The following is a 72,089-nucleotide window of genomic DNA, read 5'->3' as shown; positions in this document are numbered from 1 at the left end:
TGTGCGTGGTCCAGGGGGTCTGTAGATGAGGGTGTCTCTGAGGGTGGTCTTGGGGTCGGTGTGGATCTGGAAGTGCAGGTGTTCCGCGGCTGTGAGGGTGTCGTCGGTGTTGGTCGTGACGCGGATGGTGTTCTTGTGGACGATGGCGATGCCTCCTCCAGTCTGGTTGACGCGATCCCTCCGGGTGATCTTGTATCCGTCTGGGATGGCGATGTCGGGCGCTGAGGAGGCGTTCATCCAGGTTTCTGTGAGGAAGGCGACGTCTGGGCATGTCGTGTCGATCAGGTTCCAGAGTTGGACGGCGTGTCTGTGGACGGAGCGGGCTAACCGAGCTAACTATAACTCGTGCCCCCACACAATGCACTGCTCACTGCTTATGACCTCACATATTACATCACTCATGACAAGGCCAGTGACATCACTGCTGATACCTCTGATGGCATTTCAAATTGCATCACTAATGACATCATCCAGTGAATGTGAGTGTTAAAAAACAATTCACGAATGTTAAATATATATATATATATATATATATATCGCAGCTCCATTCCTCACGTAAATTCCATAAGCATAAAGAAAAGCACTCTCAGGGGCGAGTCCAATACTTTATTAAAGACTCACGGTGACCAGACGCGTTTCGGCAGTCACCTTTCTCGATGGTGATGCGGCGTGCATGAAACGGCCCTCTTTTATGTCTATTACTTTAATTAACATGGAGATAGACATTTACAACCAAACAATGGCAGACATGTTGGAATGTGCAAATTGATAGTTATAATACATTTAACTTTACATGAGCATGTATTTTATGACAACAAATGTAATTGCCGAACCATATGATTTATAAAGGTTCAATTTCAGACTGTTTGATAGTCATTACCGAAACGGCGGTCGTGTCGATGTAAAGGGACTACAATTCCCAGAACACCAGTGCGCCACCGAGCAGGAAAATTATTATACTCCCACATCTAGCCCTCTGATGGGCCAATCGGCATGTCGCTTATCGTGCCCTATATGGGCCTATTCCTCCAACAATGACATAGTGCACATATCCACATTAGATTCTCCCCCACATTCAACACCTAAGTCAATTTTTAATCGATATCAGATTAAGATTGAATATTCCATTAATATACAGACAAAATCCATACTGAATATGGACAAAAATATATAGGACAAAAATTAGGCAATAGAAAATAGACCGTAGACAATATCGAACGACTAATGTTATCTTAAACCTTGCAGTCATTTCATCAGTTTCAAATATATCTGTACACACAGTATACTTTTTAATTTCCACCTTCAGCAAAGAATTATGTACCAAACTGTAGTTCAATCACCCAAATGTACTGCTAATTCCTCATGGGAATTCAGACCCCCCGGGTTTTTTGTCTGTAGGTCGATGATGTACCTCGACTCTAGTCTCCTCAGACTGATCAATCTATCTCCACCTCGTGGATTCAATGGTACATGGTCTAAAATGAAGTACCTCAGTTGCGTTCTGTTCCCTTTGTGTTCAGTTTTAAAATGGCGGACAACCGGGTACGTCATATCGCCATTCATGATTGCCCTTGAGTGTTCCAATACCCGTACCTTGGCCTGGTGAATAGTACTCCCAATGTATTTAAGCCCGCATGGGCAAACGAGACAATAAACTGCAAATGGGGTGCTACAAGTAAAGAATTTGGTGATGCTTTTCTGCTTTTTTACCGCTGGTACTTGGTATGCTAGGACCTTTTTACGCCCCATACAGGCCCTTCATTTCCCACAGGGGTAGAATCCCTTCAAATCCCTGTTCAATGCTTTAGGAGTTTCTTTCCTGTGAAAACTGCTGGTAAGCGAATCTCTAAAAGACCTCGCCTTTCAAAAAGTCAGCAGTGGTCGATTGGGAATATCTGTCCCAATCACTGGATCCATTTTCAGAAAGTTCCAGTGCCTTCTAAAAATGATCCTCAATTTGTCAGAGTCCCGTGAGAAAGTCGTGATCATTCTAAAACCAATGTTCTTATCGACTTTCTTCACCTTATCCTCCAAGAGATCCCTCCTGGCTGTAAGGTTCACTCTCTTCAACGCTCCCTCCAACACCTGTACACCATAATTCTCACTTCTAAGTCTAGGAAATTCACCATTACATCGCTAATTTCAGCAAAAAATTCCAGGTTACAGCTGTTTTTATTAAGAGCCTGTATGTACTCTCTAGCTGTTTCCGAGGTTCCCCTCCACACTAGAAAGAGATCATCTATGTATCTGTACCAAGCCACGACCTTATTGGTCCACAAACCGTTGTCCCCCGACCAGGCCACCTGCTTCTCCCACCAGCCCACGAACAGGTTCGCGTAGCTGGGGGCGAAGCAGGTGCCCATGGCCGTCCCGGACGTCTGTCTGTAATATTAGTCCTGGTTCAGAAAGATGTTGTTATGGAAACAGAACTCTAAAATTTCCTAGACTTAGAAGTGAGAATTGTGGGCAACGAGATTTGTACTATGCTGTACAGGAAACCCACTGCGGGCAATTCGATCTTGCATGCCCGCAGTGTACATCCTCCTAAATTAATCAATAGCATTCCTTATGGGGAGGTTTTAAGAATTCGGAGGAACAATAGTCGTGAGGAGGATTTTCAGAAATTTGCAGGAGAATGCATATAGAGGTTTAAATTCAGAGGTTATGGTGTACAGGTGTTGGAGGGAGCATTGAAGAGAGTGAACCTTACAGCCAGGAGGGATCTCTTGGAGGATAAGGTGAAGAAAGTCGATAAGAATATTGGTTTTAGAATGATCACGACTTTCTCATGGGACTCTGACAAATTGAGGAGCATTTTTAGAAGGCATTGGAACCTTCTGAAAATGGATCCAGTGATTGGGACAGATATTCCCAATCGACCACTGCTGACTTTTCGAAAGGCGAGGTCTTTTAGAGATTCGCTTACTAGCAGTTTTCACAGGAAAGAAACTCCTAAAGCATTGAACAGGGATTTGAAGGGATTCTACCCCTGTGGGAAATGCAAGGCCTGCATGGGGAGTAAAAAGGTCCTAGCATACCAAGTACCAGGGGTAAAAAAGCAGAAAAGCATCACCAAATTCTTGACTTGTAGTACCCCATTTGCAGTTTATTGTCTCTTTTGCCCATGCAGGCTTAAATACATTGGGAGTACGATTCACCAGGCCAAGGTACGGGTATTGGAACACTCAAGGGCAATCATGAATGGCGATATGACGTACCCGGTTGCCCGCCATTTTAAAACTGAACACAAAGGGGACAGAACGCAACTGAGGTTCTTCATTTTAGACCATGTACCGTTGAATCCACGAGGTGGAGATAGATTGATCAGTCTGAGGAGACTAGAGTCGAGGTACATCATCGACCTACAGACAAAAAACCCGGGGGGTCTGAATTCCCATGAGGAATTAGCAGTACATTTGGGTGATTGAACTACAGTTTGGTACATAATTCTTTGCTGAAGGTGGAAATTAAAAAGTATACTGTGTGTACAGATACATTTGAAACTGATGAAATGACTGCAAGGTTTAAGATAACATTAGCCATTCAAAATTGTCTACGGTCTATTTTCTATTGCCTAATTTTTATCCTATATATTTTTGTCCATATTCAGTATGGATTTCGTCTGTATATTAATGGAATATTTAATCTTAATCTGATATCGGTTAAAAATTGACTTAGGTGTTGAATGTGGGGGAGAATCTAATGTGGATATGTGCACTATGTCATTGTTGGAGGAATAGGCCCATACAGGGCACGATAAGCGACATGCCGATTGGCCCATCAGAGGGCTAGATATGGGAGTATAATAATTTTCCTTCTCGGTGGCGCGCTGGTGTTCTGGGAATTGTAGTCCCTTTACATCGACACGACCGCCGTTTCGGTAATGACTATCAAACAGTCTGAAATTGAACCTGTATAAATCATATGGTTCGGCAATTACATTTCTTGTCATACAATGCATGCTCATGTAAGGTTAAATGTATTATAACTATCAATTTGCACATTCCAACATGGCTGCCATTTTTTGGTTGTAAATGTCTATCTCCATGTTGATTAAAGTAATAGACATAAAAGAGGGCCGTTTCGTGCACGCCGCATCACCAGCGAGAAAGGCGACTTCCGAAACGCGTCTGGTCACCGTGAGTCTTTAATAAAGTATTGGACTCGCCCCTGAGAGTGCTTTTATTTATGCTTATGGAATTTGCGTGAGGAATGGAGCTGCAATAGATGCGGGCGCACCACCCGCGGAAAGCACCCACACGCGAGTTTGCGGACAAGGTGAAACTTGTAGCAGTAAAAAATAATATATATATATATTTATTTTTTTACAGGGCATTATAAGTGGTGGAGAAGGGAATTAAGATTCTTTTAGATACCGTTAGGTGTGGCAGCAAAAAGATACTCACATTTCTCCCACGTCTAACATTATGTGGAAGATGCTATAAAGTACTGCATCCGGGACCTAGGTGGTGCGACGGCGGTGACGAGTGTGGTGCAGGAAGCAAATTTGGCCGCTCGCCACGCGGCATGCTGATGATTTATCGGAGGACTAATCTAGTGTAACCGAAGAGGGAATTGATTGAAGAGTGCAAACCGCGCCGCTACCGGACAGAGAGGAACCGCGTTGTGCCGTTCTCGGAGAACCGGAGAGATTCCAGTCTCGGTGAGTGCTGCACGTGCAAACTCCCTTTTTAATAAACTTTTGACAGCTGAGCCTCAGTCTCGAAGTGTGGTCCTGGCCATGCTGACCCCCGTAAGTTCCCCCAAGTAAAGTGTGTGGCGAGAATAGGTACAACAGTTAGAATGTCCAGCATCGATGAAAGAGAGAGAGATGCGGCGGACATATTTAAAAGCATTTCAGAAGCCCTGGCAAGAACAGAAGGAGCTGGATTGACAACTGCCAATACCAGCAATCTGCAAATCTTATTCCAGCAATTAGAAAAAGCCCAGGAAAGAGAGATCCGGAAGTAGTGGGAAGCGACCTCTCTCCAACGTTATGTGGAGTGTAATAGAATTCCCAGGAGGCTCTGCATATTCACAGTACCATCTTACGAAAATCCGGATCCACAATTGTTGAAAGACTGGGCAGCTTACACAGCAGATTTGGCTAGAGGGATGGTACTTATGCTCATAAAATACGCTTGGAGCGACAGAGACAAAGCCCTGGATACAATTAGCAAAGACAAAGATACTAAATCGAGCGAAGATCTGCGCAAGACCATGATGAAACGACTCAAGGAATATGAGTCTGGAAGCAAAAAAAGAAAGCAAACCAAGTTTCAACGAGACAGACAAGATTATTTAACAGGTCGAATACAAACATTCGCACGAAAATTTGACGCCACAAGAAAAAGGATGGCGCAAGGTACCCAGAACACTGCCAACAGAGACACATCGGAATCAGAGGCAGAAGCCTCAGATGGGGCAAAAACAAGCGGCAGAGTACTGAGGGGAGCAGATAAAACATCTTCTGCTCTTTTTTTACAAGAGTACCAGGCAATGAAGGTGACACGACAACAGCCATTACAGAAGCCACATCTACCCTGAAAACCGGAATAAAACAAAAAAAGAAACATAACATGAGGTGAGGAAAAAGAGGGAAACGCAATGGCAGCTACCCCAATTGTTACTCGCAGCAGAGGCAGTAGGGGACGATGGTAGTAAATGACAACACAATTATCAACCTTTCTGAGAGAAAACTTACATCGCATGAAGAACGGTTACTCAGGAAAGGTCTGACTTTTTGCCCCACAGCCAAGTTCGATCCAGTCCAAACACGCATAGACTTATTTAAATATGTTCGGAAGTTGAAACTTCAAAAAATATTTGCTTTGAATCCCGAAAATACAGTAACAATGAACCAAGAGACGAATAATCAAAATGACCAATCGGGATTAAGAGACAATGATCTTGATACGCTCATGACAGCACAGATATTGGCTGGTATGGAGGACATTCCAAATTCAATTGAAGCAATAAGAGCTGAGGGAATTAGACAAGAAAGGGATCCGAGTAATCTGAAGAACTGAACAAAGGTCCTACCACAAACCCCTCATGATGCAGTAGATGTCTTCTATGATGCAGTCCTATTAGACCTACAGAAATTGGCGACAAAAACAACTGAAATGGACATGAAGAACTCTAACATCACCAGGAAGGAATGGGAAGCCATAAAGTCCTTGAGGTCCGATCCAAATATCAAAATAAAACCTTCGGACGAAGGTGGAAATATACTTGTTTTTAATAAAGAAAAGTACAAACAAGAAGCGATGAAACAACTAATGAACAAGGACTGCTATGAAATATTTTCAAGAACAGACTATGCAAAATGTACCTTAAAATACCAGGGTCTGTTGGAAGGTTGGAGGGATGAAGGGATGCTAAACAAAAACGAATTTGACTATTTGAGTTGTGAGAGTCCAGTGATCCCTACCTTTTATCACCTTCCAAAGGTGCACAAAGATGCAAAGAACCCCCCAGGAAGGCCGATAGTCTCCTCAATAGGCAGCCTCCTGGAAAATACACCTAGGTTCATAGACACCTATCTCGCACCATTTGTAAAAGATCTATCCTCATATGTGAGGGACACCCAGGACTTCCTCAGATTAATTGACAACATCACATGGGAATCAGATATCCTCCTGATAACCCTGGATGTTGCCAATTAATAGACGTGTATAGGCCATGAGGACGGCATCACAGCTGTGAGTTGGTTTTGGGGCACTAAACTACTCAAATACCACCAACATAACCGTATGCTTCTGACAATGACAGAATTCTGTCTTGAGAATAACATCTTCCTATTTGCAGGGATCTTGTACAGGCAGACACGTGGGACGGCCATGGGCACGTGCTTCGCCCCCAGCTATGCAAACTTATTCATTGGCTGGTGGGAGAAGCATGTGGTCTGGGGCGGGGCCAATGAAAGATGGCTGGACAAAATTATGATCTGGGCCAGGTACATCGACGATCTCTTTGTTGTTTGGCGGGGCGACAGGGACTCGGCTGAGGATTATGTTGCCACGCTAAACAACAATGAGCTCAATTTAAAATCCACCAGTACTATAAGCAACACTTCAGTGAATTATCTGGACCTAGAGGTCTATGTGGTAGGAAACACACTGCAAACAAAAATCTACAGGAAGCCCACTGCAGGCAATGCTGTACTACAGTTAATCAACAAGAGAGAAAGGGTCAGAAAATCACTCTCATACCCCTTAAATCAACTTTAGCAAACAACAGAAGAGTGACAAAGACAAAAAACAAATACAATATCCTTCAAGGGCACAAATTGTGAGCCTTGAAACAACCATCAGGAAGTGATGGGTGAATGAACTGCAGTTCGAAAAAGAACCCTCATGCACCAAACAAATTGGTGACTGGCTTCATCATTGGGTTCACTTTCGAGGGCTTGTAAATTCGTGCCCAAGTGTGTGTTAGTGAAAATTAAAAGAAGACATAGCTATACCCTATACACATGTTAATAGAGGGCTAGCCTGTCCCCACTAAAAACAAAGTGCAAGTGGACAACTAATGGTTGTGCAAATTTGAACCAGTGTGTCCTAAAAGGTCAATATGGTCGACATGTTTCTGCTATAAAGAGCCACTTAAGCTCAGCATTCATCAGGACCAAAAATCCATACCCTAGGAAGACACGTACACTAAGGCATGACCATTCGATAGGGCTATGTACTGTTTCTAACAAGTCACGGAATTCCCGTGTGGACTCTCCTTGTGTTGCCAAGGGTCTGCAATCTGCAAAAGAGAGGTCAATACTTTTTGTTGCAAGTACAACTTCGCCATAGATACATCCCTGTGGAAGCATGCAAATGCAGAGTGTGAATATTAGTTGTGTATCGTTAGAGCACCATCTCAATCTGAACCTAGTTCTAAAACACCCAATTTGTTAGAGACAGTATTAATCTCACAGTTACTGAGCCTCTGAGGTCTCCTGAGGGGAGCATTTATTAACACATTCTAGTGGAGACTCTTTTAGATCGATCTCACGCAATCGATCAATTTATTTCTGATCACATGGTGCCATGAAGGCACCCACTGGTAAGCTGTGTCAGGTTCATAGTACTCAACCAGTGTACTGGGGATGCTCAGACGTGAGTCCCAGGCACTCCACACCACTGGAGTCAAGCTAGCCGGGCTGATGAGAGGTGTTACCTCGAAACCGGGCCGGTCCTCGGATGCTTGATTCCGTTCTGGGAAGGACATGGCTTTTGTAGTTCGGACTGGACTGTTCCCATGGGGCACAGGGTCAGCGCTGATTTGCATATCGCCATTGTCTAACCCAGGGTGGTGTGGAGTGGAAAAACGATGGATTTGGGCCCAGATCTTTGGACTGGGGTGAATGTGTGACATTGATCCACATTCTGTCCATCATTGTTGTGTTTGCAATTACCGCTCTAAGTGTACTGGGGATGCTCAGACGTGAGTCCCAGGCACTCCACACCACTGGAGTCAAGCTAGCCGGGCTGATGAGAGGTGTTACCTCGAAACCGGGGCGGTCCTCGGATGCTTGATTCCGTTCTGGGAAGGACATGGCTTTTGTAGTTCGCACTGGACTGTTCCCATGGGGCACAGGGTCAGCGCTGATTTGCATATCGCCATTGTCTAACCCAGGGTGGTGTGGAGTGGAAAAACGATGGATTTGGGCCCAGATCTTTGGACTGGGGTGAATGTGTGACATTGATCCACATTCTGTCCATCATTGTTGTGTTTGCAATTACCGCTCTAAGTGTACTGGGGATGCTCAGACGTGAGTCCCATGCACTCCACACCACTGGAGTCAAGCTAGCCGGGCTGATGAGAAGTGTTACCTCGAAACCGGGCCGGTCCTCGGATGCTTGATTCCGTTCTGGGAAGGACATGGCTTTTGTAGTTCGGACTGGACTGTTCCCATGGGGCACAGGGTCAGCGCTGATTTGCATATCGCCATTGTCTAACCCAGGGTGGTGTGGAGTGGAAAAACGATGGATTTGGGCCCAGATCTTTGGACTGGGGTGAATGTGTGACATTGATCCACATTCTGTCCATCATTGTTGTGTTTGCAATTACCGCTCTAAGTGTACTGGAGATGCTCAGACGTGAGTCCCAGGCACTCCACACCACTGGAGTCAAGCTAGCCGGGCTGATGAGAGGTGTTACCTCGAAACCGGGCCGGTCCTCGGATGCTTGATTCCGTTCTGGGAAGGACATGGCTTTTGTAGTTCGGACTGGACTGTTCCCATGGGGCACAGGGTCAGCGCTGATTTGCATATCGCCATTGTCTAACCCAGGGTGGTGTGGAGTGGAAAAACGATGGATTTGGGCCCAGATCTTTGGACTGGGGTGAATGTGTGACATTGATCCACATTCTGTCCATCATTGTTGTGTTTGCAATTACCGCTCTAAGTGTACTGGGGATGCTCAGACGTGAGTCCCAGGCACTCCACACCACTGGAGTCAAGCTAGCCGGGCTGATGAGAGGTGTTACCTCGAAACCGGGCCGGTCCTCGGATGCTTGATTCCGTTCTGGGAAGGACATGGCTTTTGTAGTTCGGACTGGACTGTTCCCATGGGGCACAGGGTCAGCGCTGATTTGCATATCGCCATTGTCTAACCCAGGGTGGTGTGGAGTGGAAAAACGATGGATTTGGGCCCAGATCTTTGGACTGGGGTGAATGTGTGACATTGATCCACATTCTGTCCATCATTGTTGTGTTTGCAATTACCGCTCTAAGTGTACTGGGGATGCTCAGACGTGAGTCCCAGGCACTCCACACCACTGGAGTCAAGCTAGCCGGGCTGATGAGAGGTGTTACCTCGAAACCGGGCCGGTCCTCGGATGCTTGATTCCGTTCTGGGAAGGACATGGCTTTTGTAGTTCGGACTGGACTGTTCCCATGGGGCACAGGGTCAGCGCTGATTTGCATATCGCCATTGTCTAACCCAGGGTGGTGTGGAGTGGAAAAACGATGGATTTGGGCCCAGATCTTTGGACTGGGGTGAATGTGTGACATTGATCCACATTCTGTCCATCAATGTTGTGTTTGCAATTACCGCTCTAAGTGTACTGGGGATGCTCAGACGTGAGTCCCAGGCACTCCACACCACTGGAGTCAAGCTAGCCGGGCTGATGAGAGGTGTTACCTCGAAACCGGGCCGGTCCTCGGATGCTTGATTTTGTTCTGGGAAGGACATGGCTTTTGTAGTTCGGACTGGACTGTTCCCATGGGGCACAGGGTCAGCGCTGATTTGCATATCGCCATTGTCTAACCCAGGGTGGTGTGGAGTGGAAAAACGATGGATTTGGGCCCAGATCTTTGGACTGGGGTGAATGTGTGACATTGATCCACATTCTGTCCATCATTGTTGTGTTTGCAATTACCGCTCAACCAGCACATGCTCTATATATTGGATTAAGCTTGCTTTAAACCAATCACGGAAATCGTGATAAATAATTACAAAAAGAAAGGAAGTGCCAAAGTTACGCTTAATGTTACACATAAAAACACCTCATATAAACAATGGAAGGTTAGCTCTTAAAAAACAACATTGAAGACTCACAGTTTATATGCGGTGAATCTTCACCTTAGGCGCGTGGTGGGGGAAACCTTCACGCCCGAATTTCTGTAAATGCAAAGCGGGGCGTCAAGCAGATCAAACGCTAGTAGTCAGACTCATACGCCATGAATTTATCGTCAGTCAGTTTAGAAGCATGGAGCCCGATATATTGTAAGTATCAACAGGCTCGCATTGGGCAACTCCAAAGGGCATTTAAAACTGTAATATATGCCTCTTTCACTCAAGTGCCCCACTCGGAATTTAATCCTTAGCAGTTTTTAAATCGGTCAAACCATAACACTTACGTGTTGTCAGGCGACTACCCGCTATGGACCTGCTTGAATCAACACCACGGCCTGGATTGAAGGATCACCGGGAACACAGAAGAGAATAAGAAGCACCAGCCTCCCGCCTCACGTGATCGGGAGAGTGTCTCTGTTTCTTAAAGTGGCAGGCCTCATTTACGGGGTGAAACTAAAGCCTTGTCTAGATAAATTATACAAGGGTAGTATGTGAGGGGCTAATAGAACGCGAATCGACTTGCCACCATGTGATACACTAAAACAGGAAAAAGCTGAAAAAGAGGCCACTACCGGTTTTTTAATTATGGAACTTTTTTGAATTTCATAACTTTATTAACAACACAATATAGGTGCAGTGTGACCAAAAAACTAAGAAAGTGTTCCTTTTGTCACCGCAATATTGTATTTCATCGTACCCACACCAAAAGGAATTAGTTAATAGAAATGATGCGGACCTGATTTATAAGGGAAATCCCTATAGGATCCTTATACCCAACATTTACCTTGTCAGGACCATTAGATCCGAAATTCGATAAATGCATATAGTGTAGCAAAAGATTTCTGGACATGTGCAATCAATCACTCAATAGTGTTTGTAAAACTGCTGTGGCTGGTCGCTTGATACACAAGTGTGTCATAAAAAATCTTAGCGTCTCATCACAGAGCCCCATGGGATGGCATCATTTAGACCAGAAAGGTGGGTCGACAGACAGTAAACCCACCTCTGTTCCTTCTCATATAGGCTCCCTTCCATACCTTGCTTCATGTGTTCGATAATGGTCCATCTTACATCATTGGGGGTGTGTTTTAACTGTAAGAAGTGTGTCGTCAACTTGGTGGTATTCTTGTTGCACCTAACATTGCTGCGATGCTCGCAGATGCGCTGTTTAATTTTCCTTGTCGTCATACCAACGTACCTCAAACCGCACGGGCACACAATTAAGTAAACCACGTTGTTTGTATTGCAGTTGGTGTGACTTCTTTGGTGCCAGATTTTACCAGGTTCTAGGTCTAATGTTTTAGTGCTTGTTGTCAAGTGACATGCACTACATCCTCCACACGGAAAGTGTCCCGTCACCGGAGGGAGACCCCATGTTGTTACAAGAGTCTGGTTACTGTCTCTGCTCATGGTCCTAGGGCGGGTATGCACCAGAGAGTCCTTAAGACTTCTGGCACGTTTGTACGAAAAAAGGGGCTTTCCCAGTCATGCTTATTGCTTGTTAGTAACTTCCAATGCCTATTTATGCACCAACTCACTGTATTGGAAATACTACTGTACGTGGTCACACAAGTTAAGGGGACACTAGTCTCAGTTGTTTTAGGGTAATCCTCCAATAGAGCCTCTCTGTGCTGGTTTTTAGCTCTTTTGCAGCTTTTATTCAAAATGTGGTTCGAGTAACCCCTTCTCTGTAATTTTTTGGTGAGATCTTGTGATTGTTCTTTAAAGGCAGACAAGTCACTGCAATTCCTGCGGATGCATAGATATTGGCCGAACTGAAGGTTTTCCCAAAGGGAGCGAGGGTGCAAACTAGAGTAGTGTAAGAGGTTATTCTTACTTGTGGGTTTATAGTATGTCTTACTGGAAGGGTTCTGAAACCAGCTTGCTAGAATTCTTCGAGTGGGTAAATACATGCGATCCACACTTGAAGTTCACCCATGAACATAACACAGACTCTATTGTGTTCCTGGATGTGACCATAACTAGAGACAGAGACCGTCTGTGTACTAAGACACACACACTGCACCTATATTGTGTTGTTAATAAAGTTATGAAATTCAAAAAAAGTTCCATAATTAAAAAACCGGGAGTGGCCTCTTTTTCAGCTTTTTCCTATTTTAGTGTATCACATTGTGGCAAGTCAGATTTGCGTTCTATTAGCCCCTCACATAGTACCCTTGTATAATTTATCTAGACAAGGCTTTAGTTTCACCCCGTAAATGAGGCCTGTCGCTTTAAGAAACAGAGACACTATGGAAATATGATGAACTACAGGTACCACAATGCCTGAATGCAGACACGCCCAGGTGGGCGGGATTAAGAACTATCGTTACCTGCACACAAACTGTTAAGCTGTTACTTCCCCAGAAGCCAAGCCTGTGACCAAGAGGAACTTTTCCCTGAAACGTGTTAATCAAAATGGCACAAAATTTGTTGGAAGAGCTGTCTCCAGTTAGCTGCTGCCTGCCGGAATAAAAGAGGGTAAACAAAACGTTGAGTGGGTGTCTTTACTTGCGAGGGCAACTTCATTTGGAATATATATATATATATATATATATATATATATATATATATATATATTTTATATATATATATATATATATATATATATATATATATATATATATATATATTCATCGCGGCTACAGTCCGAACGGCTGAACGGAATTACACCAAATTTGGCAAAGTTGTAGTCCTTGGTTCAGACTAGTGCCTTTTGCTTATATGGTGTAAATTTGTTAAGTAGTTCCTGAAAAAACTGCAATTAAAAGTACATATATATCTATGGCCTCGGTGGATGCGCGCATCTTGCGCGGACTATAAGCGCACCGTCCCGATCACACGCTGAATGCTGATTGGCTGTCAAGTGGTTGTCAACATTTGAAACCAGGAAGTGTTGGCAGCCATTTTGTGCCTCTGTAGAAGCGAGGATCTAGAAACTAGCGGAACAAGTGTTCAAAAAGTGTAAAGGGGGCAGGTAAGAAGTATGTTTTCCCTCTAGACCTGCTCAGGGGTCATACAAGGAAATATATTTAAGCACTGGCTCCTGTGCTTGGTTAAAAATTAGCTACCTGGGATGGTCAAATCCTGGGGTCTAAAATATTACATTTGTTGGTGATCCAGCGGGGCCCTGTAGCCCAGGGACGGTCATTCCTTGGTGCTACAAAATAACTGGGTGAGGAAGCTCAAAGGTCCGTCTAAGCCACAGGGATTACCACCCTTGGGGCTTTTTATATTTTCGGAGGGGGGCCGCGTGGTCTCCATTCTGGAGCATTCGAAATCCTTGGGGAACACCACCTCCCAGGATTGGCTCCTGCTGTGTCTCGGGGTGCTTAGCCTCGCGACGCTGCTCTTTGCTATGGCAGGGCGGGAGTCGAGGTTCCCGCTGTGTCATAGCAAACTTGAAGGCATATTAACAAGTGCTATTTCAACGCAATTTTTAAAAAAAAGCCAAAACTTCAGTGAAAAATGATATTGCCCTATTTACTAGGTAATGCTAAAATGCATTAATGCATGTTAGCAGCCGTTTTGCTAATGGCTCACCTCCTATCGCCAATAAGTTGCAATGTAGGCGTTCTCAGAGGCAAGGTAAGTGTTCCTATGACAATATAATATGGAAGAGGGAGGTAGGACAACAGCGTTGTATTTACAAGGGGGCCCTGGATTTGAGAACCGATAGAAAAACTCTTGGTAATTGCGGTTTATGTCGGATCCTAACATGTGTTCTGAAGTAGACTTAAACATGTTTAATATGCGAGGTGAATTGATATGTTAAGTGCACAGCCTTATACTATCGTTTTCACTTGTGAACATGAATTTTCACTGTATTTCTCGCGATATTGGGGGCATATTTACAAGGACAGTGTTAAAATTATCGTCGCTTTAGCATTAGGAAAGTGTCGTTACATTTTTTGTGGTTTCCTGGAAGCGAAAGCGGAGGAATTTCAATGGTTTTGTACGAGTGAAATGTCCCGCTAACTATAACACCCCTAAAACCTATGTTTTTTTCCAGTTAATATATATATATACACCAAGGTTTATTGGTGAAAGAGTGGGTGTATGAGTGACTCTATATTGGTGAAAGAGTGGGTGTATGAGTGACTCTATAGATGATTCAGTGGGTGCATGATTGACTGTATAAGTGAGTAGTTCAGTGTCTCAGTGAATGTAGGGGTGAGTGACTGGTTGTGTGGGTGTCTGTATCAGTCTGTCATTTGGTGTCTAAGTGGCTGTATGGGTGTGTAAGTGGGTATGTGACTGGCTGCATAGGTGAGTGATTGGTTGTCTGAGTACCTGTATGATTGTCTGAGTGTCTGTGTGGGTGGGTGACTGCATGTATGGATGAGTGAGTGGGTGAGTAAGTGGCTTAATGGGTTAGTGAGTGTGTGTGTAAACGACTGTATGGGTGAGTGAGTATGTGTATGGCTGTGTGGTTGAGTGAGTGGATGTGTCAGTGGTATATGGGTGAGCAACTGGGTATGAAAGGTAGTATAGGTGAGTAGTGGGATATACGAGTGATTGTCTTGGTGAGTCAGTGAATGGAAGAGTAACTGTATGGGTGAGTGTGTGTTTGTGTCCATAACTGTATAGGTGAGTGAGTATGTGTTAGTATCTGTATGAGTAAGTGAGTGTGTGGGTGTGTGTATGTATGGATGAGTAAGTGGCTGTGTGATTGATTGTATGGGTGAGTGACGAGGTGTGTGAGTAGCTCTATGGGTGACTGACTCAGCTGTGAGTGGCTGTATGGGTGCATGAGTGGATATGTCAGTGGCTGTATTAGTGAGTGAGTGGGTGTATGATTGCTGTATGGGTGAGTGAGTGGATGTGGTAGACCTATGAATCAGTGAGTGGTTGTATAAGTACTGGTATGGATCTGTGAATGGCTGAGTTCGAGTGTGAATGCGTGAATGTAAAGTTTTTTGGGGTGTGAGTGATTGTGTCAGTGATTCTGTGGCTGATGTAATGAGTGATGTCATTTGAGATGTTATCAGTGATTTCACTGAAAATGTCATAAGTGATGTAATATGTGAGGTCATAAACACTACATTGCGGGGGCATGAGTGCTGAATTTCGCTGGTTTTGTACGAGTGAAACCTGAGCCTTACTATAAAATCACTGTAACCTTTGCTTTTTCTTCAGTGAATTTCTAAGGTTTTTTATTCCATTCCCTAACTAAAACGTCCTTGTAACCGTTGTTTTTTTCTCACTTGCTCAAAGCGGAGCACAGGTTGCTATAGGATGAAAAAAGGATTACATTTATAGAGTGCACTAAAACCCAAAGGTGCCAAAGCTATGGCTTGGCGGGAGTGGTAAAGCTACTGCCAAGCTATAGTCTGGCGATGGGCGCCCTGGGGCTTAGCAGGTGTCGACCCGGGGGGCGACTATCCTCAGGGCGATGTGTGTCTCCAGTAGGAGGGTCACGTGGCCCCTCTCCATTGCAGGAAACAGCCCAGAATAGATGGTGGTCCCTGGGACTGTGGGGGGGGGGCAATATGGCCCCCACCTTTAATTGTTTACATTTGCCCTGGGGAGGTGGCAGTCCCCGGGGATGCGGGGAAACTGGTGGGCCCTAAATCATGAAAAATAAACAAGATTAGAATTTAAATGTAAACATATATATATTCCTAAATTAAATTAAGAATGAAATATATTTAAAATAAGAAGGACATTTAAATATTAATTTAAAACACTAAATACCGCAAACCTTATAAAACCAAACCTGAAAACATTACATTTACAAATTGTATAAATAAAACTACATCTAAGAATACTAAAAGCATACCAATAAAGGGAACAATTCAAACAATTAAAGATCATTAAATTAAATGATCAAAATAAATTAATCATGTACATTTAGAAAAAAGAATCATCAAATAAATTAAACCTAATCAACATAAAAACTAATGAAAACTACGATATTAATCTAAGAGATATTTAAAACTTTGATATTATTATAAAAAGAAACAATATATTTTCCATCAAAATTCTACACCAACATAAATGCACCCTTAAATTTATGACCTTGATTTTATGCACCACTATTGAAACTAAGGGCCCGATTCACAGAATGAACTTAAGACTCAATCCTAAACTTACTACTATTTTGCTATTCACCGAATGCACTTACTACTTTTGGCATTCACAGAATGAACTTACTACTTTTGGTATTCACAGAAGTTAGGATTTTGTCTTAAGTCTGTCTTAAGTCAGTCTTAAGTCTGTCTTAAGTTTGTCTTAAGACAAACTGTAGTATTGAAGTAGACTGGACAATAAGTAAGTTTGTAGGTTAGGTTTATTTAGCTTAGGAGAAGCACAGCGACAGGCACCAGGCAAAAGCTATCAACTGCCAGAAGGCAACATTCTATTACAAAGCTGTAGAACATAGGAACACAGGGGTTCTAACTACAGGTGCCAGGAAGGCACAGAACAGTGAATACTACATTATCCTCTTTTCAGTAAAACAAAAGAAGAAGCGTTCGTACTAGGAGAAGAAGAGGAGAAAAGGAAAAAGAGAAAAAGAAAAGGGGAAAAGAAAAGAAGAGAAAAGAAACCAGAAAATTAGAACAAGAATAGTAGAGGAAAGAAAGCACAGCTGGTAGAGAAGGAGAAGGCAAAGGCAACAGATTATCTGAACCTGGCAAGAATCTTACACACTCTATGACTCCTGTGAGGTCCAGGAACAGAAGCATCAACAACATTACCGCCATTACCATTAATAGCAACAGTACCAGAACGTTTGTCACTTGAAACAGAGCAGGAATTGGGCTGAGAAACACTAGTGTAAGCATCATCACTACTAACTTTAACAATTTTGCAGATGTTCCACCAATCCTTATTATTCACACGTACAGCATTTCCACAGACCTTGTCAACTACAACGGGTTGAGAAAACTTGCTCCTACCTTTGGTGACATGGACAGGATTTTTAATTCGAACCACATCACCAACACAGATGTCATGGGCAACAGATCTCTTTCTTTCATCACAATAAGTTTTTTGCTTCTTCTGAGCATCGGACACATTGTCTCTGACAAAAGCATCAATTCCATCCATAACATTCATTTTTACCCACTTGGACATCCAACCCGGACAAATTTTGGTGGAGGGTTTCCTACCCCTCAGGAGCTCAAAGGGGGAGACCCCAGTAGAAGAATGGGCTGTAGTACGATAAAACCACAACATGGAACGCACAGCATTCTCAACTACACACTTGCTAGCAATAGCCCACTGGATGCAGTTGTTGAGAACACGGTTCATCCTCTCAACAAGGCCATTGGCCTGGGGGTGGTAAAGGGAACTTTCTTATGTGTCACACCACCTTGTTTGAGGAAAGATTCAAACTCACAACTGACAAATTGGACACCATTGTCAGTCATGACAACAGAAGGAAACCCCTCTCTCAAGAAGATGTCTTTCAAAAAGGAAATTACACTAGCAGAGGAGGCTTCACTGACGAAGCGAATTTCCGGCCATTTGGAGTAGTAATCAATGGCAACAATGGCAAAACGGGAACATGAAGGTAAAAGGTAAAAAGGACCGACCAAGTCAACCCCAATCTTTTCCCACGCCCTTTCCGGAAGTTGAACGGGCTCCATGGGGGGAGACCTAACCTTATGACTTTTATCTGAGGACTTACAAATTACACAGTTGTCAATCAAGGAATCAACGCACACGTCCATCTGCGGCCACCAGAACACATCTCTCAACCTTCGTTTGGTGAAAGTCTTCCCTAAATGCCCTTCATGTGCACCATCCACCAGACGCTTCCGCAAACTCTCAGGAGGAATGAGCCTCCCACACCGCATGAGAATGCCATCCTCAACAGTGAGTTCGTCAGCAACCTTGACAAAAGTTTGGAAGAGCCCAGTAACATTCTTTTCCTTGGGCCAACCAGACTTCAGATAGTTGACAACTTGTAGGAGAACTGCATCCTTCAATAACTCTCTTTTCCACTCACCCTCACTGATTGCACACATGCCTTCAAGATCCAGACCTGCGACAAAACAATCCTCAAGGTCTTCATCTTTTTCAACCTCGGAGTCATTATCAGTTAAAGGAAAGCGGGAAAAATAGTCGGCTCTGACATTCTTTGATCCTGGCAGATAAACAACCTTAAAGTCATACTGAAGAAGCTTAGTGGATAGCCTCGCGATTCTAGGGGTGTGCTCCTTAATTTTTTCCCCGGACAAAATAGAAACTAGTGGGCTGTGATCGGTACAAATAGTGAAATGACCACCCCAGAGATAGGGATTGAACTTCCTGACCGCCCACCAACAGGCCAAAAGCTCTTTCTCAATAACAGAGAAGTTGACTTCTGCTCCACGCAGTACCCTAGAGGCATATGCGATGGTGTTGTCGACTTGTCCATTCCTCTGAGTAAGGACAGCCCCAAGACCAAACCCACTTGCATCAACAGTCACCACACACTCCTTGTTGGGATCGAAGGGTTTGAGAATGCTCTCCCCAACAAGCTGAGATTTGATCCACTTGAAAATCTCTTGGCAATTTTCATCCCAAACGAAAGGCACACTTTTCTTTAACATGTTAGTCAAAGGCTGAACCTTTGACGCGTAGTCTTTGATGAATCTGGAGTAAAATTCACTGAGACCAATAAAAGATTTTAGACCAGACTTGTCGGTAGGTGGAGGAGCATCAACAATGGCTTTCACTAAACCAGGACGTGGTTCGACACCTGCATGAGAAACAACATGACCTAGAAATTCCATCTTTTCTTTTAAGAAAACACATTTCTCTTTCTTTAAAACAATACCCTTGTCTTGCATGATTTCCAGGACCTGATTTAAGGAAAAGTCATGATCCGCCTTGTTCTCGCCAAAAATCAAAACGTCATCCTGGAAGACAATCACTCCAGGAGTATCCCTAAACATCTGACTCATCAACCTTTGGAAAACTGCGGCCGCTGACGCAAGGCCAAACGGCATCCTACAGTACTGAAAACTGCCAAAGGGGGAGACAAAAGCAGTCAGATGTCTAGAAGATTGACTCAACACCACCTGGTGATAAGCGGAGGCTAAGTCCAGCTTAGTGTACCATCTTGCCCCCCTGGTAAGGGACAACAAATCTGTTATTTTTGGTAAGGGGTGTGAGTCAATCCAAATGTTCTTATTGAGGCTGCGCAAATCCACACAGACGCGCAAATCCCCATTCCTTTTTCTGGCGACAACAAGGGGAGACAACCACAAGGACGACTCAATGGGTTCTATGACTCCTTTTCTGCAAAGGCCCATCAACTCCTTTTCTAAATCATCCCTCACGCTGAAAGGAACACTCCTCACCTTATGTTTTACAGGGATGGCACCATCCTTCACTCTAATTTCGTGGTTAAAACCCTTGATGATGCCAAGGCTACTCCCAAAAACTCTTGGGAATCTGGAAATTAGACTCTCAACATTGTCACTTGAAACGATAACAGCTAAACTCTCTACATTATCACAAGATTCATCAATACTGATCTGTTCTTTGGACCCTGGTCTAAGGATCATCTTGAATAAACCCTGGTGGAACCAACCCAAGATGTTTAGGCTCTTCAAGGAAACATACACTTTACCAAAGATCCTCCTTCCCCTGAACTGAATAATGTCTTCAAAGAACCCTAGAAGAGCAATTCTACGCCCTTCGTAAGAAACAGGGGTCCTATCTGGAGGTAGGAGGTTCCTTTCAGGCCAAGTTACATCAAACAACTTTTGTGTAATCATAGTTACTCTAGCTCCAGAGTCCACTAATAGGGTAATTATCTTGTCACCCACACCAAAATCTTCGAGAGGATCAACACAGTCAGATGGATCACCTATAATGACCCCATCGTCTCGTACTACTACAACCATGTCTCTGAGATCATCTTGGATGCCATTCATGGAGTCAGAGTCATCATCGGTATTTCCATAGGACTTTGAGACATTCCCAATAGTGTTGACGGTACTCAGACTCTGAGACTTGTTGCTGAAAGTGGAATTTCCCTGTTTAGAGATTTGGCAAATTTTAGCAAAGTGCCCAAACTTCCCACAGTTGCGACAGGTAGAGTTCCTGGCAGGGCAAAACTTGTTATTTTTATTATGGGAAGGATTTCCACATCTGTAACAAATGTCATTTCTTGAAAAAGCATTCCTCTCAAAACGTTGAGAACCCGGAGTGTTGTTTCTGTCAAAACGTTGACTGCCAACCACTTTACTGTCTTTGTTCTCCTTGGTTCTAACTATCGAAACTCCCTCATCACATTTCTTTTCAAGTTCCTTTACTTCTTTTTTTGACAGCTCTATACTTTTGGCCACACGAATAGTCTCTTCAAGTGTGGGATTGCCCAAAGTAAGAAGTTTCTGCTGAATAGATTTATCGGAGCACTTACAAACGTATTGATCCCTTATTAATTGCTCTCGAAAGCCTTCGAATTCACATTCAGCACTTAGTTGTCTTAGACAGGAAACATATGTCTCAACATCCTCCCCAGATAGTTGTTCTCTCTTGAAGAACTTGTGTCTTATGACAACAAGACTTGGCTTGATATCAAAACGTAACTCAAGCCTTAATCTTGTTTCTGTGTACTCATCTACGTCCTCTTCAGCGTTGTTTCTTACTAAGGGAGGTAAATGTTTGAAGATTTCTCTTCCCTCGAAACCCAAAGAGTGCAGTAGAAGACACTTCTTCCTTTCTGCGCGATATCTAATCCCATCCTCGTCGCCAACAATTTTGTAGTATTGAAGTAGACTGGACAATAAGTAAGTTTGTAGGTTAGGTTTATTTAGCTTAGGAGAAGCACAGCGACAGGCACCAGGCAAAAGCTATCAACTGCCAGAAGGCAACATTCTATTACAAAGCTGTAGAACATAGGAACACAGGGGTTCTAACTACAGGTGCCAGGAAGGCACAGAACAGTGAATACTACACAAACTTAAGACAGAATCCTAACTTCTGTGAATACCAAAAGTAGTAAGTTCATTCTGTGAATGCCAAAAGTAGTAAGTGCCTTCTGCGAATACCAAAATAGTAGTAAGTTTAGGATTGAGTCTTAAGTTCATTCTGTGAATCGGGCCCACTGGGTCCACACCTGCCCAAAGAATACATGGCACACTAAGTAAGTGAGCTGATGGGCTAGTAATTTATGTCTCTAAATATATCTTATTGATTGTGTTCCTTTACAGTGTATCACTGCCTTTGGAACAGTCCTCTTTGAAATGCAGTGCATGCTTTTCTTCTGATATTTAAAATCAAACATAGCTATACGTTTCAACAAGTAGAACAGCATTTTTGCTTAGAGACCTCTTGAGCTGGTCTAGTATTTATTTTAAATATTGAAATGTGTTGCTTAAAATCCTCAGAGGTACTAAAGCCATAGTATATTCATTATAATATTTTGAGAGAGGTAATTTTGTGCATATAGTGGAAGTGGCCATGAGATGATAACTCAGTCAGTACTATTTTCTGCAAAACACTTTTAAACCTCTTTTTTTCAATCCCTCTCTTGCTAATTTGGCTGCAGCTGAACCATGAAATATTTTTTTGTAAACACTGTTGGGACATAGCACCAGGGGCAATATTATGAAAGTGCCCTGGGGGTGCAATGGCCGTTTGCGCCCGCTTTGCATGCCACTGGGGTATTTTGGTGTTATAGAAGGGGGCACAGACGCTAGTGCAGCCCCTTCTGTAATACTTACAGACCTAATGCACATAAAGCACCAGTGCTATCTTTAAAGGGCATTCCCTTATTTGCATGGGGCATTCCCTTTGCCTCTGTGTCCGGCGCCTTACTATAGATGCGGGTGCAGAGGCAAAGAAGCTGGCAGGAGGTGCACAGTGCGCCTCCTAAAAGGTGGCGGTCTGTCAGTGTGCCCTGATGGCAGACCTCAGGACCCCTCAGATATCATCTAGCCAGGGCTTTAAGTGGGCCGGGTCTGTCCGGGTCTGAGCACCGGCAGTTATTTTCAGGGGGCCTGGAACCGGGTCTCTATCGGGCTCTGTTTTCAGGCCTCCAAAGGAAGGTGGTCCGTTTTCTTTTTCTTTTTCCTCGACTGCAGTGAGAGCATGCACATGATGTGCCCATGCTCACCGACAACTTCAGAAGCACTGACTTCTTACTTTTTAACAGGGCCCCTTACAGCGCTTTCACTTTTACAGTAGCTGTCGCGCTGTCCCCGAATTCACAACACTCCCTCTCCAGTCTCCTCGCCCCCAGGGCCGGCGCAAGGCATGGGCAGTGTGGGCAGCTGCCCAGGGCCCCCTGCACACCCGACCAACGGGGGGGGGGGGGGCCGCACATCTAAGATTGATGTAGCGCTGCGAGGCCCAGGACATCGCAATCATGTGCAGGTCTGGAAATAATAAGAGCAGGGACGCACTTCCCCGGGAATCGCCAGTCGCCACACTGCCATTACTGCGAGGTACAGGGAAGGAGCGCCTCATCCCATGGGCCTCGCAGCGCTACACCATCACTGCGATGCTCAGGGAACAAAGGGCCTCTCCCAGGGCTAATCACTGCCTGTACCTGGGGATCTAGTCTCCCGCTGCCCACTCAGAGGCACTGCAGGACACCCCACATCCCGCACGTTTAAGCCTTCAAATGATAAACAACTTTCTTTCAGCTCTTGAGGAGCTGTGGACGACATGCTTGTGGTAGGCATACAGGGAGGCGTTGCAGCACACCAGGGGTCCTGCATAAAGCAGCTTGAGAGCCTTCAGCTACTAACATGCAAACATACTTCAATGAGTATGTGAAACTTATTCCCACGACCTGCTCTGAAAGTATGCCCTGTAAGCTTATTTCAAAGTGCAGGGCCTGAATGTAACATGTCTGTGCAATTTAGAGGGGCCTCGCACATCCCCTTTCTGCCCGGGCCCCAAAAATCCTAGAACCGGCCCTGCTCGCCCCCACTACTCAGCAGCAGAAGCCAGGAGTAGCAGTGTCACAGGGTCACAACTCCATCTTGCAGGAAGACGAGCAGTAGGCAACTGCGTGGTAACGGGCACGGGATCATCTAAAAGCCCTTGGAATTAATTTTGTCCATGTGAAGAAGCGTTTCTTAGCCTTGCATTCCAATCTCCATAACTGATCACAAAACTACCCCAAAGGCAGTGTGTCCAAATGGAACAGCGTTTTCATTTAATTACTGTGTTTTTTGTCTCGGATCAGAAAGGCACAACAACATACCCTCAAATATTATTCAAACATACGAGTGTGCTTCCTTCGCCATATTTTTTTATATAAAGTGATGAGCATAATTTGGGCAGACACTCGAAAAACAATGTGCAGGCCCATTCATACCGTCAGCCGAAAAACCAAAGTCACCCCTCCCTCTGCCCCCACCTGCTGCAACTGCTTCGCACTTCGGTACCGGCTGCAACGAAAATGAAAAGTACATTTGGGTGGTTCCTTTCACCAAGTGTATTTCTGCCTAGGTTTAGACAGTTTCACAATTGTTCGGATCTAGTCACTTAGCACCCTTCCAACTGTGCCTGCGATCCTTTCATTAACAGCGCAGAGATGGGGTAAGCCAACCTCCTCACACCCATTTTTAAAAGGATTGACAGCGTATGAGGAAATGCAAAGATGTGCACCTGCCCGTTGGGACAGGAGTGGGGTGGTGACAGGAGTTTTGTTGTGCTAGGGGACTCCATTTGATTTCATGGAAATAGGAAAGTTCACGTACCTACTACCTACAGAACGGATGTTTGCTGCGAAGTGCTGGTACTCTAGCATAAAAAATATTGCAGCACTGCTGAGAAGTGCAGGTACTCTTTCTCTCCCCTTCAACTTACAAAAGTGTGGGCACTCTGTGCGGGAGAGCACATGCCCGTTTGAAGCACTGGATAGTAAATGAAACTTTCCCTGCCAAGGATACACAAAAAAGGCCCCAGCATCTAGGCACTCAAACAAAGCTAATGTGTGCTATATTACTTTGACATATGTCATTGGTATTGTAGGCTTAGTGCATTTGCTTCATGTACTTTGTGCAACACGTTGTTGCTGATATAAGTTGTTTAATGTAACTGCTCACTCTCAGCTTTGGTTGGCAGAGCACGGTTTGTGTTGCATGTTTAGTACAGGGCTTTAAGTGGGCCGGGTCTGTCCGGGTCTGTCCGGGTCTGAGCACTGGCAGTGATTTTCAGGGGGCCTCGAAACGGATCTCTATCAGGCACTATTTTCAGTCCTCCAAAGGTAGTTCGTTTTCTTTTTTTCTTTTCCCTCGACTGCAGTGAGAGCATGCACATCGATGAGCACATGCTCATTTTGCTCACTACTGAGCGGCGGAGGTAGTGAGCATGCCAGGTGAGCCGCGTTGTAGGAGGAACGCGGCTTTAAAGAGAGCCATTTTCTCTCAGGATTTCCCTTCCTGCAGCGCAGGTGCAAAGTCTTCGTGGTGCCAGCCTTCACATTATGGGATGATTAGGAGAGAGACTACCACAGGCAGCCTGCTCCAGCACAACCCTGCTCTGACTTTTCACACTGAGCGTCAAGGTTGCAGTGTAATCAAGCAACAATTAAAACGCAGAGAGAGGAACTAGTCGGCGTGATCCTGCCCCAGCCCTAACGCAATGCTAGTTATCTTGATTTAGACCACGCCCCTACTTGGATTGGCCACGCCCCTTTGCATGGTTTGCCCCGCCCATTTTAGAGCACCCCCAGTTTTTTTCTCCCACTTAAAGCCCTGCATCTAGCAGATGGGTGCCTTCACTTACTGCACTCGCCTGCAAGGGGATCTTTAATCCCTGGGTGCAGCCTGCACTGTGAAACACAGAGCAGCTTCAAAGAAGCCACTCCTTTTTCCCCATGAACGCGCTTGCCCAGGGCAGCGCGAGTTCACGGCTGCCCTAAGGGCAGTGCATTCCATGTAATAGGGTGCATTTTCCCTGTTTGCGTCCAATGCACTTACATAATAGGGCCCCAGTTATTTCTTTCTTGACTATACTTTATACTTTGCATGCATGGACATACAAGCTGACTACGGCCCTGATTTACTAAAAATATCAACCATCAGAAACTGACAAAAAGTGGCACATGGTATTTTATAAAGGCATTTTGCGCTGGAAAGTAGCTCTTTTCTGAGCGCAAAAAGCACTTTGTGCTACTTTGTCTTAAGTGGGTGATACTCGGATGTTACTTGGGCAGAGTAACCAGCAGTTTTGACGCAAAGCCTCATCTACTAAAATGGCCAGACGGGGTTTTGTGTCCAAAAAAATAACACCTCCTAGAAAATAAGAGGATTTTTTTTTTTTCTGGAAAAAAAAAAGTTATTGCTTGAGTGATGAAGTCTACAGGACATGTCGACTGCATGGGATCCTCCTACGTGTGTCTAAACATAATACTTTTTTACTGGACATGCATGCTTCCAGTACATATCTATGCTAGACAGTCCATGCTGATCTCTGCGAGGCTGGCTGTCACACAGGGAAGTTGCTTAGGGCGTTAGTTGAGGCGATAACAGCAGCAGACTAGTTTTCATAGATATGGGCACTGAGCTGTGTTGTCCCACTTTTTTCCCCCTTGCATAACACAGGTTACCACAACAATTCGGTTGCTGCAATGCGTGAAAAATGGTCACATCTGGGTATAAGTGTAAGTATACTAGCAGCTGAGTGCAGTGTCTGGCACATCTCTGTCTGCCGACACCGCAGCCTCCTAATGGAAAAGTTAAGCTCAGGGAAATAGAGTTTTATTACAGAAAGGCTATAGTAGTTATCACCCGTGGTTTCTCAGGGTGTTACTAAAAAATGCAGAGTAGGCGGTGAGCACTCCACGGGGCAGTTTGCTGGTGTGCAGGGCGCACCGGTGTGGAGGCCACTTCTGTAGTCAAAGACATTAAACTCTCACGAATACAGTCTGCATGGGTACGTTAAAGGAAACATTGACTTTCTTGGGATTACCGCTTCGACTTCCCTTCAAAACTAACGACTATGAACAAAATAAATTGTAGCTTTATGCCCTAGATAAAACTATTCAGCTAGGTTTCCGTTCCAAAATAGGGATGAAACTGAGTTGGTTCATTCATACAGAGTCCACGCAATTCCACACCATTTGTATGTTTATTTATAATAAGGTAACTGCGCAGGGCTCACCATAAAATACATTTTTGACCCGTGATTCTTCATGCTTTGCCCCAGCTCCCCTGACAGAAACTCTGTGCAGTGTGACTGCGTACAAAGGGCCTTCTTTATGAGGCCCTTTGCAGCACTTTTGTGCCACCGGAACGTCACTTATTTGAAGTTCCGGTGACCCAATGTGCCGCAATATATTTACAAGGTCACGAAAAGACACTTTACCTCGCTTTTCAAGGCCTTGTAAATATGTGCCCCTTTCACGGAGAACACTGTGTGAAAGGGGCATTCGATGGGTGTTGCTCTGGGTGTACCCACGCAACACCAATGCAATCTGAAGCATTCCCAGATTTATGGGGAATTGTAAACCTGGGAATACCACAAATTCTAACACCCCCACCCCCAAGGTTAGGGTTAGGGAGGCGCAACAAGGAGAAATGTTTTCATTTCTCCTAATTTTTTCCTCTTTTTCACGCATAGGAAGAGGAAATCGCCGGGATCGATTTTGTGCACTAAATTAATCAGCCCAGCAACACAGGCACCCTTGGAGCATGGTGCAAAGGTACCCGTATTGGTGCATGGTAGCCCATTGTGTGCCGGTGCAAGGGAAAAGGACATGCATGTGCCGTATCATAGATAGTGCGCATTCCTGCCCTTTTGTTTCGATGCAGGGCACCGCAGCAAGATTTCTTGCGGGCCTGCCCTGCGCCAAAACCTTAGAAATGAGGCTCAAAGAATTCAGCATTGTAACAATGAAGAGACGTTTCCACAGCCAGCTGCAAGTCATTGTCTGCACAGGCCTCCAGGTAAATCAAAGGACTTTGGAGCGACGAGCCAGCCAACACTATGGTACACCCAATCTGTCAGGCACTGTACGCGCCTGAGGCTGTGCTTAGGAGCATATAAGGTATATAATTGTGCACTTTTTTCCCTGTAATGCACATATTGGTTGGTGGTGAGGGTGAGGGAGAGGCTTCAGAGCCGGCAGCCATTTTCTCTTTGTCCTGTGTGCCTAGTCATTCCTTGCCAAGCTATGTGTTTGTCCATTATTTTTGTGAAAGTATTGTGTATGGTCGTTAGCCACTTTCTCTTTGTTCTCCCGCCACCTCCTCCTTGCCAAATTATATGCTCCATCAATGATGATTAAGCTACAGGCTATGTGTGCATCAGTTCATACTGGATCACCTTCAAAGAGAATAAGTAGAGGTTATTCTCTGACACCAACAGGACTACTACATCGCATGCATTTCTCTACATGCATGGGAGTAGCATGCATAGCTGCCAACATCTTGAAATAATTTAATGTACAAATCGATTCCAGGGGTTCTGGATTGGATTTGCTGCTACTGACATTGGTAGTAACAGTGCTTCAGCTGTGTCAGGTTACAGATGTTTTGACTCCTCCAGGCAGGTCGCTCCCCACGCCGCACAGCACCACATGTAGTACCCGTGTCCCTGTGCTCACAGCTGCCGCTTCGGATATGAGTTCGAGGCCCTCCTCCACATGCAGGCTACCACCCGCGTCTCATCCCTGGTAGCCTAGTGGTGGGCTGTGGGTTTTGTATATTAGCTCTGCCCTTTTTTTTCCTGTCTGCCTTCTGTCACGATTCTGCATTTTTTGTTGGCTATTGTAATCTGTTTCTCCGCCCCTGTTCTGTTTCCAGTTCCCTCCGCTGCGTCCCGTGTGGCCCCACCCCCCCACCCGCCCATTAGACCTGCTCTCCGCCTCCCAGCTGCTCCTCCCTCCCACCACCCGTTCTTATGGTGGCTGAGGTGCGGCCACACATTGGGCGCGCCTAAGGCAAACCCGTCTGCACCCGTCTGCGCCTGGACCGTGCCCACGCCAGACCCCCTGGCCCCTGCGAATGCCACAACACCAGACACCGCTACGATGCCAGCGCCCTCCATGCTCTCAATTCTGGCTGATCACACACCTGGGCCTGGGCCACCCCGAAGCGCACCCAAGGACCCTTCTCCTGCTGGAACTGCAGCTACACCAGCCTCCAAACCACCACCATGTCCATTGGGGTAGGACGCAACAGCCTCCGATGCATTCTACTCAACATCCGCTCAGCCCGTAAACACGCCATCGAACTCTGAGACCTACTTGACCCCTCCTCCCCAGACGTCGCCTTCCTGATGGAGACCTGGTTGAACCCCTCCTCGGCACCCGACATTGCCATAGCCCTCCCTGACAGCTATAAGATCACCTGCAAGGACCGCACCAACGGAACAGGAGGAGGAATCGCTATTGTCCACAGCAACACCCTCAGAATCTCGACTAGCACCGACGACATGCTTATTACCACCAAACACCTGTACTTCCAGATCTTCACCGACCCCAACACCATCCTCAAAGGAACCCTCATCTACAGACCACCCGGCCCCCAGCCCCCGACCGCATGTCAGCGACTCCATCGCCGACTTCATCAGCACGCATGCCCTTGCATCCACAGACTACATCCGCATCGAAGACCTGAACTTCTACCTCGAGAACACCAATGACAGCAATTCCACCAGCCTGCTCGACAACTTCGCCAACCTCAGACTCAACCAGCTTGTCATGCCTCATCCACTTCGCCAGACACACGCCTGACCCCATCTTCTCCGCCAGCAACCACATCACCTTCAGCCAAACCACTGAACTTCACTGGACCAATCCACCGCTGCGTCAACTTCACCTTTGTGAAGCCTACCTTGCACAAGCGCACGCAACGGGCCTTCCACCGCAGCTGAAGCAAAGTCCCCGAAGAACAGCTTGTCACCACCCTCACCCGAAACCCACCAATGGACACTACCGACACCGAATCCGACGCCCTCAACCTCAGGCAATGGATCGACGACTGCGCCAACACCCTCGCCCTGATCAAGAAACCCTCGAACAGATGCACTGACAGAAAAGCCATCTGGTTCACCGCCGACCTCCAGGCTTCCAAGCAGACCTGCAATAGGCTCGAGAAGAAGTGGCACCACGAATAGACAGTGAACAGCAACACAGCCTACAAGAGCATAATCCACAGACACCACCGGCCTCCTTCAAGGAGCGCATAGACAACAACGCACACAACAGCAAAAAGTTCTTCAACATAGTGAAGGAACTCTCCAACACCAGCTCCAACTCCAACGACATCCCGCCATGGCAAGACCTCTGCAACTCCCTAGCCACCTTCTTCCACCGCAAAATCGCAGACATCCACGACAGCTTCAGCAACCAGACCCCCCAACAGACACCTCAGACTCACCGCCCCAGCCACATCAACCCCCTGCTTTCCTGGACCCATGTCAACGACGAAGACATCATCAAAATCATGAACACCATCCACTCCGGCTCACCATCTGAACCCTGCCTGCACCCCATCTTCAACAAAGCATGCTCCACCATCGCACCCCATCTCCGCAAGATCATCAACAGCTCCTTTGAAAACGCTACCTTCCCAGAGAGCTGGAAGCACGCCGAGATCAACGCCCTACTCAAGAAACCCAAGGCAGACCTCAAGGACCTCAAGAACTTCCGGCCCATCTCCCTCCTCCCGTTCCCGGCGAAAGTCATCGAGAAGATTGTCAACAAGCAATGGACCTCCATCCTCGCAAAGAACAACATTCTGGACCCATCCCAATCTGGATTCCACAGCAACCAGAGCACAGAAACAGCCCTCATCGCCGCCACCGACGACATCAGGGCCATGATGGACAACGGAGAAACCACGGCCCTCATCCTCATGGACCTTTCGGCCGCCTTCAACCCCGTCTGCCACCATACCCTCTACACACGCCTCCACAACGTAGGGATCCGTGACAAAGCACTGGACTGGACCACCTCCTTCCTCACCGGCAGACACCAGAGTGTCCACCTCCTACCATTCTGCTCTAAAGACACCAAGATCATCCCCAAGGACCGTCCCTCAGCCCCACACTCTTCAACGTCTACCTGGCACCGCTCACCAACATCAATCGATCGCACGACCTCAACATCATCTCATACGCCGACAACACCCAGCTGATCCTCTTCCTCACCAAAGCCCCACCACCGCCAAATCCAACCTCCACGAAGGAATGAAGGCCATCGCTGAATGGATGATGAACAGCCACCTAAAACTGAACTTGGACAAGACAGAGGTCTTCATAATTGGATCCTCCCCCTCTGCCTGGGAGGACTCATGGTGGCTGGCCCTAGGAGTTGCACTGATGCCCACTGACCACGCACGCAACCTGGGAGTAATCCTGAACTCCGCGTTGTCAATGACCCAGCAAGTAAACGCTGTCCCCTCCTCCTGCTTCAATACGCTCCGATTGCTCCGCAAGATCTACAGATGGATCCCCACCGAAACCAGAAGGAACCCCACCGGAACCAGAAGGACGGTCACGCAGGCCCTCGTCAACAGCAGACTGGACTGCGGCAACGCCCTCTACACAGGAACCTCAGCCAAACTCCACAAACGACTACAACGCATACAGGATACCTCCGCACGCCTCATCCTCGACATTCCCCACCACAACCACATCACAGCCCACCTGAAAGACCTGCACTGGCTCCCCGTCAACAAGAGGATCACCTTAAAGCTCCTCACCCACGCTCACAAAGCACTCCACCACACAGGAGCAGCGTACCTCAACAAACGACTCACCTTCTACACCCCGAACCACCAGCTTTGCTCTGCTGACCTCGCCACCGTCCCCTGCATCCGCCGAGCGACTGCTGGCGACAGATCGTTCTCCCACCTTGCCGCAAAATCCCGGAATACCCTCCCCATCTGCCTACATCAGACTCAGGACCTACTGGCCTTCAGGAGACTCCACAAGACCTGGCTGTTCGAGCAGTAGCAGCACTCCCTCCCCCGCCCAGCACCTTGAGACCCTCACGGGTAAGTAGTGTGCTCTACAAATAATCTGATTGATTAATTGATTGATTGATTGATTGGCCCATGTATGAACCTGATGATGCAGCAAAACTTCAAAAAAGAAGAAGTGGTCTACAACATATTGGTCAGCAGTTGAATGATTTGTAGGCATTCTAACCATTCAATTACACCACAAGAGCATGAGTGCTATTCAGTGAGCTTATAAACTCCATGTAGACACCCGCATACATGAATTCCCAACCCATTGGAACACTTTGTTCCAAAAATTGAGCAGTACAAGTCTATAAATGAGGATGTGCTACAACGAAGGAAATATACAACTGCCAAAGCAATGTGGGCTAATAAGGTCCCAGTTCAAAATGATTGCACCATTTCAGGTTTAGATGTGGGAACTAAGCAACGAAGATTGCACCATGAGCCAAGCCATTTCAATGTTGCTGCAGAACCATTTGCGTAAGGTTTGACAATGTTAATACTGAAGCTGCTGGTTTGTTCAAAAGGTTACTCATTTGTTTGTTGATCAGAGATAAGATTACATCTGTGCCATTCTCCTTGATCAGTGGTACAAACATGGGGGCATATTACCAACCAATAGAGATAATTTTTGTCTCTAACTTGTTTAGAGACAAAAATTATCGCCGCAAAGCGGCGATTTTTATCGCAGATAAACCTTGCTATTAGCAAGGTTTATCGCAAATGCGATAAAAAACGGCCGCAATGCATGAATATCGCTGAAAAGTCAGCGATATTCATGCATTACCGAGCTAATGCTCTTAGCCATGTTATCCACCTCCCATTGGATAACATGGCTAAGAACTGCTCAGGGCAGGTGTTAGCTTTTGGAGATATTCGCGTTTAGCGCGAATATCTCCAAAAGTTGGTAATAGGAGATAGCGATGTTAGCGACTGTTTTCAGTCGCTAACATCTTGGCACGCCCACTTTGCATATCATTAGTGATAAATATCACTGACATGCAAAGTGGGGCCCAAGATGGTCGCTATCTCCTACTAGCTGTCGCTAACTGGTGTTAGCGACAGCTTGGTAATAGGGAGATAATTTTATCTCCGCTTTCTTGGCTTTTAAAGCCAAAAAAGCGGAGATAAACCCCCTTGATAATATGCCCCATGGTTTGTATACTTTTATTTCCTATTCAGCACTGGATGCTTTTATTTACATGAGCTGTTCTGCATATATTACTGGTTAAGTTAACCTGTTATACGGATTACTGATGGATATCAAGAATAAGGAAAATGACAAACCACCTTGAGTGTCCTCTGCAGGTTCCGCTGCAGCCCCGGTTTCCGCTTCCAGAGGCCCTCATGGTTGTCCTGAAGGGAGTGTAGTATTAAAGCAGGAACACAATAATTGATAGCCTAGTACCAAACACAGTAAGCACATATAGAAAAAGTAAAAACACCACACATGCAAGTTTAACGAACTTTGGATCAGGAACCGCACCCATGTCCCCTGCAGACTCCTTTATTTGTATTCTACCAATGGATGCTTGTCTCATGAATATTATTCTTTCTCCACCCTCATATGTGTGCGCCCTCACACAACAGGTGCAGCTGTAAAGTTGCAAAACGTTCCTTTTACAAAAAGGGGCAAAACTTCTTATTACACACCTTGGGCATATGTTTGCCTGCTGCACCTTTCGGTGCAATGAAATTGTCAAATGTTTTAAAAAAATAGGATAAGCTGCAAATCATGTCTTAGCAACTTCAGACACACGATACATGATCAATTTGTTCCTTAATTACATAACATTTTAAAAAATAATAAATATAAAAAGTGACTTACCATACAGTCCCTCAACCTAAAGGCGCAGGCGACGTAGAATGTCTTCAATCAAGCCAACAATGTCTGTCCAGTGATACTGGACATCCAGAACGAGCAACTCTGTATTTGAATCACTACAGCGGCACACACTCCTCCAGTGGACCTATTGCTCTGGCAGGTGGTAGGCCTTCTCAGGCCTGCTGCATGCCACCAATATATGGAGAGAATGCTTTTGGGGAAACAAAGTACAGGGATCGTCTCTTCTTCAAAAATCTTGCGGAGTTGCACTGGACTGCTGGAGTGCTATTGCTCTACCTGGCCACTCTTATCTCCCAAGCTGCTACAAAATAATAAAGTTAAAAATAAAAATAGCGTAGATAACTACATATAATATATAAGAAAATTGTAAAGTAATACGCAAACTGTAAAGAAACCATAGCAAAAAATTCAACAAAAAAGTGAAACAATGAGAAACAGCACAGCAGGCAAAGGGGGATTAAAAGGGTTTAGAAAATGTGGTTATGACAAAAAAAGATCCAAAAATGCACATATAATCGCCAAAATACACTCCCTGATACCAAAAAAACAACCCCTCTTTCTCTCTTGTTTCTCTTGGAACAAACTCCTCACATATGGAAATAGGTAGCTCGTGCATAACCATTTCTCACAATGACAAAACTGAGCAACATTTTGCGAGAATGTTTCTGCTGCAGTGCTTTGCACCATGCAAATTTTGTGCAAATTCAAGTTCAGGCTGCACTCACGAGGATGGACCTTTAGTTCTGACTGAGGCTGACATGACAATCAAGGCATTGCAATAATCTGAGGCACATTGGGGCCCACAAACACGACAGAGAGTATTAGATTTGCAAACCTCGAAGGTTCATAAGGGATTAGCAAAATTACAAACTCAAATCATCAAATTAGTTGTAATTAGGTGGCATACATAGATGCATTAGTCAATATATTTCAAATCAATTTAAAATCATAAATCGAAAGATAAAATGTATGAAGTTGCCTCAAAATACCAAAAAAACAGACTACATTTTCTATAAAGGGAAACCCTATACTGCAAAAGTTAAGAGGAAGTCCGGGAAAATTGGCAGAAACAAGGCTAATAAGTTACAGCGTGAAAACCTCTGAAAGGCAGAACGTGTGATTCAAGTAAATCTTCTTCTAGCAAGTAGGAAAGGCATCTCCGAATGTAGGGCCTGATTTTTGATTTTGACTCGGTTGGGGCAACAGAGGAAAGTATTCAGTGGCACTAACGGAGTACCTGCCTGCCAAATAAGGAGATGTCTGCTGGCCCAGCTCGCATCTCTAGCATTGGCAGGAACCGCCAGTACAGTAGATCCTGTCAATGCATTGTAAGTTTGACAGATGGCTCCATTAACATGATGGAGCCGCACAGCAAACTTAAGATGTAATTTTTTTATTTTCCAAAATAAACACTCAATGTGGAGTTCTGTTTTTGAAAATAAAAAAAACAAAGCCATCCCCTCTCCCTCACCAAGTGAGGTTTTTTTCGCATGATGAGGGTGGCATTTTGCAGCTTTCACTGCCCCTTACCACCAGGTTTTACCTGGTGGTGATGGACAATGAAAACTGGCTGCATGTTTACCCACTCTAAATTGGGTGGGCGAACACATGGCCAAACCTTCAATATCCCTTCTGCTGTCAGGCTGTCGGAGGTTTATGTCTGCTGCAGAGTCGGATCCATCGAAATAATGATGGTCCGTCTGACTCCAACTGAGGTGAGCGGACCTTAAGTGTGGCCGAATGGTCACTTTGTTGCGGTAGCAATGGAATAACTTCTTGGCTAAGCTCTAAATTGTGCCCTAAGTCTTCAATGCATTAGTTTAAATCAGTATTCTCCTACATTTCGCTACATCTACTCATGGTTCCCACGTAGGAGACCAATCAAGTGAAATTACATTTCAATACAATATATTAATTAGTTTCACAAGCTAGAGCACAATAAAATCTTTCTATGTGTCCTTTAACTTCAGTTATATGCAACATAGGAAGACACACTCTTTCCAAGATGTTCTCTCGCAGGTGCTCATTACTGCATGTTCCAATTGCTGGTGCCGGAATGCAGGGAGTAGGTTATCATAGTGGTAGTCAGATGATGCAAATGAGGAACTTTGATCTACAAGGTAGAGTTCAAGGGATGTCTGTTGATCAGAATTCAGAAATGGATACAGACATGTTGAAAAAGAGTACTCTGTATCATATTTGTAACAAAGTGGGACTCTAGAACGTAATTTTAGACTGAACCCAAACCAAATGCAAAATGGTGTTCAAATGCCAAACATGGATGCAATGTCAATGCAAAATATGCACATTTGCTCAAAGCTCCAATGATGCAACAAAGCATGGCTAACCCAAGGTTTAATCAAAATCCGAACTCATAGTACCCTTTAATCGAATTCATCTTGACCTTCTTAAAATGCTAGTGTGCAACCGATTCTGCTATATCCTGTTGGCAGTCTACCTCTTCTGTGGAAGCATACCAGACTAGGTAAATGGCAGTCTCACTGGTGCCAAACTAATAATGAGGGAGTGGATCCCTTGGTTCGGCCTGCCGGCTTATCTAGAGTGAGTTTGTGGGACCCATTTCAACAATGAGAGCATGAGGATGCTGTGTGTAGCACTTCAGGTGGAATAATGGTTTAATTGTAGTTACACGCCAGCCGCTTCTGGGATTGTTGAGCAAACAAATTTGACGCTGAATTTTCCACTTGCCTTGCCTTCCTTCAAATGGCCGGAGGTCCTTCCCCTGGTTTTGAGGAGTCTCCAAAGCACTTCTGATTGGAGGACGGGACTAGCCCCTCACAAGATCCTGATGGCGGGAGCCATGATATTTTCTGCTGTGCCTGCAGCTGCTTTTGTGAATATAACAGACAATATGATGCTTAACTACTTCCTGCAAAGGATATTGTGTGGTTTTTTCGGTCTCTCTTCAGGTTGATTTGGTGACTTCACATCCAAGACAATAGCTGTGCCATCATCTATATTAGGCAGATTGAGTTTTTCTGAAAGAAATACAGCAGGAAATCTGGTCTTAAGCTTACTTGCGTGGCCCTTTCCAAGTCATCCTTATGATGAATACTGGATCCACACTTCGCACACCAAGAGAGTGAGACAACCTGACAAAGAAGTGGTAATAACAACCTCTGTTTTGCATAGTCAAATTCAGTGCAAAACAAATGCTTAGAGGGAGGAAAAGATCGTGCACAAGCTTCTCAAAGTCAACTTGAGACAAGTGCAGAGACTGTGGTGAATAAGCCAAGAGTAGCCACAGTGAACCAAGTCGCAGAAACTGGAAGTGTGTAACATGAGCTCAAAGAGGATGCAAGCGATTTGGCCAGAGGAGAGCAAGAATAGAAATGTGGCTGAAAAGGGGAGATGGACGGAGACAAGTGAGCAAAGAAACAGTGCGAGTGAACAGCCAGTAGTCAGAAGATCAAAAAGACAATGGGTGCAAGCCGAAAGTACTCATCCACTGAATGGACTTACTTTGATGAAAGTATGCCTGACTCAAGAACACATGAGACAGAGAATCAACAAAAAGGTTTTGAAAAGCATCCATTTATAGTGCTACCACAGTGAAGACTGATTGATTTTTGATAGCTGACTGACTGAACTCAAATTACAAACGTCCAGACACTGAAGATTTATGATTATCCTTTGAATATCTTGTGAAATTCCTAGGGTCCAAGCTCCAGTAAAAGAGTAGGGCTGTCCTTATTAGAGATAACTTTCTCTAGGATTAGGTTCAAATTCTGAAGTCATCTGAACTGATATATTTACTTCGATCAAACGGAAGTATTGAGGATGTGTACAGTAAAAACAAGTGCAATTTTGTATTTTTGTTCTTTATTTTTGTCTTCTTTAGATATGGCTTGAGAAAAACCATAGGGCCCAATTCACAGAATGAACTTAAGACTCAATCCTAAACTTACTACTATTTTGGTATTCACAGAATGCACTTACTACTTTTGGCATTCACAGAATGAACTTACTACTTTTGGTATTCACAGAAGTTAGGATTTTGTCTTAAGTCTGTCTTAAGTCTGTCTTAAGTCTGTCTTAAGTTTGTCTTAAGACAAACTTAAGACAACATCCTATCTTCTGTGAATACCAAAAGTAGTAAGTTAATTCTGTGAATGCCAAAAGTAGTAAGTGCATTCTGTGAATGCCAAAATAGTAGTAAGTTTAGGATTGAGTCTTAAGTTCATTCTGTGAATCGGGCCCATTGTGTCTAACTCACCAAGCAAGTGTAGAGTGATAATAACATTAGTGGTAATTGTCTTAGTTAGCTTGATGATTGGTCTATCAGTGGGCTTGGGTTCTTCTCTTGAGCATGCTACCACCAAAACTAAACCTGATTCGATGTATTTACAAGAGCAGCGCAGATTTAATGTGAAAACATTACATAAGGATGCCTCTGGCTTCCAATTGCCAAATGTATCAAGTTCAAGACTCTGTGCTATATTTTTAAAGCATGGCATCGAATGGGCCCTACATATATACACTCTTCCATACAACTGTATGTCCCCAGGTGAGCTCTACACTCTCAACACTCTACTTTGGCCTCTGTTCCAAGATTCAAAAGGGCTAGACATGTTGGCCGTTCTTTTCCTTACCTAGTTGCTAAGCTATTGAATAGCTTACCTGTTGAATTGAGATAATGCAACTCTTAGGTTTTGTTTCGGAATCTACTTAATATCTGGCTTTTCTGAGCTTCAGTAGGTTTTCTGGTCCTTTTAAGCTAGCGCTAGGAAACTCTTGTTTGGTTCTATGTGCATTATAAATCTGATTAATTGAATGAATGTTTGAAGCAAACATCTCATAGAGTGTGCATTTCAACCTTTTCCATGAATATTCATATGTCATCGATGCACATGACACTTACATTTATACTTCCACAGCAGTGGGCATTACACACCAAAATTTGCACCTCAGCTACTCTTTATCCTGCAGCGTAATTTGTAGTCACTGTATCAACATGGTCACGTTGAGCATTATTTTTAAAAATTTTACTTGCTATTAGAAGTGGTGCATATGTTTAAACATCTGAATCTGAAAGCTGGAGCAAAATTTGTAGAGAGGATGAGTCTTCCGCTGAAAATGATATTCTAGGATTCCATAAAAAAGGATTACGTGTAAATTGACTGGGCCTGAGAAGGATTTTATTAAGGAATCGGACAGCAAGAGAGACAAGATTTCGTGGAAGGCTATGCAGGTTTTTCAAATTTGATGTGAGAAGGAACAGTTTTGGCGTCCTCAGAAGGTGGGATGGAGTGAATGTGTACAGAGAATGGAAGTTGTGGATGAGCAAATATTTTCAGGGAAGGATCCTGTTATTTCTGGGATTTGTTATGTGTGCAGAAAGAATGCTTATACTCAGCTTCCTGCAAAATGAATTGGCAGCTATTACCTAGCTTTAGTATTTACTAAGGTGTATCATGTAGATGACATAAACAATAAAGTAGTGGTGACTCATGAACGAAACTAGCGTAGTGCCTCTCAGGTAGCAGTTTATTTATTTATTTATTTATTTATTTGCATGTTTGTATGGCGCTGTGAATCGACTCCCGAAGGAGTATCTCCGCGCCTTTGGCAGCAACTAAAGAGCAGAAACTAGTCATAATATAGTAAATAGGCGAGAGGCCTACTAGAAATTAAAGAGGAACGTTTTAAGTTTTTTCCTAAAAGGGAAATGTTCCCTACACACTCTAATTTCCTTCGGGAGTTGGTTCCACAACTTTGGGCCAGCTACCGATAGAGCCCTTCCCCCCTTTCTTGCCTTCATGGCCCTAGGAACACATAGCAATTCCTGATCTCCTGATCTCAGGTATCTAGACGGCACATAAGGGATGAATTTTTCAGTAAGGTAACCAGGACCTTTTCCAATCAGGCATTTGTGGATGACACAGCAGATCTTAAACAACACCCTCTGCTTTACTGGAAGCCAGTGCAGTTTGGCCAACAACGGTTTTGAGGGAGTACGAGGCGGGACATTTAGGACTAGTCGTGCAGCCGTGTTTTGCACAACCTGCAATCTAGCAAAGATGCCCTCATTGGCAGCCAGCATTAAACCATTGCAGTAGTCCAGCCTGCTTAACACTAGTGACTGGACCAACGTTCTTCTGGTGGTATCCGGTAGCAGAGGGAATACTCTCCTGAGAAGCCCAATAACATGAAAACATGAGCCCACCACTTGATTAGTTTGTTGTGTTAGGGTAAGCTCATGGTCCAGTTTCACTCCCAGATCTTTTACCACTGTTTTGGGCTCAGGGACGGGGCCAAGATCTTGAGGCCACCAGTCCGGAGTCCATAAGCGTTTGGCCTCTCCGAAGAGCATAACCTCGGTCTTGGAGACGTTGCACTGCAGGAAGTTAGACGCCATCCAACGTGCCACCTCCTTCATCCCCCGGGCGAAGGAGTCAAGCAGTTGACATCTTTGGCATTATGATTCCCTTTATAGGGGTAGTTTTGAAAGATTAAAGATTAGAAAACTGTCTACATTGGTTGACCGCCTAGTTACTAACACAACTGGAACTTTAACTGCTATTAACTCTAAGATTGTAGCAATAAGAGCAATGGTTTTGCAGAACAGGCTTGCCCTTGATAATTTACTAGTCAAAGAAGGCGGAGTCTGTAGCATGTTACACACCCAACATCGCTGCACTTATGTGCCTAACACCAGTGATGAAATTAAGAAGTGTGTTAATTACAATTTTGAGTTTTCCAGAGATTTGAAGGCTTTGGAAGAGACAGGTGACTGAGAAGCAATATGGAAACTGTGTTCTGAAGTTGGCAAATGACATAGGGCCCGATTCACAGAAAGAACTAAAGACTCAATCCTAAACTTACTACTATTTTGGTATTCACAGAATGCACTTACTACTTTTGGCATTCACAGAATGAACTTACTACTTTTGGTATTCACAGAAGTTAGGATTTTGTCTTAAGTTTGTCGTAAGACAAACTTAAGACAGACTTAAGACAGACTTGTGCACCAGGGCCAAACCTATACCTCGATAATCGGCCCAGCCCCGCCATACCTTCTGCTGTTTTTGTAGCAGCCCCTAGCCTGGAACACCGCAGTCGCTAGCCCCATACAGTGGTCCATGCCCCTACTGATGGTGGTGTATCCACTTTCCACATTCTGGCTATGTCAGACAGGTGTCTCTTATAACAGTTCCCTCCTCTTACCCCTGTACTATGAAGGATGATCAGTTTAGGGTATAATGAGAAATCCCAGGAGAGATCACCTCCAAACCAAAAACACTCTAGACAGAAGACCCAGACCACAGTGGATTCCTACTAGCTTCTTGATTTCACTTTTGAAGATAGCCATGAAGAAGAACTATTTCGTATTCAGGAGGCAGTTCTATTACCAGTGTAAAGGAGTTGCCATGGGTGCTACATATGCCCCAAGCCTAGCTAATATCTTTATGGACAGGTATGAAGAGGAAAACCTCTACAACCAGTTCAACCCATACCTGAACAAAATTGATATTTGGAAAAGATACATCGATGATGTTATAATGATATGGTCTGGCAGAGAAAATTACTTGATGGAATTCTATTCATGGCTGAACAGCAGGAGTGGCGACATCCAATTCACAATGACCCATAGCAGAGAATCAATAGATTTCCTGGACCTCACGATCAAGATGGAGGAGGGACTACTATATTGCGATCTGTATCGCAAACCCATGGAGAGAAATACATTGTTGATGTATGGTTCACATCATTCAAGGAATTCAAAGGACAACTTGCCTTATGGGCAGTACTTAAGACTAAGGAGAAACTGCTCCCAGAGAAAATAATTCTTCAGAGAATCTGATTACTTGACAACACGATTGAAGGCCTGAGGGTACCCCTCTGGTCTCTTGAAACGTGCCAAGAAACGTGCCTGGTACCACCCCAGAGATCAGTTGCTATAGATTAAAGAAAAACCCAAGGAGACCAGTAACATTTTATGCGTCACTATGTTCAATACGAAGAGCAATGAAATAAAAAATATTATATGAAAGTATTGGAATCTGGTGGCAGGTGAGCTACAGACGGTGCAGCACCCTTTGTTTGCATTCAAAAGGGGAAGGAACATAAAGGACACAGAGGTTAAAGCCTTCCCCGAACTTCCAAAGCAACCGGACCTAAGAAGCTGCTTGGGCCTCTCACCATTGATAGGGCATCGCAGGTGTGGGAATTGCAAGACCTGTGATTACTGTCAGGAGGGGACAAACTTTACGCTTAACACCAGAACATACAAGTTAACACACTTCACTAAATGTAACAGCTCACATGTAATTTACGCCATCACCTGCCCCCGCGCACGGATATACATTGGACAGACAACCCAGAAAGTCATAACAAGGATCCTACAACATATGTGTAGAATCAGGTGTAGAACTTTGGGGGCAACGTTAGTGGAGCATTTCAGCACACATAACCACATGCCTGAGGACATTAAGTGGTTGATCATTGAAAAGATAATCCCAAACGCCAGAGGGGGGTCCATTACCAAGTCCTTCAGCTATAAGGAGTGTAGATGGATACATCTATTAAACTCAGTACATGATGGGCTCAATGAAAAAGAGAGCTTTAGTATCACTTATGCATCACCCCATCTTCAACTCTCACTCCAGAGAATTGGCATACCTCGAACCTTATGACAACATAGCATAAGGTACATCGTACCATGGTCATGCAGTTATTATAGGAATTTATGATTTTATTCAGTTGTGAATTTGGCCTGGTGTAAATGTAATCTAAGAGAATACTCCACGAAATATCTGCCTGTAAGGTGCTTTGAGGAAAACATGGTTTTACTCTGCAATGAATTCAGCCTGTGTACCAATGCACCTTGAAATTACATATGTACTGTTTAATTTTGTAAATAATTAATATGTATTCATTATTTGTTGTCCAGACTGACTGAATGTGCATCTTAGATGGTTCCAGTGAGAATGACGCTTGTCCACCGTCATTAACACTGAAAGGATTATTGTATTATTTCTACTCAAGATTGATGCAATACTAAGCACCTCAATTTGTCTTGTATTGCGAACACCACTTGCATAATGCATATGTTTATTGCTTGATTAACCGTTTTTGAGATGTTCCCGGTTGCAACACAATGTCAACATTTATGTAGATATAGCGCCGTAGGAATAACATATAATCCTTAAACGCCCTGGGAATATATGATAAATCAATCGAGTTATTTTAACTGAACCACACGCCTATTTTTAACTGCACGAAATGTCTATGATAGAATCATTCTTTGCATCCATGAAACATGACCACTATCCTGCACGGAACTGTGCTTACAGTGGTTGCTATGCAACCAGGCGACACGCAGACCTCGGCACGTACTCACGCCTGCCAAACGAGCATTCCAATCCACGCATACAGTTGGTTGACTAGATACGAAGTGACGCGCTGACCACGTAACGTCCTCGCGGCTAACCAGTTTATACAAGCCTCGCATGTTCGCGGCGTTTGGTACTGGAATCAGCCGGTGCTCAGACAGTGAGGAAGGAAACGCATCGCCTCTGTAGCTCATCCGGAGTTTAAACACTGAATCCAAGGTGAGCATGCCGTAATAGGCAAGATATCGTAATGGGAACTGGAGGATTCCCTTAAAAGAATTTGATAGAAACATTGCCCATAGGTATCATGCTGGAGATTAACTGGATGGACCAAACTAATTGTTGTCCTCCATTTTCTTCTAGATCGCGTACATTGAACAACGCGTAGCACTGATGCAAACGATAATGTTAAGAATAAGAGAGAGGATCTAAGTGACCTAGAAGGCTCTTTGCTCATAAATCGGGTGAGTGATTGGTCAGATGTGTCCTAGGCCTTCCTAAATAAGTGAAAGGTTGAATGGGTTATTAATTAGCATACCCATTTGTTACAGAGAATCCACCTTCAAGAGAGCCAGACTCCTTGTCACCATAAATAATAAGTGACTATTTCACAAGTCAAGCGTGGGTACACCCACGTGGGGTCCCCAAAGGTGAGTTTACAATTAACCATCCCCCCTACTAGCTTTGGTTAATATTGCAAATCCTTACCTGACAGGATATTAATTTAACCAACAGGCGGTTCATCCCCCCTCTCTCTTCCCCCCAGTCCTGATGAAGACCCGCATTGACCGTAAACTGGGCTTTAATAGGGTCGAAACGTCGACGGCGTAAGCTATTGGACCAGCTGAGAGTATTTTGTAACACAAGCTAACAGAAGTGGCATACAGAAATAACTGCAATTTAGTTCTACACTGACCAAATAAATATTTCTCTCTCCCCCCGTCCCTACGCTCACTTGTACATAAAGTCACAACATTTTTGTCACCATTGCACAATATGTCACTGCGCACTCAATATCACGTTCATTATACTTGATGCGCTGTTCTGTATTGTACTTGATTTGTTATCAGTTGAAATAGGGTGTTTATGAATGCAATTAATTCATAAAAAGATTTTTATATACCCTAATTGGTTTGGATTTGCAATTTTGTTCTGTGTATTGTTAGGATTGATTCAACTAACGATGAATGAATTATTGAAGGAATTATTTGAATTTGGAAGCAATTAGGTCTCAAACCCGACAGAACCATTGTTTATATAATATAGTACGGCCCAGGTTCTGAGGGATACTGGGTTACCCCGAAGTGATTTACATTTTGGAGAGTTTGGAATCAAGGTAGTTTGGGTTGTGGGTATGCAGAGCTTTGCCGGTGATGCAAGTAGTCTTGAAGATACATCTCCCTTCGATGGGAAGCCTGTTGAGGTTATTTAAGGACGGAGTAATGTGCTCAAATTGTTTAACTCCTGTTAGTAGCCGAGCAGCCATGTTGAGAACTGCTGTAAGGGGTGCAAGGTGGGTGTTTGGAGTTCCTGTGAGGATGGTGTTGCCATAATCCAGTTTTTAGAGGACAAGAGACTGCACTACTGTCTTAAAATCGTCCAGCGGAATAAACGTTTTCATTTTCTTGATATTTTTAAGAGTGTACAGTGCTCCTTTGGCTGAGTTCTTGATATGGTTTTTTGTTGCCAGATTTTTGTCTAGAGTGATGCCCAGGGACTTTACGCAGTTGGATAGTGTAAGAGACCAGTTGAGGGCGTCCAGGTTAGTGAGCCAACCTTGGATTGAAAGGGAGTTGTTTTTAGGGGAGATAAGTATTATTTCTGTTTTGTTGAGGTTCACCTTTAAGTGGTTGGTGTTAATCCAAGATTGTACCTTGATTAGTGTGTCTATCAGATGAATGACATCACACGATGAATTAATGTTGTGGTAAAGTTGGGTGTCATTGGCATACAGGTGATATTTAACACATGCTTGGTTCAGGATAAGAGTAAGGGGTTCCAAGAAGAGACTGAAAAGGGAAGGGGAGAGAATTGAGCCTTAGGGGACACCATGGGGAATTGTTGTTGGTTTCAAAAGACAGTAGTTGATTTTTATTTGTTGTGAGCGATGTTGCAGGTATGAAGTGAAACATTTAAGGACTGTGCCATTGATACCACTACAGTTCTTAAGGTTCTCAATTAATGAGGGTTGGTTACCAGTATCAAAAGCTGCCGATAAGTCAAGTAGGATTAGGAGGCAAGTGTCACCTTCATCAAATATTTAGCAAAGCAATCTCTGTGCTAAATCCTTTTCTGAATCCTGACTGGAAGGTGTCAAGTAAATGGAATTGCTCAATAGGGTGGTTGAGTTGAAGAAGGACGCATTTCTCAATTGTTTTGGCTAGGAACAGGAGGTTAGTGGTAGGTCGGAGGTAATTAAAGTCATGGGGTCAGCCTCTGGTTTTTCAGTATGGGTGAGATTTGCCCAAGTTGGAGGGAGTTAGGAACAAGACCTGAGGAGAAAGAGGAGTTGATGATTTTAGTCCAGAATGGGGCGATGATACGGTTGAGGTTTTGTACCAATGTGGATGGGAGGGGATCATTTGAGTGGGAAGTAGGCTTCAAGTTTGCAAATTATATTGTCGGCTTCAGTCTCTGATATGAGTTTGAAGTCAGACCAATACGCATCATTTTTCAATTGACGGGAGATCAGAGTTGACAATAGTTTTTCTTAGGTGCATTTGTTCAATAGTAGTCTGGGGTGGGAGCAACCATTGGGGAAAGTGAGTCAACGGGGTGGGTTGATAAGGAAGGCGGATTTTTGACTAGATTATTGGTTTGCTCAATTTTTGCTACTTTGTCAGTAAAGAAGTTGGCAATTTCTTCACAACGTTCTGAAGTAGCTGTTATTTAGTGAGGGGATGTAAGTGTCCTTTGTCATTTGATCATGTTGAAGAGCTATCTGGGTCTGTTCTTGGCTCGGTCAATTTGGATAAGAAAAAAGGAGGCTTTTTCTCTAAAGATAAGTTTCTTATAAGAAAGCTGTGCAGATCTTAGGAGTGTGAGGTGTGTTGTAGAGGGATACTGTCTCCAGGATCTTTCTGATGGTCTTTGACCAAGACAATCTAATACAAATACTCTATGACGCAAGCATAGAGGGGACTACTTTCTACTGGAGCACGTCCTACATTCTGAACAGAACAAATGTCATCCATAACCCCCTTTCTCATCCAAACCATACTTCACAAAAACAGGGGTTACTCAACGCTCAATTATCTCACCCATGCTTTTCAACATTTACTTGAAGTCATTTCTTGCACTGATCAATGAATTTCACCTCACATGCTATAACTATGCAGAAGATATGCACATACACTTTAAACTGGAAGCCCCAAAGACATTGGAAACTAACACATGTTCAATTGCTTCAGAGCCATAGATCAGTGGATGACACTGAGCCATCTCAAATTGAGAAATACTCACATGTGGTGATTGGAAAAATTATGACCCTCTCGCTGTCTGACCTGATGATCTGAGAACACCACCTAAAGTATTTAAGGAAGTAGGAAACATCAGAATTACCATAGACTCCAAGCTATCAATGAATGCCCAAGTGGACAAACTCTGTGATGCATCTTCCCCCACCTGGGATTTCCATACAAGGTCCAGGCTACTATCTCTCTTGTTCTGTCCAAACTCAATTATGCCAATAGCATCCGACATGGATCATCTTTAACAACTATAAAAAGACTAGGCGTGAGCTTGCCTGGTCTCAAGATGGCCGCAATGTGAATGAGCTCTCGCAATCCTATCATTATCCTCATCATCCGTGACCAAAAATGCCACAAAACCAAAGATTGCTGACAGCGTAATCATTAGTTGTGCCACAATACCTCCAATGCTAAGAACGACCACTGCAAAGGGTGAAAATAGGGCCTGACCTGGCAGCGACTATGCCACCTGCTCTGACACTGGTGTGGCCCGAGCGGCCTGTGTACTGAATCTGTGGGTGTGGAGGTGTGGGGTGACGGCTTTGCCTTGGTCCCTCTGACCATGCTCACCTGTTTGGGGCCGAGTCTTCGCGTCGCTGGATCTGACTGCCTGAGAGGTCCCGCTGGTTGAGGTTGGGCCTGTGCTGCGCTGGAGGAGTAGTGGGTGGAACGGGGGAGCTCAGAACCTGCTGCAGGAGTGTCCTTTGCCTTCTAATGGCCGATGCCAAGCTGCATGAACACTGTAGAGAAGTGTGGCAGCTTAAGGAACCCCTCCTGCAGGGACTGAGATTAATGATCATGCGGAAAAAGAATTTCGACAATACCTGCGGGCGTCGATGCGGGAGGCGGCTCCTGGGCATCAGAACCCTCTGATGGCCCTGATGATCAGAACAGTGCCTGTGGAGTTGTCGGGGTGCTAGCACTGACTGACAGCAGGCGTTTCGAAAAGCGATGAGACCTGTGCTGCGTGGGACTGCTGTGCTAAGTGCGAAGGGGCTTGTGGAGCAGGGGCAGGACCCACGCGCATTGCTTAGGGATCAGAGTTCCTGCGGGGAATCTACATGATGTGTGGAGCACCATTGTGACGATAACACCACCACTGCCTTTTGTTAGCACTTGCCAGCAGACAGCTGTCCCACACCCGTTGGAGTCTGGTAACTGGGATCCGACACTGGGTTAGAGTGGGGTGCGTACTCTCCGCCTGTGTGACCTAGCTGTTTGGGAACCTATATCCGATACAGGCCCACAGGACAATGGGGAAGTCAGACAAAACCCACACTAAGATACAGTTGGACCAACGTAAGTCAACGAGGTTGAGAGTAGATGAAACGGATGTTGAATTAGGGAGCCCTGAGCCAGAGGGATCTATGCCACATATTAGAAACCATGCATCAGAGCCTATCTACTAAAGATGGCAAAATTGACTCTCTCTCCTATCGTATGGACTGCATGTTGGAGAGGATGGACAAGCATGCCAAGAGAATTGACATGGTAGAGAAAAGAGTCTCGGACATCGAAGACCAAAATGCCGAAACTACTATTGCTAAAAAATAGGTTGGGAAATTGGTGGAATCACTACAAGCAAAAGAGGAAGACCTTGAAGTGCGCTCAAGGCACAATATTATAGGTAAAGTCAGTCTCCAAGAGTCCACCCCGACTGGCAACATGGAGCTATATGTGGAGGCTTTACTCACCACCCTCCTGGGCTGCAAAGTTTTCTCTCCCGTTTTTGTAGCGGAGCGAGCACACCGATCGCTCGCACCAAGGCCTCCCCCGTGTGCTCCGCTGTGCCCCATAATAGCGCAAGTATTAAATTACCGGGACAGAGACGCCCCACAGCAAAAAGAACGAGAACTCCAAACACTGCAATACTAGGGCTCTGAGCTTTCACTGTACCCAGATTTAACTCCTCAGGAACAGGAGACGCGCAGACAGTTCGCACTCATCAAGCGTAAGCTAAGAGAAATGAATGTTGAATATGCCATGCTCTATCCTGCTCACTGGAAGGACACAATTGATGGAAAAGCAAAACTGTATATGGATCCGGAAAATGTGCAACAAGTACTCAAGGCCTACGTCAAATCGTCAGGAGGCAAGAAGACACTTGAGAGAGTGGGAGAGGATAACAATCAACTGAGCCCACTGGATCAAAATGACTGAGACTCTGTAACTGGTCTGAATGTGCTCTATTGGTCTCACTATATCTACAGGGGTAGAAGTGACTATTCAAGTTAAGGGGGGATACCTGTACCAATTTGTCGCAAGCATAAACAGTGTTGCTTAGCAATGTGATATTGGAGGGGTTGCTCATGTCTAAATAATAGTCAGCTGAAAAGTAACTGCTTAGATACTTGTAATTGACACAAAGTGTATTTTTGCCAAAAGATAACTATGGATTAATATATGGAGAGGAAGTATAGTTGTAGCGATGTTATAGTTTTTGATATCTGAATGGGCAGTCACTAACCTATAGTGTGCCACGCACAATAACTAGCATGGTTATTAAGTTCTGAGGGTGGAGATAATAATGTCATGTCAACAGTTGACGGACGCGTCGTGGGAGGGTGTGGAGGGGATTACTGATTATGTATTGATTTCTGGAGGCAGCACGGATACGATCATATGTACTCATTCTAACACCTATGTGTACACTGTGAAATATGTTTTCTGGTTGGAATATGAGTGGGGGGTGACCTAACAACCACACAGGGGGGGGGGGTCACTATCTGACTTTTTTAACCTGGAAGGTACGGGGGCTTAATGATCAGTGCAAAATTTGCAAGGTGGTCTTATATCTGCACAGCCATCACATAGATGTGGCTGTGCCGCAAGAGACTCACTTGGCGCCCTGTCACAGGGCTACTATCGCAGAGAAGAATGAAAGGCTTTTGTGTTGCAGCCGGTTTCACATCACATGCAAGAGGGGTCCTGGTTTGGGTCCGACAGGGTGCAAGTATCATGTTACGATCGGTCGCCATAGACACTGAGTGAAGGTTTGTTGTTGTTCACTGCCGAAGCAGGAACCTTGAGATGCGTATAGTTGGAGTGTATGGTCCGAATTACGATATTCCCCAATTTTATTGCACCCTGCACAATAAACTTACCACACACTTGAAAATACCCACCTCATGGGGGGGAGACTTCAACTGTGTACAATCTCCTGAGCTTGACAGGTCAAGGGGCCCAGGGCGTTCCTCCTCTGCAGCAGCGCGTGTGATTGCAGCTATAGCTGAGACAGATGGCTTGGCTGATGTTTGGCACCACCGCACTCCAGCAGGTAGGGAGTACACACAGTACTCATCTGTACACAACATACATATATGTATACACTACTGGCTAGCTTCTCGTGATTTAATACTGTTCATAACAAAGTGCGAATGTCTGCCTCGCACGTATTCTGACATTCCCCGGTTACGCTACAACTGAAAATAGACGACCTCCAGCCCAGGACCCGAATGTGATGCTTTCCTCAGTACTCATTGCTAGACAAGTTATTGAAGTATCAAAAGGAATATATCTTTTCTTTGCCACTAACCTTGATAGTGTCCCAAAAATGTCCACAATATGGGAGACTTTTAAAGTCTTCATTAGGGTGGTGGGTATATCAAACCAAGCTGGGGTGCTGCGCTCCATTAAAGGAAGAATGAAGAAACTAGAGACAGAATTAACAGACTTGGAGCGACAACTGAGTGTGGAGTCTTCCCCTGACATCCTAGCACAGATTAAAACTAAAATAGATGAATATAACGACGAGGCCCAAACTGAAGTAGTAGATCTAGGGGAATATGCAACTGCGATAATTTATGGGGAGGGGAGAGACCACGTGCTACACTGGCAGCACTCACCCGACGGGTCGGGGGGTTCAAATGAACTATTAAAGCTGTGTGATGAGAATGGTACAACACTAAACAGGGCTGCACAGATAGCGTACAGATTTCGCTCAAATTATACAGAGCTATACACATCACACGCGTTCGATTCGGATGAGAGGGATGAAGAATATTTATCATACATAGCCATGAAATGGATTTCGAATGCACATAGGGAACACTTGATTGCGCCGTTGTGCCCCACTGAAATAACCGCAGCATTGAGTACATTGTCCATTCACAAAGCCCCGGGGTCGGGTGGGCTCACTATGGCATTCTATAAAGCCTACCAGGATCAGATGGTTCCACACTTGGTAGATCTATTTGAGGGAATGGCCACAGATGGCATCATGTCCCCTAGCATGAGAGAGGCCACTCTGATTACTCTGTTAAAGAAGGACAATCCTCCACAACAATGCTCATCGTACCGACTACTCTCGCTGCTTAATACGGCCACCAAAATATTTGCCAAAATATTTTCGAATCGGCTCAGCCCTTACTTCCCAGAGTGGTGGCCCTGAGCACACTGGTTTCGTACCTACTTGGTCACTAACTAATAACCTACGAACTCTTTTTGGTGCAATGGTCGGTATCTATCCGGAGTCCAGTGCTGCGGCAATTTTTCTCGATGCAGAGAAGGCCTTCGACTCTGTTGAGTGGCAATTCCGAAAAGCGGTGCTGCGATGCATGGGGGGTAAAGGAGATCTTTATTAAGCTAGTGGGTGTTCTTTACATGCAACCCATGGTGTGGGTACATGTAAACGGACTTCTCTCAGAACCTATTCATATCACATGGGGCACGAGACAGGGAAGCCCACTCTCCCCCTACTGTATGCGCTAGCGGCGGACCAACTGGCGTGCGCATTGTGCAAGTATCATGGTCACTGCAGAATAAGACTACCACAATACAATTTGTTCCGTTACGTAAACGAACCTGCAAAGAATCTAATGCCAATACTCCAGAAGGTGGTGCGCTTCGGACAACATTCTGGCTTATGCATCAACTGGAGCAAATCCATTGCGTTTTCACTGACTCCCTCTCCTCTCCCAGTGATGGTCACTTATCCCATTGAGTGGACTTCGGAACCGACTCGCTATCTAGGGGTGCAAGTACATACTGACCTGGACATTGTTATCCGCAAAAACTAAGGGCGGGCGATACAGAAACTCTCCAAATCTATTGAGAAATGGATCATACTGCCTCTATCCCTACTGGGTTAAGTATCGCTCCTGAAAACGATTGTATTACCCCAGTTTCTCTTCCTATTTGTTAATATACCCATATCATTGCCTAATTCCTTCTTTCGCACACTGTCCCTCCTGATCCGACTTGTTTGGGCAGGGAAACAGCCACAAGTTAAATGGGATATACTAATTGAGCTCTCTTTTTCCATCTGCATGACTGTAGCCCTTATCGCGCCAGGATACTCATGAGTAATTGTGCGCGTTACAAATCCCATATAACATAACATAACATAACATAACATTCAGCAGGGGGACTTAACGCCCCAGATTTTGAACTATACTACTGTGTGGCACAGCAGATGCATGCTTATCAGTGGCTACACAGACTCAAGACAATCCACAATGGTTCATTGAGAGGGAGTTATTGCACCCCTTGTCATTACCACAGTTTTTGTTTGCAGAGCCACCCAATTCCTTTCATGTAATTGATTGACCCAGTTGGGTGCACCAGGAATCTGCTCTGGAGGTCCGCTGGCAAGCAGGCCATGACTCTGCTCTACTCTCCCGAACTACCACTTGAGCTGTGCAACTGATTACCAATTGGGAATGGGAGGGAATTCCACTCAGCAATGCGCGGGCTAGGAATCAATGCTGTTGGGGACCTATTTCAAAATGGGATGGTCAAGCAGTGAGATAAACTAAAATCAGACTCTTTAGACGCCCCGGCTTGCTAAATTTCATTACTTTCGCGCACGTCACGCACTCCGGGCGATACTGGGGGAGGACATATGGGAACCGCAGGAATGCACACCTCTAACTTATTTAAAACATGCCAAATCCCCACCCCACATGATATCAATTCTGTACACCCTCTCCAATAAAGCGTCCGGGCCCTTAAACACAAAAGCATCGCTTGAGTGGCGTGCGAAATTACAGATAGACATTACGGATGAACTGTGTTCATACTGCTGCACAAGCACGAAATCCGTCTGTCAAAACGGCAAACATCGCTTAATACGCTTTAAGTTCTAGCAGAGAGTTTTCTACACCTCAGCTCGCTTGCTTGAGTATGGCCTCAGAGAGGATGAGAGATTCTCGAGGTGAGGGGTATCAGATGCACATTTCACACATCTTGCCTGGAGCTGCCCTGGAATACATGGGTTCTGGGAGTCAGTGCACACCGCCCTGCAGGACATGGCAGTGGTGGGTTTGAAGCTGGCTCCTTTGGAGGCCCTGTTAGGCTACACTGAAGGGTACCCTAAGGCCACGAGGAGGTTGTTATCCCTGGGGATTTTAATGGCTAAGCGCAGGATAGCACTGCGATGGATGGGAGACCAGCGGCCACATTTAAGGATTGGTGTGCTGAGTTAACCTATTGCAGTGTACACTCTGAAAATGGCAACGCTCTTATGCCTGCGCGAAGTGAACTAAAGAAGATATGGGACCCGTACATGGTATATTTCACTGAACAGGCTGCAGCGGCCGAATCAGAGGACGAACTGAACAGGGCGGGGATCGGTTGATTTAATGATACCCAGATACAAGAACCCCAATACGCCCAGAGGCTGCTGCACCTTTGATTTGACCTCAGATTTTTAAGGACATAATTAAGGACCTGATACTTGCATTTTTACATTGGATAAAAGGTAACAGACTAACGTGTCATTAGAGAGTGCCTGTGTTTCACAACCTCTCTTTCTTCGTTCTTGTCTGTTTTATTGAACTCTGACCTTCCTCCTAAATAAACGAATGACCCACATAAGCTCTAACAATGCTTATTTTTCATGTCTGTGTTTTGTATTTTTATGGTCAAACTTTTATAATTGTCTTTGGCTAGCGAAAAAAGTTGATGATGATGACAACTGACAATCAAAAACGCTTAACCATACTTATATTCCCTCTCCTGGGATGTTGCAACTGCTTCAGGAAAGCTGGAACGCCACTGACACTCCAAATGGGTCCTTGGAGGCTGGGGAACATAAACTGGGTCACATTTTTACTATTTCAGAATCAGATTTAGACTCCGTAACTTAAGTCTCAGTGGAAACCATTCTCTGTTACCAGATTGTGTTGCAGTAACTTGCACCATGCAGACTTTGGTGCAAACTGAAGTTCAGGCTGCACTCACACGGATGAATCTTTAGTTCAGACTGAGGCTGACATGACAATCAATGCATTTCAATAACACGAAGCACATTAGGACTCACAAAGACAACAGAGAGGGTTAATTTTGCAAACCATGAATGTTTATTAAGGGATTAGCAAAGTTACAAACTCAAATCATCAAATGAGTTGTAATTCAAGGGCCAGTACATGAATGCATTATTCAATATATTTCAAAGCAATTAAAATCATAAATGCAAGGACAGGCTGTTACAAAGTTGCCTCAAACTAACACATAACACACTTAATTTCCCATGAAGGGAAACCTTAGACTGCAAAGCTAGGAGGAAGTCAGTGAAAATATGGGCAAAGTCAGGATATTAAGTGTCAGCATGAAAGCTTCTAAAAGGCAGTAGGTATGATTCAAGTAAAGTTTCTTCTGGCAAATGGGAAGGGTATCTCCAAAATAAGACTGCACTGCATTGGTTTAAATCGTTCTTTTTCTATCTTTCGCTTCACGTATACATATTTCCCATGAAAGGGACTAATCAGGTTAAAGTACATTTCAGTAAACAGTCATCAGTTCCACAAGCTAGATTGCAATGGAATCTAAGGGGGATATTCTCAAGAACTTGTGATAAATACCGCAAAGTTAGCTTAATGCAACTCTCCATATCGCAGTCCATCGCGGGAAAATTACGCCAGGCTAACTCAGTATTCACAATGCGGAGGTACTATGCGATAGCCCCACAATAACGCATCAACTGTCCGCATTAAAGTCAACGCGACGCTGCAAAAATGTTACACTCCACCACGAAAATAGTAGCGATGAGGAAAATCGCGATACAAACATCAGCGATAACCAGCGAAAGGCCTGCAATTTCCATGCGTCATGCTTGGAAATGCCCCATAAAAGCAGAGTAAAAAATACGGTGAGATGACAAATGTACAAGCACAACTCCACAGCCGTGATGTAGAACAAATGACCATTATCCCGCATTAGATAGGCATCCCCTCACAAACAGTCACAATGCACATTGACATGCATTCTGTATGTAACCTGCGCCAATGCAGAAACATACATGGGACACACTGTGAAACCACATCTCCTCTTCACATTGCAGAGGAACAAACAACTCCCCTGCACACAGACGTGCAATGTCCATGACCAGACAATAATGAAAGCATGGACTAATGTAGGGGCAGTGACTCCCCCTCTCATACATGTTGCCCATGTCATGGGACTTGAGTCACAGGGTGCATCCCTGCATCATGGCGGCACATATGAGAGCCAAAAGAAGCCCTTTTGTCATTTGCAGGCCACAAATGACAGCCAAAATGGAATTAATTGGGACACATGTGAAACGCCGAAGAGTGGGATACCGTTCCAACTGTGACACACAGAATTGGCAGTTCCAATACGTGACACCCTAAACAGCCTCACTGCACAGAGGTGACACCCACCATCCATTACCAATTTCCAAAATTGCAAGCACTACATGTCCCACCCACACTTGTCTGAGTGATGTGCTTGTTCAGCTGAGTGACATACATGCCAGGAATGTTTTTTGGAATGCATTTATTTACACATGCCTGTGGTCATTCATCGTACTGTCCCTGATTGCCAAGGACCGTGAAATGTGACATCAACATGAGAAGAAATTGTCAATGATGGTGTTCCTGCGGGCAATTCCTGCTTCGGCTGCAGTGGGGTATGGTCCACCTGCCTCATCTTCATCATCATCATCGTCTGGTGTATCTGGCACTTGTATCCATGGGGCTTTGCTGCGTACACATATGTTGTGCAACACACAACATGCAATGATCGTCTTGCACACGATGTCTGGGCTGTACAGGAGCCTTCCACCTTTGACGTCCAGGCACCTGAAACGTGACTTCTACACGCCAAATGTGCGCTCCACGATGCCCCTGGTGTGTTTGTGGCCAAATTGTACTGCCTCTGGGCCTGTGTTTGGGCTTGGAGGGGTGTCATCATCCAAGCGCAGAGTGCATATCCTTGGTCACCTGTGACAGTGCAGAGAGACATGAGTCAAGACTACACACTGCATGATGTGTTGGCATGCTCACTGGTACATTGGTGTGTGATATGTGTGAGCATAGTCACTAGTGTGCGCAGCGCATTGCATCACCTGCACCCGTACTGCACACTATTGTCATGCCTGTCTGCACATGTCCACAAGCCTGACTATGACACAGTATTGATGTGCGTTGAAGGTGCCACGTGCGTAGCACCATTGTAATGACAGGACTGACACAGATGTACAGCACCTGGCTGGCTGAACTCGCCATGCGGTTTTGGGTAAACATTTGGCGCATGCTGCGCTGATAGCGACACACCCAACAGTTGGCATGTGTGATCCCTGACCCCGTGCAGGCATGGCCTCTCTCATGTACCCCTTCGGCCGAACTCGCACTCCGGGGGCATGCCACATAGCAACATTGTCCATTGCGGGACAGGTGGTGCAGACACTACAACAGAGTCACACGCATCAGTCACTTCCTTGGCAAGGCCTAAACTGAACCGCATCCAGATCCACGTGTGGAAGAGCCACACCCCTACGCTGTACTGCCGTATGCCTGTCCACACCGCTTACGCTCACAGGGAGGTACGACATGGCCACATTTTCCAGGTCTACTACACAGCCTGCGGTGACATGGTTGCGCAAGCTGTACATAGCACAATGTACAATGTAATGTGGAATGGCCCGTGGCTCTCATGCATACATAATGACCACACAGAGACACTGAGTGAGTTTGTGGAACTGACTATGGACATGTGTGCCCAGCCTCTTTTATTGCCAGGGTCACCTGTCCAGTGACGGCTGTGCTGGATGGGTGTTGGGTCAATCAATCAATCAATCATAACATTTGTATAGCGCGCTACTCACCCGGGGGGTCTCAAGGCACTTGGGGGAAGGGGTCCGCTACTGCTCGAACAGCCAGGTCTTGAGTTGTTTCCTGAAGGCGAGATGGTCCTGGGTCAGTCGAAGGTGGATGGGGAGGGAGTTCCATGTCTTGGCCGCCAAGTAGGAGAAGGATCCGCCTCCGGCGGTGGCTCTTCGGATGCGTGGTACGGCGGCGAGGGCGAGGCTAGTAGATCGTAGCTGGCGGGTGGGCGTGTAGAAGGTCAGTCGGTCGTTGAGGTACTTGGGGCCCAGGTCGTGGAGAGACTTGTGTGCGTGGGTGAGGAGCCTGAACGTGATCCTCTTGTTGACGGGGAGCCAGTGCAGGTCCCTCAGGTGGCCGGAGATGTGGCTGCAGCCGGGGGATGTCCAGGATGAGTCGGGCGGAGGCGTTCTGGATGCGTTGGAGTCTCCTCTGTAGCTTGGCTGTGGTTCCGGCGTAGAGGGTGTTTCCGTAGTCCAGTCGGCTGGTGACGAGAGCCTGGGTGACCGTCTTCCTGGTTTCGGTCGGGATCCATCGGAAGATCTTGCGGAGCATGCGTAGGGTGTTGAAGCACGATGAGGAGACGGCGTTGACTTGTCTGGTCATCGAGAGGGAAGAGTCCAGGATGAAGCCCAGGTTGCGTGCGTGTTCTGTTGGCTTGGGAGCGGTGCCCAGGGCGGGAGGCCACCAGGAGTCGTCCCAGGCGGAGGGCGATGGTCCCAGGATTAGGACTTCCGTCTTGTCTGAGTTCAGTTTGAGGCGGCTGTTCTTCATCCACTCGGCGACGTCTTTCATCCCTTCGTGTAGGCTGGTTCTGGCGGTGTCGGGGTCCCTGGTGAGGGAGAGGATCAGCTGGGTGTCGTCGGCGTAGGAGATGATGTTGAGGTTGTGTTGGCGTGCGATGGCTGCAAGAGGTCTCATGTAGAAGTTGAAGAGGGTGGGGCTGAGCGAAGATCCTTGTGGTACGCCGCAGATGACTTCGGTGGCCTCGGATCGAAACGGGGGAAGGCAAACTCTCTGTGTTCTTCCAGAGAGGAACGAGATGATCCACTCCAGTGCCTTCTCTTGGATGCCGATGTTGCTGAGGCGTTGGACTGGGGTGCGGTGGCAGACAGTGTCGAACGCTGCGGAGAGGTCCAGGAGGATGAGGGCCGCTGTTTCCCCGTTGTCGAGCAGGGCTCGGATGTCGTCGGTGGCTGCGATCAGGGCGGTCTCGGTGCTGTGATTGGCTCTGAAACCGGACCCTGCAAGGGGTCGAGGGATTCGTTCGTCTCGAGGAAGGCGGCCAGCTGTCTGTTGACGATCTTCTCGATGACTTTCGCAGGAAAAGGGAGGAGCGAGATGGGGCGGAAGTTCTTGAGGTCGGTGGGGTCCGCTGTTGGTTTCTTCAGTAGGGCGCTGAGCTCGGCGTGCTTCCAGCTCTCCGGGAAGGTGGCGGTGTTGAAGGAGGTGTTGATGATGTTCCGGAGTTGGGGTGCGATGGTGGAGTCGGCCTTGTTGAAGACGTGGTGGGGGCAGGGGTCGGTCGGAGAACCGGAGTGGATGGTGTTCATCGTGCGGGCTGTGTCTTCGGTGGTCACCGTGGTCCAGGTGCGGAGGGTGGTGGTTGGGGGCGTTGGTTTGGCGGTTGGGTGCGTGGATGGTGCACCGAAGCTGTTGTGGATGTCGGCGATCTTGCGGTGGAAGAACGAGGCGAGAGAGTCGCAGAGATCTTGTGATGGAGTGATGTCGTTGTTGCCGGTGCTGGGGTTGGAGAACTCCTTGACGATGCTGAAGAGTTCCTTGCTGTCGTGGTCGATGTTGTCCAGTCGTTCCTTCAGTGATTTCTTCTTGGTGGTGCGGGTAAGCTGGTGGTGCTTGCGGGAGGCTTGTTTGAGGGCGGTCATGTTGTCTGTGGTCCGGTCGCGGAGCCAGGCTTTCTCGAGGGTGCGGCAGTTCTTCTTGGAGTCCTGGAGTTCGCCGGTGAACCAGGAGGCCTTCTTGCTTCTGGGTCGCTGGGAGGGTTCTTCAGTGGTGCGAGGTCGTCGGCGCAGGCGGTCAGCCACTGTGTGAAGTTGCGGACTGCTTCGTTGGGGTCCGTTGTGCTGGCGGGTGGGCTCTTGCTGAGGGAGGTGGTGAGCTGGTCGGCGGGGATCTTGCTCCAGTTCCTATGAGGAGCCTGGGTAGTGCAAGCCACCCCTCAGGGGTTGGTTGGTGCTGGCAATAACCACAACAGTGATCAGGCAATCAGCAGTACAACCTTCAAATGGCAAGGGTCCATGACTTGAGCTGCACAGAGTCAGTGGGCCAGGATGCACTGCGGCCGCCACAGGCACACAGCCAAGGGACGGTGACCTGCGCTGCACTGAGGTGGGGCTGAGCTGTGCAGTTCCTCGTTGGTGTCCAAGATAAATGTCGCGAGGGTTGCAGGGGACAGTGGAAGGTGTCATCCTGGGCATGATGCAGAGGGAAGTAGCAAGCAGAAACAGGCAAATGGCGGAGTGGAATGCTACAGACTCCTCTTTACCACCATGTCAGTATCAGCTACATGATCATGAAGACAACCACCAACCCATGGACTCAGACGCCACCAAAGTGCAACTAGAGAGTGCCCATGAAGTTCGGGGCAAATGCTTAGTGGCACCAGAGATGGAAGGGTATGCGGTCTGCGATGTGGCCTGTACAATGACATGAAGACTGCCATGAAGAAATCAAGACTCAGTTCCGAATGTGTGACCTAGTTGACCGCAGTGTAGGCCAGAGGCAGAGGTCAGTGCGGGTCAACCGCTGTCCAGCCATCTCCTCCCGGATCTTTTATACACAACGTTGGTATGGCATGTGGAGCAGATTTGTGGCTGATGGGGGTAGTGGCATCAGAGTAGAGCGGGTGTTTAGCCAGCAACGATGCGGTGTCCTGCCTGATACGGCTGCATTGGATTTGTGTGAGACCTGCAGGACCGCAGTGTAGGCCCAAGGCTGAAGACAGCAAAGGACCACAGACACGTGTGGTTGGAATGCCATGCATGGCGTTGGTGGCACCACATCAAAGGGAGTAGAGTGATTTAAACACTGCCATAGTAAAATGTCCTCTGACATTATGTAATCAAGACTCAGTTCCAAATGTGTGACCTACATGTCCACTGTTTCAGGCAGTGTAGTACGTCAAGCGAGAAAGGAGTATTGCGGCCCTTGCTCGCGGAGGCCGTGATGGTCTGAGGAGGCTTCCAAAGTCGTGGGCCTCGGGCTTGGAGCTTGCACCAGCACTTGGTGGGCCCTCTTGGACACCCGCTGGTGTCGGCAGGTGGGCATTGAGGCCTGGGTGCGCAGGGGCGGGCAAGACGGTTTCGGGGACCAGCAGCACGGTGTGCATCAGACGAACAGGATCGCAGGCACCATCGCTCATGGCGTCGGCCTCGTGGTGGGGTGAGGCGCCGCCCTGGCAGAGATGTTGGGCATTCCGGAAGAGAACCACGCCCAGAGTTACATGCTTTTTTTTCACACCCCTACGCTGGGGGGGACAACACAAGCTACATTTCCGTGATCTCCCACACTGGCTGGGGTGACATGGTTACATCCACTGTCCACTATACTCCATACACCAGCGGTTTATGTTGACATGGATATGTGTGTGGTCCGCATACTGCTGTCGGTCCATCACATCCACGCCACACTTGGCATTGTGTACATTCTCATTCATTGGTCACTTGCCTTCTTCGCACATGCCTGGTCCCCACTTCTCCCCACAAACTGCCATGCCGTTGAGGGCTTATGTACATGACTAGCCCAGGTTTCCACAGTAAGTTGCGCTGTTGTGTCTGGTGAGTGGACATGTTGTTTGGCATGTTGTACGTGAGTTGGTGATGTGTGCATTCCCAGAGTTGTGAGTTGCATGAGTGTGCATTGGAGGTGTGTGGTGTGTTCATTTGGTACTTACTAACGAGCAGTGCATTTCCGTAGGTGCTAGCCTGGAAGCGCTGGTTGATGATGGACTGTCGAAAGATGTAAGAATCATGCACACTGCCAGGGTTGTGGCGATTACGTTAGTGAAGAGTCCCTAGTAGTCCACATATGCTTCCACATTGATGGAATGCGTGTGCTTTCTGTTGTGGTAATTGTGTGCAGTGTTGGAAGGGGGCACAATTAGGACATGTGTGCAGTCGATTGACCCCAACACGTGCGGGAATCCTGCTATGGCGTAGCAGCCTTGCTTGGTCTCCAGCTGTTCCTGGGGGAAGTATAGGTACTGGGGTACCAAGCTGATGATGGCATCCAGGACAGGTTTGAGGAACTTTGATAGGGCTGGCTGTGAGACTTCTCTGACTGGCGGTTGTTGTTTGGAAGGTACCAGAGGCCAAAAGGTGCAGCTTTGTCAGAGGTGGGATGTTGGTTGTCAGCTGTGTTGGTACCGTTAGCCTGCGGGCAATGATGTTCAGGATGCGGAGGATGGTTGTCCTTTTGCGCCTGCAGTGGGCAATGACATACTCTGGTGTTAAGTCTGTGAGGTGATAAGAACCCAAAACAAGGTTAGCCACAGGAAACTAACACCTGCTCTGACCTGGTGTAAAGTCAGACGACAGCCTGCACCAGAAAAAGGAGCCCAGACCAGAGCCAAACCTGAAGAACAACAGATGCCATGGAGCCACTGATCGTGCTACTAACAAAAGGTGTCTAGAGGTCAGAGGGGACTCAACTATGTAAACCGTCCGTGACACAACTGATAAGAAAACCAGGAAGTGATAGGAGTAAATGGTGCACCAAGGTGTCCTAAAGGCGCAACATAATAACTTGAGGGTGTAAAAAGTACCCATCAGTTCCCGCTCGGTACCGCCCTTGTTATCACTTGGGTTCTCCTTTTGCCCAGGAGAGTATGTTATCAGCCACTAGTTGTTACTGTGACTGGCGCTCAACCAATAATGGCTGTATATGCAAGTGGGAAGTACCAAAATGAGTGTATATAGGGGTAACTGATTAGCAGTGCATAAGTGAAAAGGTGAAAAAGTGAAATATATAAAATTAGAGAGAGATGAGTAAAAGGAGAGTTTTAATATTTTCTCTCAAATCTTCCAAACTTTAAAAACAGTATGAAGTGCAACAGATTTAACAAAATATCTGTTTCTAAAGAAGGTCAACATGTTTCAGCATATGTGGGGGCTGTTTAGCCACTGCTTTCTTCAGGACCAGTGTGTTAGCTACTGCAAAATTAGAAAAATATAAACCATATCACCTGTTGGTTCCAGGTTATGATAGATATCCTCCTGAGTACTGAGGAGTCGTGTCAAGGACAGGAAATAAGGAGAAAAAGAGAAACAAATTGTGAACAAATAACAAAATTGTCAATAGCACATCGTACAATTTGTTCAGATTGTCATTGAAAAGTATGGAGAATGACCCATTACTCAAAAGAAATATCCACTTACCTATTAGGTAGGAGGACAATGCATCACCCCACCTGGCTGCAGCTCAAGTAAGTGGAGGACCGCTCTAATTAAAAACAATAAGGATGACCAGGTGGCCCCACATTTCCCCAACACTCCAATTTCAATCAGACCCTAATATGCAGTCTTTTTTAGGGTATGGCCGAGGGAGGACAAGAGGCAGGAGAAGACAAGGACCAGCCCAACAGGTCCACTGGGGTCCGCCGCCGCAACCATCAATGGACCTGAGGAGCGGGAAGAAAATACCGCAGGAAAAGCAAGTCCGAGAAACGGGACAATATCGTGATTAATCTGAGCTCACATACATTTACAAAAGATGAAGAGAGCATATTGAATAGAGGACTAGGTTTCGTGACCACCCAGACAGGGATCCGTTCCTGACACAAATTGAGATGGCTAAGTTTTTCAGGAAGATTAGATTACACTTCTTTTTTGCCAAACAAACAAAAGAGGGGTCTGAACTCCTGAACGTAAACACAGGTTTAAAAAAACCTTCTACTTACAATCCACCTACAGTTGGGTTGCCTGCTAAGGTCCTCACCTTCAAGCAAGCTGTTGAAAGTGACGTCAATAAACTTTATCAAACTAAAGATAAACCCTTTGTCAACCTACCTAAGAAAGAACAAGAGGCATTACGTATCCTGACAACAAACGATACCATTATAATAAAACCAGTGGACAAAGGTGGGGCCATTGTCCTACTTGACACCACTACCTATTGCAGCGAGTACCTTAGACAATTACAAGACAGTAAATCCTATCTTCCACTTACAGAAGATCCAACTGAACGAATAATGAACACCATTGGTCATCTATTAGAGGAGGCGGTAGGGGCAGAAGCTCAGTTCCTGCGGACTACACACCCGACCATGCCCTATTTCTACATGCTACCAAAAGTTCACAAGCCACAAAGACCTCCACCTAGACGCCCTATAATATCAGGGATTGGCTCTATTTTAGAACCTTTGTCCACGTTTGTGGACTACTTTCTGAAACCAATGGTAAAAGGGATGCCGACATTTGTTCAAGATACCAAAGATGTTTTAAGACTGCTCCCGGATACAGAATTTGACACATCTAAAGACATCCTTGTGTCTTTTGATGTGGAATCCCTATACACCTCCATTCCACAACATGACACTTTGGAAGTGATAGGCAGTCTCTTAGAGCAGAGGGATTTACAATCTATCACACCATTACATTTCATCATGAGCCTTGCCCAAATAGCAATGAAAGAGAACTTCTTTAGGTTCGAAGACACCATTTACCTACAAACATCTGGGACCAGTATGGGGAGTGCCTTTGCTCCCAGTCTATATTTACAACAAGGGGTGGTGATGGACAGAGTCTCTGAATTAAGCAGAATACTCTCACCCAGTCAAGAGATCAGGGCTAGATCCAACACCGTTTTTTAGCTCATTGCACCATCCCAGTTTCAGAACCTGGCTGTATGCAAATTAGTCTGTCCCTGGCCCAGTGCATCATGGGAACAGGGCAGACCAGACTACAAAAGCCAATTCTTACACTGGGAAGGAAACAAGCTTCCGGGGACCGGTTTCTGACATTACAGCCGTCTTCGGCCCGGCTTGCTTGAATCCTGATGGTGCAATGAGCAAGGGACTCACATCTGAGTATACCCTTCCACGCTTAGGGTGGACAAAAATATTTACAACAAGGGGTGGTGATGGACAGAGTCTCTGAATTAAGCAGAATACTCTCACCCAGTCAAGAGATCAGGGCTAGATCCAACACCTTTTTTTAGCTCATTGCACCATCCCAGTTTCAGAACCTGGCTGTATGCAAATTAGTCTGTCCCTGGCCCAGTGCATCATGGGAACAGGGCAGACCAGACTACAAAAGCCAATTCTTACACTGGGAAGGAAACAAGCTTCCGGGGACCGGTTTCTGGCATTACAGCCGTCTTCGGCCCGGCTTGCTTGAATCCTGATGGTGCAATGAGCAAGGGACTCACATCTGAGTATACCCTTCCACGCTCACTGCTCCATCAGGATTCAAGCAAGCCGGGCCGAAGAGGCTGAAATGCCAGAAACCGGGCCCCGGTAGCTTGTCTCCTTTCTGGTGAAGAATTGGCTTGGTAGTTTGGTCTGCCCTGTTCCCATGATGCACTGGGCCAGGGACAGACTAATTTGCATATAGCCAGGTTCTGAGCTGGGATGGGGCAGTGAGATAAATAACGGTGATGGATCAAGCCCTGATCTTTGGACTGGGTAAGAGTGGTCTGCTTAATTCAGACACTCTGTTCATCACCACCCCCTTTTCTGTATCGTTTTTGGCCACTATAGGTGTGGCAGGGTATACTCAGACATGAGTCCCTTTCTCACTGCTCCATCAGGATTCAAGCAAGCCCGGCCGAAGAGGCTGAAATGCCAGAAACCGGTCCCCGGTAGCTTGTCTCCTTTCTGGTGAAGAATTGGCTTGGTAGTTTGGTCTGCCCTGTTCCCATGATGCACTGGGCCAGGGACAGACTAATTTGCATATAACCAGGTTCTGAGCTGGGATGGGGCAGTGAGATAAATAACGGTGATGGATCAAGCCCTGATCTTTGGACTGGGTAAGAGTGGTCTGCTTAATTCAGACACTCTGTTCATCACCACCCCCTTTTCTGTATCGTTTGCTCCCAGTCTGGCAAACCTATATGTGCATCATTTTGAACAGCAATTTGTTCTGACACCTACGAATCCATTCTTTCAATCGCTTCATACACGGAAGCGATATATTGATGACATTTTTGTTATCTGGCGTAGGTCAGTAGAAGATCTCTTGATTTTCCATCAATGGCTGAACACACGCAATGATCATCTAAGGTTCACGGTAGAGCATAGCACACACCAACTTGCATTTTTGGACCTGTTGATCATTGCGACACCTAATGGTTTAGGGTCCGAACTATATAAGAAACCTATGGCTCGCAATTCACTCTTGAGCTATGAGAGTTGCCATCCGCGCTCTCTCAGGAATAATTTGCCATACGGCCAATTTCTAAGGATCCAGAGAAACTGCTCTAACAAAGAAGCCTTCAAAGAAAATGCGCTCAATCTGGAAGTACAGCTACGGGCAAGAAAATACCCGAAAAAGATCATACACCAATCCAAGAAGCGTGCCTCTAATAACAACCGCGAAGCTCTTTTAGAACCATCTATACAGAAAGAAAAATCTAAAAGAATGACTTTTGTTAATACATTTAACACGAAGTCCAATCAAGTTCAGAAAATTGTCCAAACGCATTGGTCTGTCTTGAATACCGTGGGAGACCAGCTACCTCCTCCTCTTTTTGCTTTTAAAAGAGGACCCAATTTGAGGGATAAACTCGTACACACAAGACCAAAGAGCAAGACACCATGCACAGTTGGCACGCTCTGGGATTTACCGGCAGTAGCAGGGCACCACCCGTGTGGCCTATGTGCAGCATGTCCCCAGACGTCGAAATCATTGAGTGTGGACATAGGCACGGACCGACCATGGCACCAAAAAAAGTTTACGAATTGTAACAGTCAGAACCTCATTTATATGATCACATGTCCATGCCAATTGCGGTATGTGGGCATGACTACCAGGATGATAAAGGTGCGCATATCGGAACATAAAAGTACGATTCGGTGCCGAAAGCAAGCGACCCGCCTAACAGCCCACTTCTTAGAAGTTGGGCATGGCCCTACTGACTTCACCTGGACAGTATTGGAACAGCCCTTTGTCCCTGAACATGTGTCAGACATCAACAAATATCTGTTCTCTAAAGAGCAAAAATGGGTGTATAAATTGAACAGCGACAAAGACGGACTTAATGAGGATATACCTTGGATGTCATTGTAAAAATAGTCCAACTATCTAATGAACTTTGATCATTATTTTGTAGGATGTGGATCATTATAAATATAACAGTCAATCGGAATAAGAATCGTTTTTTTTAGACAAGATCTTCAAGAGTCTATTCACCCTGACTATTTGTTATATAGTTTAACATGTACTAAGACTGCTCAGTAATGATCAAAAGAGCCTTTTTAAACAAGATCTTTACTATGATTGTCCAGCAACGACCAAATAAGCTTCTTTTACATAAGATCTACTTTTGACTGCCTGCTAGGCTGGTTAACATCTATAATGATGGCCCTACAATGTTCACGAAAGGTATTAAAAAGCAGCACCCGCATAATCTGGATCCATCTACATTGCAAAAGAATAGTGATTTTACAGACATTTTAGTATCACCCGCCCAATATTGACTTACTCGTCTTGCCAAAGGATTGTGCATTAGAGAACAAAAGTTCTTGAGACCATTTCCATAACACCGAGGGATAATAGAACTTTAGCGTAATAAATGCAGATTCTGTTTGGTGGAAACGAAGCACTATCTTTGGATCAGAATAAATTACATCGCGAGGCTGACAAGCATTCAGAACGAGCGTATAACTTAATCAATCAAGCTCGCTCTCTGTTCCTTACATGTATAGGAATTAGTAATATTGAGATCTTTAGCACATATGCATTTAAATCGCTTTATGTTAAAATGAATATCTCATTTGGTAACGTCAAAACTCAAAACTTTACTCAAAAAAACGGGAAACTGGAAGGAGTAAGTACATTTCCCAGATTCCTCAGCAGTTTGGACACGAGACGTGAGAATCACGTGTGTCGAAACGCTTGCCACAAAGATGGCGTCCTGGCGCAGTCCGTTACTCCCCCAGACAGTGCAGAGGGACGCCCGGGAGAACCGACGGACAGGTTAGTGTATGCAAGTATGGGTGGACTGCGAGTAGCGGTCCTCGCTTGAGACCATGGCACCAAAAAAAGTTAACGAATTGTAACAGTAAGAACCTCATTTATATGATCACATGTCCATGCCAATTGCGGTATGTGGGCATGACTACCAGGATGATAAAGGTGCGCATATCGGAACATAAAAGTACGATTCGGTGCCGAAAGCAAGCGACCCGCCTAACAGCCCACTTCTTAGAAGTTGGGCATGGCCCTACTGACTTCACCTGGACAGTATTGGAACAGCCCTTTGTCCCTGAACATGTGTCAGACATCAACAAATATCTGTTCTCTAAAGAGCAAAAATGGGTGTATAAATTGAACAGCGACAAAGACGGACTTAATGAGGATATACCTTGGATGTCATTGTAAAAATAGTCCAACTATCTAATGAACTTTGATCATTATTTTGTAGGATGTGGATCATTATAAATATAACAGTCAATCGGAATAAGAATCGTTTTTTTTAGACAAGATCTTCAAGAGTCTATTCACCCTGACTATTTGTTATATAGTTTAACATGTACTAAGACTGCTCAGTAATGATCAAAAGAGCCTTTTTAAACAAGATCTTTACTATGATTGTCCAGCAACGACCAAATAAGCTTCTTTTACATAAGATCTACTTTTGACTGCCTGCTAGGCTGGTTAACATCTATAATGATGGCCCTACAATGTTCACGAAAGGTATTAAAAAGCAGCACCCGCATAATCTGGATCCATCTACATTGCAAAAGAATAGTGATTTTACAGACATTTTAGTATCACCCGCCCAATATTGACTTACTCGTCTTGCCAAAGGATTGTGCATTAGAGAACAAAAGTTCTTGAGACCATTTCCATAACACCGAGGGATAATAGAACTTTAGCGTAATAAATGCAGATGCTGTTTGGTGGAAACGAAGCACTATCTTTGGATCAGAATAAATTACATCGCGAGGCTGACAAGCATTCAGAACGAGCGTATAACTTAATCAATCAAGCTCGCTCTCTGTTCCTTACATGTATAGGAATTAGTAATATTGAGATCTTTAGCACATATGCATTTAAATCGCTTTATGTTAAAATGAATATCTCATTTGGTAACGTCAAAACTCAAAACTTTACTCAAAAAAACGGGAAACTGGAAGGAGTAAGTACATTTCCCAGATTCCTCAGCAGTTTGGACACGAGACGTGAGAATCACGTGTGTCGAAACGCTTGCCACAAAGATGGCGTCCTGGCGCAGTCCGTTACTCCCCCAGACAGTGCAGAGGGACGCCCGGGAGAACCGACGGACAGGTTAGTGTATGCAAGTATGGGTGGACTGCGAGTAGCGGTCCTCGCTTGAGACCGCTGTCGATGTGTGCAGAGTATTTAGTGAGATAGGGCCCGATTCACAGAACTAACTTAAGACAAAATCCTAAACGTACTACTTTTGGTATTCACCGAAGTTAGGATTTTGTCTTAAGTTTGTCTTAAGACAGGCTTAAGGCAGACTTAAGTTAGGATTTTGTCTTAAGTCTGTCTTAAGTCTGTTTTAAGACAAAATCCTAACTTCTGTGAATACCAAAAGTAGTAAGTTTAGGATTTTGTCTTAAGTTAGTTCTGTGAATCGGGCCCATAGCGACTATTAAGCAGGAGTGTGCTCTGCCCGTTTAAACTCTTGGCTAAACGCAGATTCTGTTTGGTGAAAACGAACTACTATCAAGCAGCATTAGATAGCTGGTAGAGTGTGAATGGTTACACAGAATTCCTGGCTGCGAGTAGCGGTCGTCGCTCGCTTGAGACCGCTGTCGATTTGTGCGGAGTGTTTAGTGAGATAATGATTATTAAACACGAGTGTGCTCTGCCCGTTTAAACTATTGGCTAAATGCAGATTCTGTTTTGATACTCTGAGAGCGCTGCTGATAACTGTCACAAACTCTCAATGCAGTTACTTTGCATCGCGTGCTTGACTTTAACCCTTAAAGAGTCGCTATTTAGCCACATTACATCATTATGAAGAAGGCTAAATTTCTCGAAAGAATGACCCGATAATAGCGTCATATGAATAGCTATGATCTAGCTGTAACAGAGATACTAGCAAAAATCATCTCTGAACTATTACCATATGTTAATACCCTGACAGGTCATCCTTATTGTTTTTAATTAGAGCGGTGCTTTACTTACCTGAGCTGCAGCCAGGTGGGCTGATGCATTGTCCTCCTACCTAATAGGTAAGTGGATATTTCTTTTGAGTAATGGGTCATTGTCCATACTTTTCAATGACAATCTGAACAAATTGTACGATGTGCTATTGACAATTTTGTTATGTTTGTTCACAATTTGTTTATCTTTTTCTCCTTATTTCCTGTCCTTAACACGACTCCTCAGTACTTTGGAGGATATCTATCATAACCTGGAACCAACAGGTGATATGGTTTATATTTTTCTAATTTTGCAGTAGCTAACACACTGGTCCTGAAGGAAGCAGTGGCTAAACAGCCGCCACATATGCTGAAACATGTTGACCTTCTTTAGAAACAGATATTTTGTTAAATCTGTTGCACTTCATACTGTTTTTAAATTTTGGAAGATTTGAGAGAAAATATTAAAACTCTCCTTCTACTCATCTCTCTCCAATTTTATACATTTCACTTTTTCACCTTTTCACTTATGCACTGCTAATCAGTTACCCCTATATACACTCATTTTGGTACTTCCCACTTGCATATACAGGCATTATTGGTTGAGCGCCAGTCACAGTAACATCTAGTGGCTGATAAAATACTCTACTGGGCAAAATGGAGAACCCAAGTGACGACAAAGGTGGTACAGAGTGGGAACTGATGGGTACTTTTTTACACCCTAGAGTTATTATGTTGCACCTTTAGGACTCCATGGTGCACCATTTTTTCCTATCACTACCTGGTTTTCCTATCAGTTGTGCCACGGACGGTTTACATAGTTGAGTCGCCTCTGACCTCTAGACACCTTTTGTTATTATAATGTATCCCTTGGGGCCTGTGTCTAAATGATGGTCATTAAATATGCCCTAAGACCCTCATTCAAACTGATGTTTTTGTAGCCTCTGATCATGCACCTCAGAGCCCCAACAGGGCCACAACATCCACCGCCACCACCCCAGGACACCCCCTCTCCGGGCACACACCCCCCGGCACCCCTCCCCCCAGGCAAATTCATGCCACATCAACTGCACGAAATCATGTACCAAAGACTCCGCATGATGTCGCACAATCACATTTGGTGACATGCATGTGTCGTCACAAAAATTAGCATCACACATTCACTTTCGAATTACCAAACAAAAATGTATTCAAATTAACACAGAACAGAAATGAAGACAGCTCTCCTCTGGACAATCTGTAGGTCACAGCTTGCAAGACAAAAATCTAGAAAAGAAGGTGTGTCTTGCGCTCATCAAAGGACAGGGAGAGAGCGAAGGAGAGAGAGACAGAGAGAAAGAGAGAGAGAGAGAGAGAGAGAGAGAAAGCTGGAAAGAGAGAGGGAGCGAAAGAAATACGGAAAGAGAGGGGGAGAGAAGGAAGAGGGAAGGAGAGGGAGAGAGAGAAAGATGGAAAGAGAGGGAGAGAGAGAGAGAGAAAGATGGAAAGGAAGAGAGGGACAGGGAGAGAGAGGGACAGCACTGCACACCCAGGCCTCACTGCTCACCTGCTGACACCGGTGTGTCTCCAACCACGTGCCGGTATGAAGTGCAGTTCACCAGGTCCCACCTCTGAAACTTATCCCTCATCTGAAACAGAGTCCAGGTACATGAATGGCAAAGTACATACAATTTCTCACGCCATCATCGCTTGCCTGCCCCTGCGCACCCAGGCAGCTGCACCCCAGCCCCACCAGTCACCCGGTTGTGCATGCCCACCCCTGCGCACCCACACAGCTGCACTCCAGCCCCTCCCGCCACCCAGCAGTGCATGCCCGCACCTGCGCACCTAGGCCTCATTGCTCACCTTCCGCCACTGACGTGTCTCAAAGAGGGCCCACCACATGCCGGTGCAAGACCCAAGCCCGCAAACATGGCACCCTCCACATCAGTTAGCCCAGCTCCATGGGCAACCAGGTATCACATTTGATTCTGGGTCTTCATTTCACTATGGCAGAGGACATACCAGTGCATCGGGCATCATCGCAGGCTGCACACCCACTCAGCCTTTGAGGTGCCACTAACTCGGTGACCCGCGAGGCCACGCCCCGTGGCTGTAGCCATGCACTGCCCGCTGGCTCAGGCCTACACTGCGGTCTAGAAGGGCTCACATCTATCGTCACCAGTCCGGACCACCAGGACAGGGCATCATCGCAGGCTGCACACACGCTCTGCACTTAAGGTACCCCTACCTCAGTGCACCGAAATTCATCGTCCTGTGCCGGCCGCAGTGCCACCAAGTCTGTGCCCTGAAAGTCATGGACCCTCTATGATTGAGCATTGTGGTGCGGACGACAGCATATCACCTTCGGTCATGGGGAATGTGATGTTGCAGGACCCTAGGCCCTCATACCTACATTGACACCACACGATGCACCTAGAAAGAGAGTGGAAATGGCATCCACCACGTGCGCCCGGCCCTTTTTATTGGCAGGGTCACATGTCTTGTGACGCGTGTGCTGGATGGGTGTGGTGTGGGTGTAAACCAGCCATGAGGGAGTGGCTGTGGCATGCTAACAACTAGACCTGTGATCTGCAGATCACTACCGGGAAGACCTGGCACATGTAGAGTTGTCATCCCCCCCTGTGTGAGCGTAAGCCAAGTGGGTTGGCCTCGCACATGCCAGTCCCACGTAAGGGTGTGAACAATGACCCCGGGGCTCTGGGCGTGGTTCCATACTGTGCTGGACAAGGAAGTAACTAATACGTGTGTCCGCGTTGTTGTGTCGGCGCCACCCGGACCGCATTCGGCAATGTGTCACCCTGTGACCCAAGTCTAACAACATGAGCAACATGGATGTAAGGGGGAATCACTGAGCCTACATTAATCCATACTTCCACACTTGGAAGACTAGAGACATGACACATCTGTTTGATAATGTATGTTTAATGCACATTCATTGGAGTGTTGCAGCTGGGGCAGTACAGGGCCATGCAAACCCCACTTTATAATATTGGCCCGTGGAGGGCAAGCCCGCGTCCTTCAGGGAATGACAAGTTCAAGGGAAGAGGAAGAGTTCAGTCCGCTGTCTGATTGCTGTGTCATTGATAACCAAACGAAATATGGCAGTCCATGTTGAGGTCCAAGGTTAGTGTCGCAGAGTGTATCAAGGGACAGTGGAAGGTGATGATGCAGAGGGCAGAACCAAGCAGAAACAGGCCCTATGGCGGAGAAGCATGCTACTGCATCCTTCTTACCACGATGGCAGATTCATCGCATCTTCGTCCTCTGCAGTTTCATGTGCCTCACGTGTGGGTGGTGGTGTTCTGTCTCCAGCACTGTGTGGCAGTGACACATCAGTGGCCGGAGGTGGAATGTCTGCTCTGCTGCATTGTGTGACACTGACACTTCAGGGAAGGAGATGTGGATGTAGTGGTAGCAGCAGCATGCATCAGGCCTTGTGGCAGCATTGCCATGAAGATGGTCCTGAGGTCATTGAGGAACCCAACTAAATCTCGCTGGTGTGCAGCCGTGGTAGCCGCTCTTTCCACCTGCGTTCGCTCCATAGTCTTCATGGACCTTCGCATGTGTTCCAACATCCGTGTGACATCGCTACTGTGACTGGACA

General features: G+C 45.7%; 1 protein-coding gene across 1 annotated transcript; it reads right to left on the bottom strand.

Moving 5' to 3' along the window:
- Window positions 1-16,858: 16,858 nt before the first annotated feature.
- Window positions 16,859-49,834, bottom strand: LOC144762184 (uncharacterized). The gene is made up of 3 exons (XM_078647343.1): window positions 49,659-49,834; window positions 19,851-21,297; window positions 16,859-18,743 (listed from the first exon to the last, which is right to left on the bottom strand). Exons 1-3 carry the CDS (start codon window positions 49,832-49,834, stop codon window positions 17,829-17,831), a joined length of 2,538 nt encoding a protein of 845 aa, XP_078503469.1. The 3' UTR covers window positions 16,859-17,828.
- Window positions 49,835-72,089: the final 22,255 nt, after the last annotated feature.

Source organism: Lissotriton helveticus, chromosome 1_1 (assembly GCF_964261635.1).
Source record: "Lissotriton helveticus chromosome 1_1, aLisHel1.1, whole genome shotgun sequence".
NCBI classification, from domain to species: domain Eukaryota; kingdom Metazoa; phylum Chordata; class Amphibia; order Caudata; family Salamandridae; genus Lissotriton; species Lissotriton helveticus.
This window is presented reverse-complemented; position numbering and strand designations above follow the sequence as displayed.

Bases quoted from the DNA above. Each gene is read 5' to 3' on its own strand.
- LOC144762184 (XM_078647343.1), bottom strand. From the start codon at position 49,834: ATGTCAGGGGAAGACTCCACACTCAGTTGTCGCTCCAAGTCTGTTAAT. The intron at 21,298-49,658 runs GTTAGTGGCAAA...CTTATTGTCCAG, and splicing joins ATTTTTGGGACACTATCAAG to TCTACTTCAATACTACAAAA. The intron at 18,744-19,850 runs GTGAGGGATGAT...GAAAAAATTAAG, and splicing joins TGAGGAGTGTTCCTTTCAGC to GAGCACACCCCTAGAATCGC.